At 40.6% G+C, this 72089-nt stretch overlaps 1 long non-coding RNA gene across 2 annotated transcripts; it reads right to left on the bottom strand.

Annotated features, from left to right (window-relative positions):
* Positions 1-29084: 29084 nt before the first annotated feature.
* Positions 29085-64027, bottom strand: LOC134336537 (uncharacterized). 2 transcript variants are annotated; one of them, XR_010015822.1, is made up of 3 exons: positions 63803-64027; positions 36668-36819; positions 29085-29566 (listed from the first exon to the last, which is right to left on the bottom strand). It is a non-coding gene; the product is annotated as an uncharacterized LOC134336537 (long non-coding RNA). The 2 variants fall into 2 exon arrangements; XR_010015823.1 differs by lacking the exon at positions 63803-64027 and adding an exon at positions 53024-53169.
* Between the last annotated feature and the right edge of the window lie 8062 nt (positions 64028-72089).

Here is a 72089-nt window from a genome sequence, read left to right as displayed (position 1 = left end):
TGAGGCCAAGCAGAAAAAACGGGACTAACAGTTGTCTGGTTAGACCTCACAAACGCCTACGGGTCTATTCCACATGACCTCATCCTAGAAGGACTCGACCACTACTACATCCCAGTGGCTGTTCAAGACATGATCACCAGCTGCCTAGGAGGATTCAAACTCAGATTTACATCAGCCCATTTCACAACTAGTTGGCAGGACTTCCAGAAGGGGATTCCAACAGGGTGCACCATCTCCCTCACCCCATTTATTACGGGAATGAATCTCCTATTATCAGCAGCAGAACATGTAACCTGATGCTGGAGTCAGGCATTGTTCAGCCAGCTCTACAAGGGTTCATGGACGACATCACTATAACAACTGTGTCAAATGTCCAAGCAAGATGGGTATTGGAAACCCTGGACAATGTAGCCACTTGGGCGAGGATGTCCTTCAAGGCCAAGAAGTCCAGGTGTATGGTGATCAGAAAGGGCAAAGTTACTAGAAAGTTTAGCCTCCAAGTTCAGGGTGAGGTCATCCCTTCCATCAAAGATAACCCGATAAAATGCTTGGGGAAGTGGTTTAATGTGTCACTAATATATGGGGCCAATGTCGCCAATGCTCTGAAGCAGATAGACGAATGGCTGAAGAAGATTGATAAATCCGGACTTCCCGGTAAATTCAAGACCTGGCTGTACCAATACAGCCTTCTGCCCAGGTTCTCTGGCCCTTCACACTTTATGAGTTCCCCATGACTGCCGCAGAGGGCAGCAAGAGGAAAACCAACAAGCACCTGCGGAGATGTTTGGGAGTTCCCCCAAGCTTCTCTTCAGTGGGCCTCTATATTCGATCTGGGCAACTGCAGCTTCCTCTGTCATCTGTTGTGGAGGAATTCAAGGTGGAAAAATGTAGAGCCTTATTAAGCTTGAGAGATTCCAATGACGTCTTGGTAAAGCAAGCAGGCATTACAACCAGATCTGGGCACAAGTGGGCAGCCAACACAGCTGTGGAGCAGGCAGTGTGTTCTCTGAAGCTGTGAGATATCATCGGCAACCCCTGCGTCGGGCAGCAAGGCCTCGGCTCAGTTCACTTCCAGCAGTGGGGAAACGCAAGCATAAGGAACAGGCGAGACATGATACAGGCAGAAGTACGAATCCGTGGGAAAGAGAAGCGGATGTCAAAGGCAGTGGAACAAGGGTCCCAGGGTGCCTGGACAAAATGGGATCTGCCCAAGCACAAGATCTCATGGGCAGAGTTATGGAGACTGGAGCCCTTCCGTATTTCCTTCCTCTTGCAATCCGTGTATGACATCCTTCCTTCACCATTACATCTGTACACATGGGGGGAAGAGAGGACCCGAATTGTAAGCTCTGTGGTCAAAAGCGGACACTGGCTGATATACTGTCCAGGTGTAAAACAGCTCTAACTCAAGGACGGTATAGGTGGCGCCATGATAAGGTGCTTCTGGCTCTTGCTGACACACTAGAGCGGGAGAGATGCAAGAAGTGGACGGCTGGCACAGATTTGAGGAAGGCCATCACCTTCATCAAAGAGGGAGCCAGGCCTTTCGTAACCAAACAACCAAAGCCCCATCTGCTGTTAATGGCCAGGTCCTGGGAGATGAGGATCGATGTGGGAAGGAGGCTGCAGTTTCCGGATGTGCTGCACACAACCCTACACCCGTTCATTGTACTGTGGTCAACCGAAGACAAGAAAATAATTCTGGTTGAGCTGACTGTGCCGTGGGAGGAGGGATGGGAAGAGGCCCATGAGAGAAAAACCTTGAAGTACCAGCTCTTAGTGCAGGAGTGTAAAGACAAGGGATGGCAGGCATGGTTTTTCCCTGAGGAGATCGGCTGCAGAGGTTTCCCAGCCAAATCAGCATGGCGGTTGTTGTCAGCTCTGGACCTGGACGAAAGGTCAAAAAACAAGTAGCTTGTAGGATGGGGGAAGAGGCAGAACGAGCCTCTTGTTGAATTTGGAGTAGGCGAGAGGAGGGGAGCTGGAAGCCAGGAGCAGATGGGCAGTGATTTGGCCACCACTGCCGGAACACCAACTGGTGAGTGTCGTGATTAAGGGTCGAAACACTCGGTGAAGGTTGGGAACCACCTGATGACATCTGCTCCTGACTGAATGCTACGGTTACCTTATAAGCTATCTGGAGAACGCACCCTAACAGGTGTATGTAACAAGTAGAGGAGAAGAAAAAGCATAATAATAATAATAATATAAATAAATCAATCAATCAATCGATCGATTAATCAATCAATCAATTACAATATACATACATTGAATAGGTTCAGAGAAATGTTACTCAGTGAATATTTTTATCATGTTATGCACCATTCTCTGTGAACTCTGGAGACTGCCTGAGTGAAGACGACAGGACATCAGCAGTTTACGAGATACTTAAGCCACCCTGCCTGGCTCTAACAATCATTCCACTGTCACAGTCACTTAGATCACATTCCTTCGCCGTTCTGATGTTTGGTTTGAACAACATCTGAACCTCTTGACCATGTCTGCATGCTTTTATGCATTGAGTTGCTGCCATATGATTGGCTGATTATATATTTACATTAACAGGCAGCTGTATGGGTGTATACATACTTTGATACTAAATCTACTTTGACTTTAAAACAAACACTGGTAGTGATTTCTTAGTTCAGAGGTTATCCACATTTAAACTATGAAAAGCATCATTGGTAGATGTTTCAACATCAGAGGGGGAACCGACAGCAAAATTCAATGAGCCTCTCCAGTGTAGAGTGAAAAGGAGTCAATTATTGGGCGTGGCTGTGACACTTGCCAGCTACTTCAGTACGCTGTATGTTAGTCATGGGACGCACCTTGACACAATAACAGGTTAACTCATAGGTTCTGTTTATGTAGTTGCAGCAACCTAAATCACTTTGTCAGAATTGAGACTTTTGGAAAATTGATGTTATTTCTAAAAGGGCATGGTGTCTTGCCAAGCTAACTTCACCCAGCAGTACATTCTATTTAAGGTGCTGACAGTGCATAGTAAATCCAAGCAGTGGCATATGTTGTACAGAATGGCCATAACAACCCATTTTCGATTCCATGGTTACGAGACAAATACCAAAAACAAGACACTACCAAGCGCTTCTTACAACTCAACTTCCTCTGTTGTAATGAGAACAAAAATACAGGATTCGAAGTTTGTGGGATCTAAATTTGCCGCTGCTGTGGTAGTCGTCTTAACTAATTTGACCTTAAAAGCTGGAAAATGTATTTCAATGAACTTTGCTTTCAAATGGCACCAATATTACTTACCATTCCCAAAATACATTTCTTATTTTAGACTGAAGTAATATTTTTGCAAATTAAACTAATTGATGAATCATGTACAACTCCTGCATATGTTGCCTGAGGTGATATTATTGCAGCACCACAGGAGTCAGATGCCTTAAAACATTTCTGGACAGTGTTCTTGTAGCCTTCATTTCCAGCAGCGTAAGTTTTTTTCAGGGTCTGTTTTAGATTTTTGTTATGTATATAATCCTTTAATAATCACAATCGGTTAAAATCACCATTTTAAACTACACATAAATATAAATTCACAAACTGGCAGATTTAAATTGGAATATGTGAATTACCTTTGAATATAGCATTTGCTTTCTTATACGCAAGGTCTCGGGAAGTCACATTATGTCTTCTTGTTAGACACACAAGGCTGCTTGTGTTCTGACATTATTGATTATTTTTTATGTTTAATCTTTGCTAGTTGGGTATTTATCAAGCTCGGTTATTTAAAAGACCATCTTACATATAGTACAATAAGAACAAGCCGGCCGGTGCTGTAGTGGTATCTGCACTGGGCTTTGAGGCAGGTGGTCCAGTGTTCAAATCCAACCAGCTCCTTGCATGCTTTCCGTCCATACTGGGTTGAGTGCCGAGCTAGCAACTCAACCTTGTGAAAACAGACAAAATGCTAACGAAACAGCAAGGTTGCCACCCGATGTGCCACAAGGCACGGAGAGGAACAACAACAATAAGAAAAACATGTTCAGCATGTTTCTCTGCAGATAATCCTTATTGATGTCACCTTATTCAATGAGCAGTACTGAGAACAGAACCAATAAAGATTCAATTTAATTCCATAGTCTTGGCCTGAAACATTAACTATCCCACTCTGTAGATTGCTGCCTGATCTGCTGAGTTCCTCCAGCATTTTGTGTATTGCTGTAGATTGCCAGCACCTGCAGAATCTCTTGTGTTTATGGATTCCTTGTTAACAATAATTAGTGATTTCCCTCGTGTTGTCCGGTCTGTGGTTCTAGTATCATTTTATGTTTACTGTCTGTTCTAACAGTGAATGTTCATTAAAATGAAATGAGTACAGCCCCACAGCAGCTGGCAATCAACACCATCAGCCGCTCAAATACTCATTTATATATACAAGTTGTGGATAAATCTGCTGTCTATAACCTCGAAAGCAAATATTATAGGCACCTCAAGTCTTGCATTCTGACGATAATGTTTCAAATAGAGGTTTATTTTTTGCTTAAAATCTTGCATAGTGCTTCTAAGTCTGCTTGATTATATACGTAATATAAAGAGATGGATTTCTGGTGAAGGGTCCCCAGCCAGAAACATTAGTTCTGTTTCCCTCAGAAGTGGTCTGACCTGCTGGTATTTTCTACTTCTATTTTAGATTTCCAGCATCTTATCAGAGAGAGACACACAAGAGACTGTAAGTGCTGGAATCTGGAAAAACAAATAACGTGCTGAGCCAGGCAGGATCTCTGGAGGGAAACGGACAGTTGAAGTTTTCGGTTGAGACCTTCATTGGTTCACCTGCCCAGAGAGGTTCTAAAGAGGTAGCGTAGTGGTTAGCACGACACTGGTACACCTCAGGGTGTCGCAGTTCACAGTTCAACTCTAGGACCATCTGTGAGGAGTTTGTACATTCTCTCCGTGATCCCATGGGCTTCCTTTAGGTGCTCTGATATTCTCCCACAGTCCAAAGATCTACCAGTCAATAGGTTAATTGGTCATTGTAACTTATCCACTGATTAGGCTGGTGTTAAGCAGGTGGGTTGTTGGGCAGAACATCTTATTGGGTCTGTTCTGTGCTGTATCACCTAAATAAATAAATAGATGAAATAATAAATACATTTAAAAATGAAATAAAATAAAATAAAACCTGGATCACAGAATTATACTATGAATGATGAAGAGTCTAGCTGGGAGCCTCCCTACTGTCCTGGAGTTCACCCGCATTCCAAAGAAGAAAACAGATATAGTGATGCTGTGCTGACCTGGATTAACAATTCACATTCAAATTCAAATCTCATCAAGGCAGCTATGGAATTTACATTCTGTTAGTAAGACCCAGTGATTGGGCAGTTGAGATTTTCACCCCGACTGATGCTGACAGGTCAAACTATCTGCCACTCTCAGGTAGTAATGAGGGGACTTTAACTGGAGCATCATTCAAATCTCTTCATGGCCACTATGGAATTTAAATTTAGTTAATAATCTGGAATTTTAAAAAAAGTAATGATGACCACAACTGGAATATCATAAACACAAGAGATTCTGCTGGAAATCTAAAGCAACACACGCACAAAATACTAGAGGAATTTAGTAAGTCAGGCAGCATCTATGGAGAGGAATAAACAGTTGCTGTTTTGGCCTGAGAGGTCTCATCAAGACTGGTAAAATAGGGGGAAGAAGCTAGAGTAATGTAGGGGGAGCAGAAGGAGAAGAAGCTGGCACGTGATAGGTGACCTGGTGAGGAGGAAGGCGAGAGTGTGGGTGATACTCGAGAATATGCTTGCTTTAAACTTGTTCCTCTCATATCTACTTTTTCAGCTTTGTTCAAGAAACATCCACGGAATTGATTTTTCACTTTGGACAAATACTCCCATAAGCACAAATATGGGCTACCTCAGGATTCCACCCCTCCCCCACTGAACTTTCCCCATCCCAACCTGAAGAGTTGTGGTCTGTGACAGGAGGTATTGACGTTGCCTGGAAAATTAAAAGCATAGCAGGTCAAGGCCCAGTAGCCTGCTTTGCATTGCCAGTTGGCCAAACTGAAGACAAGATCAAAGCCCATCCTACTTCCAACACCACTGAGAGTGTTACTTATTTTATTTTATTTAGAGATAGCATGGAACAGGCTCTTCTGGCCTAACAAGCTGCACCATCCAGCAACCTAGGTACTCCATACTAGCCTAATCACAGGACAATTTACAATGACCAATTAACCTTCTAACCAGTATGCCTTTGGAACATGGGAGGAAACCGGAGCACCCAGAAGAAACCCACATGTTTTCAGGGAGATGGCACAGATGGCACAGTGCAGGTTCCAATATAGGATGCATGAAACGCAGAGATGTCTTTACTTTCATGTTTCTCCTTGAGGAATTAGTCCAGAACCAAGGGTGGTAAATATAAAGCATTCACTAATAAAAACAGTAAAATAAAAACTCAGGGAGAAGTTCTTTGGTTGGTTTGTGGAGCTCTCTGCCACCAGGAGTACTTGAGTTATTTATAGTGCATGCATCTAACAGAACTCTAGCTAACCACATGAAGGATAAATAAAAAGAAAAACAGAAGGACATATTCTTGGGTTAGATGAAAGATGGAGTGGAGGAGAAGGCTGCTATGAAGTTTTAAGTTCTGGCAGAGAGAAGTTTGGCTTAACAGCTTGAAAATGTGCAATTCTTTAACTTATTCAATTAGGGCACAGTGAATCTCTATGTTATTTTCCTTACATGTGCTTTTTTTTGATGAATGCAATTTATCCAATACATTTACATCTCTACAATGATATATAGTGGCACTAATCAGACCTTATGAGATTTCGGCATAATTTAGCTAAAGGAATCCTGGAAAGTACAGAGATACAATTACAGTTTGGATAATTTGGACGTTCATGTAAAGAGAAAAAGATTAGCTTTATTTGTCACATGTGCATCAAAACGATGAAACATGTGGTGAAATGAGTTATTTAGCGTCAATGACCAACAGTCCGGGGATTGTACTGGGGGCAGCCTGCAAGTTTTGCCATTCGTCCGCTGCCAACATAGCATGCCCACAACTCACAAACCCTAACCTGTACGTCTTTGGAATATGGGAGGAAATCGTATCACCCGGAGGAAACCCACAGGGTCACAGGGAGAACATACAAACTCCTTGCAGGACACCAGCATGAATCGAACCCGGATCATTGTTCGCTGACACTGTAGAGCAATTATGTTAGCCGCTATGTTACCGTGCCACCCTTTTAAACAAAGAATGTGGATTAAAACTGGTTTTGGCAAACTCTACCTCCAGGTGCAAATTATTGTTTCTGTTAAAAGGATGATCACGAGAATAAGATGGTAATAATAAAGCATCAACACTTCACCAATTGGTAGATAAACTTCAAATAGGAAAGATTTTGCATTCTATGAATTACTTCTCCAGCGACTCAACTTTCTTTAAAACCTAATGAAAGAAGTAATTTAATGAGAAAATTATTTAAAAAACACAAATACTCTCACATGTTGCAATTCGTTACAATTGTTTATGGAAGATCACTGTACTTAAGACTACTTTTCGAATTTATTTTAGAATTATATCCCACAAAGTTATAATTATTTTCCATGGCACTGATTCTGAGGTTTAAATTGTCTGCAGTAAATCCTGTTGTTTTATAAGTAAACCCAATTGTTATTTTTACTTGTTCATACTGGTCTTATGACATGCTAACTTTTACTTTACTACAAACGTAAAAATAAGGTGAATATTATGGATATCTCACACAATGCAATGACACAAATATGGTCCATCAAGTCCTGGCCATGTCATACTCTTCCTTAATAGATATTACTTCTGTTTTAGAAAAGTTTCTTTCCTATCATGAGCACAACAATCCTGGCAGAACTACTAAATTAAAAAAAAAGCCTTCTCTATTGATACGATATCTTTTCCATAGCAGAGAACGAATCCGGAATAAGGGCAACACGCAATCTGTCAGTGGAACTCAGCAGGCCGAGCAGCATCAGTAGGAAGAAAGAAGTGAATTACAATCCACGACATAAACCCCGCAGATTCTGCAGATCAACACCCACAAAATGCTGGAGAAACTCACAGGTCAGGCAGCATCTGAGTTCCTCCAGCATTTTGTGTGAATTACCTTTCACATATAGCTGAGTTTGCCATTGTAATGTGTTGCAACATAATTTTTTTTTCTGTGTGCAATCTATAATTATATTTAAAGCTTAGTGATACCTAGTAATGGGCACATTTTTCAAAACTATTGTAAACTCCTGATGATATTTTGAAGGCTATATTATAGAAACAAATACACGGCAACGTTTAGAAAGTGCATTAGACAATATGCTCCAGGCAAGTAAATACGAAGTGAAGAGTGATCTTTATTGATCTTGTGCAAAATAATTTATGTATTTCAAGCATCCTTGGTCTTGTTACCCTTAATGTGTGATGTTTCGGGTCAAGACCTTTCATTGAGACTGGAAAGAAAGGAGGCAGAAGCCAGGATAAGAAGGTGGGAGGAGGAAAAGGAGCAAACACTGGCAGAATAAAAATGATGGTAGAAGGAAGAGAAGTTACCAGAATTTAGATAAATCAATAGTTATGCCTTCTATAGATTTATATAAACTCCATAGATGCTGCTTGACTTGCTGAGTTTTTCCAGCATTGTGTAGGTGTTGATCTAGAGTTCCAGCATCTGCAGAATCTGTTGTGTTTACCCTGAACACGTCTGAATTTTGCTTTGTTCTTATTTGCATCTTAAATGCTTCTACATATATACTGCTGAGCTAACTTTAATCACAACTAAACCATGCTTATTCTTTGTAATTAAAACAAATATAAGATGATTTGTGTGTGTGTGTGTGTGTGTGTGTGTGTAATTATTTTAAGTCACTAGATGTGGGAAAACAGATAATTCCACGGAATGTTCATTATACTATTAATAGAGTCCCACATTATTAGTTAGAACTAGACAACGGGGTGACCCGTTGGGACATCATTTGAGAGAAGGGTAGTGCAGTCTGACGTGACCAGAATGAACATTAAATTTTTCCGAATGCTATTGGTATCTCTTTGCTTTAGAAACTGAAGTAGAACACCTCAGTTTATTAAAGAAGAACGACGCGTAGCAAAGCAGATATAGCTCCCCCTCATTTAAAGAAGGACACTTTTGATGGCATCATTTCTGGTTTATCTCCCACCCTTGTGCCTCTCGTTGTCATTCTGGAGACGTGCAGCCCTTTCATCCCCCGTCTCTTCATCTCTTCTGCTGTTTGTTGTTTGTCTCTGATCCTGGAGACATGCATGCCTCTCCTCCTCTGTCTCTTCTTCTCTCATCTTTTTTTGTCCTAACTCTTTGATCCTGGAGTCGTGCGGCCCTGGCCTCATCCGATTCTTGTTCTCTCCCTCTCCTTGCCACTTCCCGACGATGTTTGGCTCATCTCTTGATCATAATGTCCCCCCTCCCTTTCCACGCAGCATAATTAGGCCGACCATTTTTTTTATCATAATGCTGGACAGAAGATACGAAGCAGTAACACCAAAGGATGCTGATTATTCTTGATGATGTGGCTGGCACTCTCCTAAATGGACATGATATAGTCACCACTGTCCTTCGACTGCAGCAAAGGGTTTTATGGGTGTCTCGAAGTACGTCATTACAATAAGATTTAATTATCTCTTATTGATGGGTGGCAGTTAGATCTGTCCCAATCCTGCACATGCTGATGGTGATTAGCAGAATGTGACCCCTCGAAATAGAGCTGCCCTTTTGCTCCGGTAGGTGTCGCTGCTGAGGCTGGCCGTGCGCATGCGTCGGGCTGTCGCATCCCGATTTCCATGATGGCAGATCGGCTGTCGGGTGAAAGCGCACTTGTTGATTATGGCGAATGAGCAATTTTATACGAATATATAACCCTGAACTTTGCCTGCATTCTGTAAGTTAGCGCATATTAATTCGATTTAGCCAAAAAAAGTGCCGCTGTAATGCACCATTTGCGCTAATTGGAGGTCACAAACAGACAGAGCGTGAAAGTTTTAATAGTATATAGATATCAATGTGCATGTGCAAATTTGAATAACGTAAGAAACAGGAGCAGGGTTAATCCATTTTGCCCATTGAATTGGCTCCACTATTCGATCCTGGCTGATTTATTTTCCCTCACAAGCTGATTTTCTTGCTTTCTCTCTGTAACCTTGATGCCCTTACTAATCAAGAGCTTATCAACCTCTACTTTAAATGCAGTATACCCAAATACTTGGCCTCCACAGCCTTCTATGGCAATCCTCAGCATGCATTGGCTAAAGAAACTCCTTCTCATCTCTGTTATAAAGGGATGTTCTTGCATTCTGACTGTGCCCTCTGGTGCTATACTCTCCAACTTTAGTAAACATCCTCTCCATGTCCACTCTGTCTTGGCCTTTCAACATGTTGGCATGCAACAAGCATATGGCTGAAAGTCAATTTTATCATGAGGGTTCCATTTGATTTGTACACTTCTGAGTGCAGTTCAGGAGTGAAATGAAATTGTCTGAAGGAATTGCTACTTGGGCAAAAAGAAGTATCACCTTTCTTCCCTCTACAACTCCCACAGATCACAGCTCAGTTATCCCAGTGCCGCGAAGGAAGACTGGAGAAGTGAAAATATATGTTCGCTTGTACTAAGCATCAAATGTCAGAGAGCACAGCAATAGACATCAAACTAGCAATAGAATACCCAGTTATTGTTGGTGAGATCAGGATTAGAGCTCAGAGGTCAGAGGTCATAAGGTAAAAAATGAAATATTTAAGGGAAACCTGAGGGAGAACTTCTTCACTCAGAGAGTGGTGAGAGTGTTGAACGAGTTGTCAGTAGAAGTGGTGGATGTGAGATTGATTGCAAAATTGAATAGGATAGGTACATGCCTTTTTGCTGGGTTGCATATTTTTCACCCACATTGGAAGTCTGGCACACTTTGGGCCTAAGAGATAGCATCCCTACAGAGGCTTATATGTGGACATGGGAAGACTCCAGACAGTGATCCTTGGTGTGAGAACTGGCTTAGAATTTCCTCTTTCATTTCTCTAGGATTATTCATACAGTTGGCTACTTGTTTCTTTGTACAGATTTTAACAATGATCATTAGGGGTTTGAAGGTAAGTTATCATGAAGATCTCTTTACAAGGTTTAAGTGATTGGCTGTGGTATTGGTATCACTTTATTACTGTCACATGTACTGAGATACAGTGAAAAGCTTCTCGTGCATGCTGTTCATACAGATCAAATTATTACACAGAGCATTGAGGTGGAACAAGGTAAAGCAATAACAATGCAAAATGAAGTGTAGCAACTACAGCAGAAGTGTAGTGCAGGTCAAGGTTATAACTCAGGCATCTGATTGTGAAGTCAGGTATCCATCTTATCGTACTAAGGAGCAAGTGAATAATCCTATTACAATAGGGTAATTGCCCAAGCCTAACGGTATGTACTTTCAAACTTTTTATCTTCTGCACAATGGGAGAGAGCAAAAGGCAAAATGCTTCTGGTGGGTTGGGTACTCTGGCTGCTTTATTGAGGCAGCAAGAAGTAGAGACAGAAACCTTATTGGGAGGTTAGTTTCTGTGATGTGCTGAGCTGTGCCCACAACTCTGCAGTTTCTTGCAGTCAAGGACAGAGCATTGCCATACCAAGCCGTTAATGCATCCAGATACTTTATACTTTATACTTTATTGTTGCCAAACAATTGGTACTAGAACATACAATCATCACAGCGATATTTGATTCTGCACTTTCCCACTCCCTGGATTACAAATATTAAATACTAAAAATAGTTAAAATTAGTAAATATTAAAAATTTAAATTATAAATCATAAACAGAAAATAGAAAAATGGGAAGTAAGGTAGTGCAAAATAACTGAGAGGCAGGTCCAGATATTTGGAGGGTACGGCCCAGATCCGGGTCAGGATCCGTTCAGCAGTCTTATCACAGTTGGAAAGAAGCTGTTCCCAAATCTATCATTCATAGATAGGATGCTTTCTATGGTACATTGATAAAAATTGATAAAGGTTTATAAAGGTCCACACATTCCTGCACCCTAGAGCACAGAGGACTGTGCCAGTGAGCCTTATTCACACTCCGCATACTTTCAATTCTCTTAGGTCAGTGGTCCCCAACCTCCGGGCCGCAGACCGATACCGTGCCACGAAGCATGTGGGGTGCAGCGGTAGCTGGAATGCACACAAGTCATCTTTAAGAAAAAAGCAGAAACAAACAAGCTAATTAATTACAAAGTACATGCGGCACCTAATTAATTAGTTTGTTTATCTCAGCTTTTTTCTTAAAGATGTGCTGGGTGTACTCCAGTTACCGCTGTTCCCCTGCATGCTTCATGGCCTGGGATTGGTCCACGGCCCAGAGGTTGGGGACCACTGTCTTAGGCCAGATCTGTTTATATTTTCAGGGATTCTTTTTGAGTTTAGTTCTTCTGGTCTATTTAACCTCTTCCTGGAATCGAAGAAGAGACAAAGCAAATTGCCAACAGCCTTTCTTTCACTATCCAAACTATAAAATGTCCACTTTGCCTCATAATGTGAGAGTGAAGTTAAATTATCCATGTTACAACAGCTGGCAAGTTAACACACAATACCATATTTCTTCAAAGCTATTTCCAAGCAATGATGTTAATTCAAGGATTCAACAGTTTTAATTTCCTGGTTTTTTTAAAAGGGGGTAGGGGTGGGGGAAATAAGAAAGTCTTTATTAATTTGATTCTAGTTCCTCACTGTGTGTGGTAAGGACTGGTCTCCTAGGCTCACAATTGTCAACAGTTACCAATTGCTATCACCCTGCCTATTTCTGCAACTTAACAGCAGCCAGTTTCAGAGACAGTACACCACTGCCAATATGTGAGCTAAGGGACAGTTGAATCGCCCCAAAGCTAAACAAAAATAATATAAGCCTAGGCTTAGTGAGGAACTCTGGCTGCAGTCTTCCTGGATTAATGCAGCCACGAGTCTCTCCTTAAAAACCTTCATTGTCTGACCTCTGTAACTGAAGCTTAAAATGACTAATTTACAGAAAAGCCACCGACCCTCCCTCTTGCAATGCCAAGAAATTTTCCCCCTAAAAGTTAAGCAGCTGCAATTTTCAAGTTAAATGCAATGCTATGATAACTATATAGGTTCAAAATTACTGAACATGAAAATTAGCTCTTTAACTAGAGCCAATTGCCAAGCAACAAAACATACCCTAGCATGTATGGAGCAAATATAATCGCTGAAGTTCAGAAGAAATCTTTGTACTCTTGTAAACTATTGGAAGAACTACTTTTTGTCAAGTCCATCAATTTGTTTGCAAGCTCAATAACACAAGCTCCTAAATAACATTCCCTTGAAAAAAGGGCAATAAAATTCAAATCTTTATATCACAATAAAACTGAGAAGCAGGGAGCTGGACTGATGTACTAGGAATTTTATAGTTTGGTCTTGAGTATTAAGAATGTAAGGGGTCTTTCTTCTTTTATGTTACTGTGTAGTCTAATTAAAATGGCTTCTTTGTTATGTTAACTGCTGAGAAAGTCCTCCCGCTAGCAGTTTGTTTGGATTATGTTACCGATAAGACGATGAACAAACCAATTGGGATAGATGTTATTCTTTCTGTGTGTCTGTAAGCTAGTATGATGCGCGGGATTTTGGGGACAAGGCAGGAGAGAGAGACAGAGGATGGACAAGTTGCTGTGAGTCCGCTAACAGGGTCGGACCCCGAGCAGGAGTCCGAGGTCCAGGGTGTTCAGCGAGGAGAGGAGACGGAAACGGACTCGTGTGCAGTGTCTGGTCGACCACCGTTGTTGGTCCCAGGCGGCAGGTCGAGGTGGTTCGAGGGGAGACGCAGGGTGAAGAAGGAGGGTCCTGAGCTCCAACTGTTTGTGCACGAAGAGATTGAACTTTGATAAGTGTGGCACCTTTTATTTTCCTTTTCTATTTTATTCTCTATTAATTATATAGTTCCAGTAATATCTATAAACTGTAAATCATTTAATCGTATCTGGTGTATTGTCTGTTATTTGGGTGGGGTGGGGTACATCACACAGCATCCACACAAACTATTACCCAGATTGGCGGGGCCGAGGGCTGCCTCCCTAGATGACAGCGAGCTGAGCAACCCTGAGGCTGGCCAGGAGGGCTACAAGAATATCGCAAACTTTCATGTTATTCTCACACTGAACTTTCTTTCCACAGAGATTGTCATGGCTGGGTATTGTGTGGGCAGACAAGAGGAGTCAATATCACAGGAGAATGGAGAATGAATGGATTTCTCCCATAGATAAACATCTGTCCTCTTCCTTCAATCGCATGCCAGTCAGACTTAACAAAGAACTGGGGATCCCACTCGTTCCTTGAGAAGAATTGTGGAAAGAAATTTGCTTTGAATTATTGTAGCTTAATGCTTTTGTTGATTCATTACAGTATATGTACTTGTTCATTTAGTATTAAAAATACATCACTTTTAATAGTTTTCATACATTTCTGAATATTGCAAATTTTTTAATAGTTAAAAATTGGCAAAAGGTGAAGCTTTACCCCAAACCTTTCCTCTTCTAAAAGAAGCAGAGCCACAGGTTCTTTGAGCCCAATGAGACCATGCTGCTCAGTTATACCTATGTGACCATTTAACATACAAACCTGTACATCTTTGCAATATAGGAGGAAACCAGAGCACCCAAAGGAAACCTACATATAAACTCCTTACAGACAGTGACGGGAATTGAACCTGTCATTCCTCCAAAGCCAACTTGACTGCAGGCAGCTCTCTGTTTCCAATGTCTTAGTTCACCTCTGTCGGGGATAGCTGCCTGGAAAAGTATGCACACGGGTGCAATTTATTGTCTGAAGATGTCTGTTGAGACAATACAGCACCCACTCTGATGTCCGAGGCTTCTACCTCCATGACAAAGGGAAGGTCCAGGTTAGGCGCAACCAAAATGGGAGCTGACGTGAACCACTGTTTAAGTTCTATGAAACTAAAGGGATTTCTACCAACTTGGGTGCTGCAATTACCTGTGAACCTTCTTCCGAGGATGACACCTGAGGCTCCTTAGGTAGTGGGGGATGAATCAGCAGACCCAGACTCTTCTTCATAGGCTCACAAGAGTTTTTAGTGAAACCAGAGGCCAAATTACAGTCCAAATTCTCCTCCGCATCCTCAGACACAGGCAGCAAGGCACGACAGATGTTCCTTATGTTCCTGGGTCTAGGCTCCAAGGGTCCCCGTTTTGGAGCCTTTCCTTTACACAGGACCTGGAAACCGGAGCCCTTTGGCTTAGCTGCTAGAGTTCCAGACTGCTTGGGCCCCTCCTTGGTTTGCTCCTGAACTAGAGATCTAGTTCCAGCACACCCCTAACTGGACAGGGTAAGACTTGCACGAGCCTGTTGGCTGGAGCTGGCTTGTCTGCCCTTGAAGGCAGGACTGGGTTTCCTGAAGGCTCTGGTTTACCCCAAATAGAAGTCTACCCCTTGTTGGCCACCAGTCTCGGGAGAGTCTGGTTGTCAGAACAACAAACCGAAAAGATATCTTCTTGCAGTGACTGGACTATGCAAGGACTCTCCTTTCCTTCCAGTTCACGGAAGGGTTCTGCTGGAACAGCCAAAGATGCCTGAGGATCAAGGGTATGTGAAAAGTCTCATTTATATATAAACTAATGTACTTCGCATGATCCTCTATCCTCATCTGCAAGACCAATGTTTGCTGCCGATCAGCCCAGAACCAAGCGGACAGCCATCCAGGATAGTTATGGGCATGGGCTGGCTCAACTATTACAGCAGTATGTTGAGCTGATTGGCAGTCCTCAAGTCCAGGAAATTCTCAGCTGTCGCAGAGTCCAAAAAAGCATTCACCTCTCATTGGTTTATACCCCAGGAGATCTCTGCCCTCTGCGCGACATCAAAATCTTTGAGGTTGGGAGTATTGGCTGATATCTCCTGCCACCATATGGTCTTAACAGTACTTCTGACTACTGTAGCTTTGGACATTTGGCCCGCAGGTCACCTGCTTCACCGTAATATTAACAGTGGCCTCAAACCTGATGCTAGAACCTCTCAATCGGTGGAGATTTTTATGCGGTCGATTTGCATGGGCTCGAGAAGATCCTGAGTAGGAGATGGTCTGGTCATGGTCTGAGATCAGGGAGTGGAACTATGATGCATTGAGGCTGGGCTCGGGCTAGCCCTCTTCAACCTCTTTATGTAGTCCCACTTACAGTCAGTACCTCCAGTTGAACTCTGTCTTTTCGTGTGTTTCCCCTTAGCTGTCAGTTTGTGGTTTTGTACTGCCATGTGCTCCTGTCCCCACTCCTGCTCTACTCCGGCCCCTGTATTACTGAGTACTCCGTCTCTCATCTGTTTCTCATTATTACCTGTATCGCTGCCACCTGTGTCTCATTGTGCTCCACCTATCATCTGCCTCTCTGTTCATTGCTCAGTGTATTTCAGTCCTGTGCTTTCACCTGTTTGTTGCCAGATTGTGCCAGAGAATTTTCCTGAGCCTTTCCAGCATGCGGATCTGTACTCTGTCCGTCTGAATATTGACTCTGCCTGTTTCCAGATTCTCATTTTTGGATTTCTCTGGAAGTTTTGATCTCTGCCTGAACTTTAACACTGACTTTGTTTACACCTCGGGAATTTTTTCTCAATTAATATCACTGTGTGCGCAGTACTGGGTCTGCGACTGGATCCCTGCTCCAGTGCCCTGACACTTACGCCCTGCCAGAAGATTACAGTTTGATTGATCAGAACCTTTAAGTCCTCTACTGGCTCGCTCAAGGTGATGGCATCCTTCAGTTTATCTAAGAGTCTGTGGCAGAGGCCTCCCTGTTCCAGCCACTCTCTGAAACTCGATAGCATAGTCAGCTGCTGACCATCCAACCCTGTCAAATCTCCAACAGACAGTTCAAGGCCCAGCTGGCTCCGGAAGGGAGATGGAACACCTTCCTCATGGTGGCCTTGAATTCCTCTGAATCTGAACAAACCTTCATTCCTAATGTGCAGTGGCGCAGGCCAGGGCTCTCTCAGTCAGAAGAGAGATAATGAAGGCCACCTTTCCATCCTCTGAAGGGAAATGGGACGGCTGGAATTTAAACACTAGTGAACATTGAATGAGGAAGCCATGGTGAACGTTCGGGTCACAGTCAAATCTCTCCAGGGTTGGAAGATGTACTGACATCGCAAGAGAGACCAACTGTCTGTCCTGAGTGACTCCTTACAAAAGTTAACGAACAGCTACCAGGAGATTGTGTATTTCCAGGCTCAGTTTGGAAATCTTCTCGATGTTAATAGTCACAGTGGACAAAAGACTCTGATACCCTGGTGGGTCCATACTGGCTCAGTCATACTATGATGAGAGTCCTTGGTGAGGATGGTTTGGACCCAGGTACCAGAGTATCCAAGGCTAGGACTGAGACATGGAATAAAACTGGATTGAGATCTAAGCACAAAGCAAAACACTATACAATATTCCTGATTGAGCACCAAGACTCTGTTTAGGTACTCTTTAAATACTCAGTTCTTGATGCCCAAAACATGACTGCCAATTAGCAACACAGTCCTGAACCTTGAAAGGGGCTGTCAGCTATCTATATTCCAGAGAGTTAGAGCATCTAAACCCCGGAAGCTGGCAAGGTTGGATGCAGTTTGTGATAGTCTTCCACATGTAAAGCTCAAAGGTGCCTAACTGAGCAGTTTCTGATTCATAAGCTCCAGGGTTCTGAGCAAAGAAATGGAAATTGGAATGTACTGCTGAGGAGCACACACAAGGCAGGATTTCAGTGACGGAGCAGAACTGGTCATCAGCAAGTCTGGGGTATACTGCTTTAGTTATTAACATACATAAATGTCCATTTCTGAATAGTAATGGAATCACATGATATGGAAAGGGTGCTTGAAAATGGAACTTAATCTGAATGAATGGCGAAACAACCTCAGTGTATCAGAGACCCAGGTTCATTCCTGACTTTGAGTGCGGTTGATGTGGTATGCTCTCCTTATGACCAATGTTTCCTAAAGTTGTTATCATTTCCTCCCACATCCTCTACTTATCTATTCATCTATCTATCTGTTAACCTACCTGCTTGCCTGTCTATCTATCCATCTACCTATCTAGCTATCAACTTGTCTGTTTGCCTGTCTGACTATCTATCTAGGTGTTTGTTTGTTTATTTTTTGTAACTTATAGTATCCTTTTATATCTTGCATTATACAGTCAGCTGCTACAAAAAAAAGAAGATGGTGGCGTGACGCAGCTCGCAGCGGCCACTCCTGAATGAATATCTGTTATTTGTTAAGTAGGATGCCGTGCACAATCCTGATTTGATGGAGACGGATGTGAGAAGCACGGAAGAACATGTGGTGAAACTTCTGAAATGCCTGTTTCGCTGCCGCTGCTACTGTGCGATCGAGAATCTCCGGAGGGCAAGGCCCCGAATCCTCGGCTTTGCCTGTTGCTTGGCGGCCGGGGTCGGGGTCGAAGCGCTCGGCAGGGATGGTGCTTGGTGCTCGGTGTCGGAGGCTCAAAGTTTTCAGACGAACTCAGAGTCCGCTGTGGTCAGATGCTTCCAAGGTGCTGCATCGGCAAGTTTGCGGCGCTGGAGGTTCATGGTAGGGAGAGTTTTTCTTCCATCTACCGTCTGCGTGAGATGATGGGGCTATTGGGACTTTGAGACTTTTTTTCCCCGTGCCCATGGTCTGTTCTTTATCAAATTACGGTATTGCTTTGCATTGTTGTAACTATATGTTATAATTATGTGGTTTTTGTCAGTTTTAGTCTTGGTCTGTCTTGTGCTTCTATGATATCATACTGGAGGAATATTGTATCATTTGTTAATGCATGCAATACTAAATGACAATAAACAGGGACTGAGTATCCTCAAATCTAAATCTTACAACATACTGAATATCAGTGATAATAAACCTAATTTGAATTTCTATTCACTATCCTGGTACCATGTTCCAATAATATTCTCCATATCTACTGATTCTCTATGAGACAGAGAGCACTCGGTAAACGCACACCTTACACACATGATTTCACACGCACACAACCATTGCCTTGTCATTCTGCTGTTACTGTAGTGAGTGTATACACTTCATGGTCTTCCCCGGTATATTCTGAAATGTGTATATGTTGCGAGCACACTGCATTTAATGTAGATACTTACTTTGTAATATCATTATAATTACATTATGGGGTGCATCCTATTCTGATTCATGTGTAGTCTTAGTGAACTTCGTTACTAATTAAAGATGGTATGTCTCAGTGCCTATAAAATGAGCTCATCGCGCTCAGTGGGAGAGAGAGAGAGAGATTAGGGACTGCTAGGAATTCACACTGGACAAGAATAAATACGATGTTTCTTGTATACATCTTTTCGTAAATACTGTCATCTTTTCCCACTTTTTTTGCTATTTTTTACTAAGTTTGATTTCTGAAGCACCTACTTAACATCCTTGCAATAAAGTGCTAGGCAACTCCAGCCAATTTTTCTTTGGTAGAAGTAAAGGTCATAACCTACATTTTAACACTCTTAATACACAGAAATAGGCATTTATACACATTAATATTTATACCAGTGCATTATACTGTTCCACCGGCACATGCATCGATCAGGAAGTCCTGACCACCCCGATTCATCAAACTGGTTCAGTCCCCTCATATGCTTCCACTGTGTTGATTCCAACTCCAATTTGAATGCACACCAACTACGTACATATGGGGAATTTCATCTCCCAGGCTCCCCATGGTAGTGTACCGGAGATATTACATTATTTCGAGAAACTCCAAGACAAGCAATAGAGCTGACAACTCTCCCCTCCATGGATTTTCTAAGCCACTGGAGTTAGAGGCTGCAGCATTAAAGAATGTATTAAGTAGGAAGCTGAGAGAAAGGGGTAAAAAGAGCTTGTAAAACAGGTTGCAACTGGGATTTTTAATATTTAGCAAGCCTATCAGGCCAGGTTGCAACTTGGGCACTTCTATGTAATCTTCAGACTTCATAAATAGTAAAGTTACTCAGTAACAAGTACACCTCTAACTGACTGTCGTGACCATTCTAATGATAGCCTCACTGTTATTTGCTCAAGGGCAGAGTAATAGTGGACATCAACGTTAAAATAATTAGCTATAAGTCTAGATTGAAAGTGTGTGATACCTATGAACAATGAACTTTAATTGCAAAGAAGGAAAGCATTAAACCCATTGCATGCATGTTGGCCAATATGATGGACTTCCCAAAGTCTCATGTGACCATCCAGATAGTTCAAAGATATAGTGGGTGTTTTTGCTCCTATTACCAATAGTCAATTGATTTCCTTGAAAAAAAATGGTCCTTTTAATTAACATGAAAATATTAAATCTACCATTAGACAAAATATAATAATGGTTCAGAAATAGTGAAAGCTGAATCATATGAATCATCTATTAAAATCAGGCCTGTGGGAAGATTTCTTTTTTATATATATGGGTTCTACTCGGTTAATTTGTTCTGCAGCTGTCTGTAAGGAGACAAATCTTAAGTTTGTTATATTGTACATACTTTGATAATAAATGCACTTTGAACTTTGATGATTGAAGAATGCTTTGAGAAGTAACACTGCAATGAACCTGAGAAAGAGCAGCTCGTAAAGCACTGGGTCAGTATTTCATATTGTCCTGAAAGTGGCTGCATAGGTTGACTGGGAGATAAAAAAGCAATACGGCATGCTTGCTTTATTAGTCAAGGAACTGAGCTCAAGAGTTAAGAAGTTATGGTGAAACTGTATAAAATTACGGTTAGACTGCTCCTGAAGTATTACATACAGTTTTTGTCCAACCCATTTTGGGCAGGATGTGATGGCTTTGGAATGGAGAAGAGATTGACCAAGATACTATCTGATTAGAGGGCATGTGTTATAAACAGAGGCTGGGCGAGCTTAGGATGTCTTCCCCTGAGTAGCAGAGGCACAGGGGAAATCTGATAGAGGTTTATCAGACTGTGTATGAGAGGCACAGATAGAGTAGATAGTCAGTATCTATTTCCCAGGGTTAAAAAGCTTAATGCTAGGGGGTATGCATTTATGATTAATTCAAAGGACGTATGCAGGGCAAATTTTTACATGGAGAGTGACGGGTGCCTGTCAAGGATAATATGACAGAAGTGTTTAAAAGGCTCTTAGACAGACACATGAATATGCAGAATGGAGAGATATGGACATTATGTAGCCAGAAGGGATTGGTTTAGTTTGGAGTTCAATAACCAGGTTAATAACATTGTGTACAGAAGACCCTGTTTCTATGATGTACTGTTCTATGTTCTAAGAGCCAGTTCAAATAATGGTTCACTTAAAGGATTGGCCAAATTAGTTCATTAAATAAACGAGTGAGCCCTCTCCTCCCTTTGAGATTATACATTGTGGAGAAATGATCCCTTCTGTTGCCCTCTGTATTTTTATGATGTAAATTGCTTTATGGGCGTGACAGGTTGCATTGAGATAAGTGGTGATCACCTTGTCCATGCAAAAAAGTTAACTTCTGAGTTCATAATGTTGTTTAATATCAATAACTGGAAAACCTTGTATATGTGTCATTTTTATTGCATAACTTACCCTAGACAAACCTGAGTCATGGAATTATTAAAAGGACAAGATAATTTGTAATTTAATAATAAACCTTGTCATGATTGCACAAAGTGTACTGAACCATTTTGTAACTGTTTTAGCGGTATACAGAAAGCACGACAGTATTTGTTGATTTTTGTTGGATACATAGCATCTTTTTCAACAAGAGCGATAACACAGAAGACACAAATCTCTGAGAAAATTACAATGTGATGAGATATTGGCTAACATTTCTTTAACCAATGTGATTTCCTATGACTTACATGCCACAACTCAACTCCACTTCACAGATGTATCATTATCACAGGACATACCAGAAAGAAGCTAGGCTCCACTGGTTGTATTTATATTTTGGCTTGTTGAGACCAGAATGATGTGTTCAGCTCCGAGAGACAAATGTTAGAGATGCTGGCTGTAAGGCAAGATTTAAAGAGCAGTAGCTATCTCCAACAAGCTTGGAAAACATTGACAATGAAGACTAGTGTCCGTCTCAGCACAAGTGTCTCATATGGAGTATGGAAAGACCAATTAGAAATTCCGAGTTTCAAGATTCAGATTTCTTATTCACATAAACGGTGAAATATATGGTGAAATGCATCATTTGCATTAACAACCAACACACCCGAGGGTGTGCTGGGGGCAGCCTGCAAGTGTCACCAGACTTTCTGGCACCAACATGGCGTACCCACAATGCTTGGCAGAGCAACACAAAATACAACAAGCAACAAAACCACAACAGCAAATCAAGACCTGTTCCTTCCTCTGACCCATACATAGTCCTCTAACACCAGGATAGGCGTCTTCTTTGGCCTTCAGCCTCAAGTGGACTCAGAGCTGGACTTGCAGACAGTCCTGAATATTCCAAACAAAGAAAAAAGAGAATGTTAAAGACCAATACCTATTAGTTCAAAATCTGCTGGTCTCCATTGGACATTTCATAGTAAACCATTCTAAGTCCAAAGTAAATTTATTATCAAAGTATATATATGTCACCATATGCAACCCTGTGTTTCATTTTCTTGTGGACATACACAAAAAATCTATAGAATAGTAACCATAACAAGATCAGTGAAACCAGAATGCAGAAGACAACAAACTCTATTTCTTTGTTCTACTGTGAATGTCTACAAGGCACTGGACCTCACCGTGGGTACATTCTGTACCTAATAAAGTGACACTGAGTGTACGTTTGTGATCTTCTGCTGCTGTAGCCCATCCACTTCAATGTTCAACCTGTTGTGTGTTCAGAGATGCTCTTCTGCTCACCACTGTGTTAATATGTGGTTATTTGAGTTACTATGACCATTCTGTCTGCTTGAACCAGTCTGGCCATTCTCCCCTCCCTCCCCACCGATCTCCCTCCTGTCACTTATCCTTGTAAGCGGAACAAGTGCTACACATGCCCTTACACTTCCTCCCTCACTACCATTCAGGGCCCCAGACAGTCCTTCCAGGTGAGGCGACACTTCACCTGTGAGTCGGCTGGGGTGATATACTGTGTCTGGAGCTCCCGGTGTGGCCTTCTATATATTGGCGAGACCCGGCGCAGACTGGGAGATCATTTCGCTGAACACCTACGCTCTGTCCGCCAGAGAAAGCAGTATCTTCCAGTGGCCACACATTTTAATTCCACGTCCCATTCCCATTCTGATATGTCTATCCACAGCCTCCTTTAATGTAAAGATGAAGCCACGCTCAGGTTGGAGGAACAGCACCTTATATTCTGTCTGGTTACCCTCCAACCTGATGGCATAAACGTTGACTTCTCAAACTTCTGCTAATGCCCCACCTCCCCCTCATACCCCATCTGTTATTTATTTATATACACACATTCTTTCTCGCTCTCTCTCCTTTTTCTCCCTCTGTCCCCCTCACTAAACCGCTTGCCCATCCTCTGGGTTTCCCCCCCTTCCCCGCTTTCTTTCTCCCTAGGCCTCCCATCCCATGATCCTCTCATATCCCTTTTGCCAATCACCTGTCCAGCTCTTGGCTCTATCCCTCCCCCTCCTGTCTTCTCCTATCATTTTGGATCTCCCCCTCCCCCTCCCACTTTTAAATCTCTTACTAACTCTTCCTTCAGTTGGTCCTGACGAAGGGTCTCGGCCCGAAACGTCGACTGTACCTCTTCCTATAGATGCTGCCTGGCCCGATGCATTCACCATCAACTTTTATGTGTGTTGCTTGAAATTCCAGCATCTGCAGAGTTCCTCGTGTTGGCCATTCTCCTCTGACTTCTCTCACTAACAAGGCATTTTCTCCCACAGAACTGTTGTTCACTGGATGGCTTTCTTTTTGTTTCTCTCATCGTTCTCTGTGAACTCCAGAGACTGCTGTGTGTGAAAATCCCAGGAGATCAGCAGTGTCTGAGATACTCACACCACCTTATCTGGTACCAACAATCATTCCATTGTCAAAGTCACTTGAATCACATTTCTTCCACATTCTGATGTTTGTTCTGTACAACAACTGAACCTCGTGACCACGTCTGCAGGAATGTATGCATTGAGTTGTTGCCACATGATTGGCTAATTAGGTATTTGCACTATTGAGTAGGTGTCTAGGTGTACCTAATAAAGTGGCCACTGAGTGTATATATTTGAAAATAATACAGGTGAAACAGGGAAGCTTAAGACTATAATTTATCAAATTCAAAATTTTCTGAAAATTACATAAGCATATTTGCTCCTCGTAATACTTAAGAGATTGTGGTATTGTTTTTTAGAAGCTTTGTGATAGATTAGCTGTTACTCAAGTAAAAAAAACAACATTCAATGAAAAACTCAACTGCTGCTTGAAGTCTCTGCAGTGATATATTACCATCCCGATCATATTTTACTTTAGTGAAAGAGACCCTTTTTCTCAGTTCATTAGATGGTCAGTTTTGGCTTCCTCAGAAGGTGTTTGAGTGCAGGATCAATCCCTCCATGTTGATTCTTCACTGAATCTGATGACAGAATAGGACTTTAGCAAGGCCCTGCATGGCAGGCTGGTCTGGAACGTTAGGTTCCGTGGAACCCAGGAAGAGCCGGTGAGGAGGATTGACAAATGGATTACAGGCAGGAAACAGAGGCTGTTGGTTAAGAGTTATTTCTTGGAATGGAAACTGGTGACAAGTGGTGTGCCACAGGGGCCAGTGTTGGGACCCTTGTCATTTATAATTTATATAAATGATTTGGATTGGAATGCACAAGGCTGAATCAGTAGGTTTAGCAGGTGATATGAAAATAGGAGGTATTGTTGATAGTAAAGAAAGTTATTGTAGATTACAGGGAAACCTTGATCAGTTAGGGAAGTGGGTGGAGGAGAGCCAAATGAGTTTCAGTACAGGTAAGTGTGAGGGAATGATAGGGAGCATAATGGAACAGTGGGACCTAGGGGTACAAATTATATAAATAGGCATCCGTTAATCTCATGAGACCATGGATTTGGGCTTTGGAAGATTACCAGGGCGCAGGCCTGGGCAAGATCGTATGGAAGACCAGCAGTTTTCCATGCTGCAAGTCTCCCCTCTCCATGCCACCGAAGTTGTCCAAGGGAAGGGCATTAGGACCCATTCAGCTTGGCACCGGTGTCGTCGCAGAGCAATGTGTGGTTAAGTGCCTTGCTCAAGGACACACACGCTGCTTCAGCCAAGGCTCGAACTAGTGACCTTCAAATCACTAGCGAATGCCTTAACCACTTGGCCACGCGCCAACACAGGGGTACAAATACGTAGTTTATTTTAAATGTCTCACAGGTAGATAGGGTTAAAAGTTTGGCCTTCATCAGTTAGTGCTCCTTCCCCTCCCCTTACCTTTTTATTCTGGCATCTTCCCCCTTCTTTCTCAGTCCCAAAGAAGGGTCTTGATCTGAAAAGTCGATTATCTATTTATTTCTGTAGATGCTGCCTGACCTGCTGAGTTCTTTCAGCATTTTGAGCGTGTTACTAAGTACAGGAGTTGGAACGTTATGTTGCAGTTGTATAAGTCAATGGTGAGGCCACTCTTGGGGTACAGTGTGCAGTTTTGTCCACCTGTTAGAGGAAAGACTTGGTTAAGCTGGAAAAGTTCAGAAATAATTTACAAGGATATAGCCTGGAGTGGAGGGACAGAGTTATTATGTGAGGTAAACCAGCTGAATCGTTATTCCTTGGAAGGTAGGAGAATGAGGATGAGCCTTACAGAAGTGATCAAAATTGTGAGAGACATAGATAAGATGGGCAGCAACAGGCATTTCCTCAGGCTAGGGAAGTCCAAAGCTAGGGGGCTTTGACTTGGGGTGAGAGGGGAAAGATTTAAAAGGAACCTGAGGGGCAACTTCTTCACACATAGGGTGGTGAGTATATGGAATGAGATGCCAGAGGAAGTGGTTGAGAAAGATAAATGAGTATCATTTAAGAAGCATTTGGGTAGGTGCATGTATAGGAGAATCTGGGGAAATGTGGGCACTGAGGTCGTCATGGTCTTGTTAGGCCAAAGGGCCTGACTTTATGCTGTATTGCTCTATGACTTTAATAAAAGGTTATAAGACTATAATTGTCAAAGCATTGCTAGATGCTGATAGATGCAAAAATTTTGAAATAAACTTTATCATGACTCTTCAATTAATTTTCATAATATTTTATTCAAATTAAACAACTACTTTTAGAACAGGAAATTATTCTAACAAATTCTTTAAAACTCTGTTTTGGAAAATCAAAAGTTAAAATATGCTAAAGGAACATAGAACGTTTCCTACAGTTTAAAAGTGCAACAAAGAAATGAAACCTCATATATGACTGTATTTCAGTCCTGGACTGCAAGTCTGTAGGGTTTCTGAATGCTGTCCAAAACCCCTACTGTGGTCAACAACTAGTTTTCAGCCTTGCCACCAGATGGCAGACTTACTGACTAAAAGAGATGTCTAATTCAGGTTGTTGAAGGTGGGACAGAATCAATGGGTTGCCTCATGTCTCATTATTGAATGGCGGTGAGATTGGTATATATGACTGAAGCAATAGACCAGACATCCTTTACAGAAGAAATGTGAAGTAAGCATGACAAAATAATGCACTGGGGATCTTGAGAGAGAATACCTTTTTTTTGTAAAATTAGGTTTAATTTATCCAGAAAACAACAAGTAGAAGTTGATATTTTTGGCTGGCTTAAGTTAAAGCTATAATTGAATCACTTTCTTCTCTCAGTATAACACAATGAGCAAATTAAAAATTGGACCGATGCACTATTCACACAAGACAAATAGAAATTCTTTAAAACCAGAACACGAGAACATATTTGGTTCAGAAAGCTATAGTTGTTGCTTGCACCTATTGTTTGGATGATTTTTTTTCTCTTTCTCTGTGTGCTTTGGGGGTTGGTTTTTATTTATTTTATTTGGGTTCATTAGCATTCCTTGCTTTGCGAATGCCTGTAAGCAAACAAATCTCAAGGTTGTATCATTTCTGTATTCTTTGATAATAAATGTACGTTGAAACTTTGATATAAATTGCAAAGCATCACACTCGGAATGCTGAGGGAACTCTGCAGGCCAGACAGCATCTGTGGGGTAAAAAACAAACAGTCGACGTTTCAGACCAAGTCACTTTATCAGGACTGAAAAGGAAGAGGAGAATCAGACTAAGAAGATGGGGGGCGGGGAGGAAGACGTATAAAGTGGTAGGTGATAGGTGAAACCGGGAGAAGGAGAATGGGTGAATTAAAGAGCTGAGAAGTTGATTGGTGAAAGAGATAAAGGGCTGGGGAAGGTGGAAACTGATAGGAGAGGGCAAAAATAAATTGGGCTGAATTTGAAGATAACATTTCAAGCCAATATTTTCCATAGAATACTTTCCAGATGCTGGAAGTCTGGGAGAATCTCCGGGATAATCACACAGGACCCTGCCAGTTACCCCACTTTATCTCTTTATTTTCATAACTTACTCAGAGAAGTAACGTCAAGTCATAGAGAAACATAGTAAGAATGCAAACAAGTGGGTTAAGATGGCAAGTTAACAGAGTCGCAGGAAGCTGGCAAGGTGCCAGAAACAATGTGCAGAGCAGAATAGATGAAGAGATGGAGAGAAACAAACACAGAAAGTAATATTGAAAGGCCTAGGCAAAGAAACAGGGCAATGGTGGGAGATTAATGCTGCTTTCATCAATAAACTCAATGGACATAACCTTTATTGCATAATTTAAATAAAAGAAAAATCTGGAAAGCAGCATTAAACATTCTACATAGCTTCCTTTGAGGGATTATGGAAGATAATCGTCAACAGACCTACATTAAACTATCTTACACATGTAATTTATCGTCCTGAAGTTCTTTCAGGATTACAGGTGTTGGTTAAAGGCACTGTAGAAAGCCAAAATCTTCTTTCATAACATTACACACTAAAGCAGAAGAAGCTTTAAAAATTAACAATTATTTATATATGTTAAGATTCAGTCTTTCTTAAAATTCACATTGGTATTTGGAGTTAATTAGTTCATTGCTATTGGGTAATAAGTAGCAAAAGAGGAGGTAATTTATCATCACTTGTAACTTGCAAAGAAAGTTTGCTTCACAATATGGAAAAAGAGCTCATGGTAAGTTAACACCAAGATAAACAGCCACTGTTGAGATCATTATTACCATTAGATTGTTTTGCTTTCTTACTTTTCTCTATTTGACTTCAGTGAGACAAGTGCTCATTGTGGGATTTTACCAATTTTTTTGGCAAATGAAAAGTTACATTATTTCTCCAAGTGAGCAATGAGAGTGGTTGAGAATTGTTATCTGCCTGAAAATCCTTTCTTCTATCATGCAGGAAGGAAACTTGACCCAGCTCCAGACTTCTCCTCAGACAGAGGTGATCAGAGACTCAGAAGTAACATGCAACTGCCATAGAACGTGGATCAGACAAAAAGTTTGTCATTGTTGACATGTATGATATGTATGATCCACTCAGACAGCTTCCCACCCTTCTACATCTCACTCCATCAACAGAATGGTCATTTCCTTCAAGCCTTTGGCTTCCTGTTAGCAATTCTCTTTAAAATCAATCCAGTGATTCATTGTGATTCAGGCTCATGTGTGTTGTCTAAATATAGTTTATTATTCAGACACCAGTGGTATAGGACCTATTTGCAGCTGCATAATAAACTCAGTGGGAGTCGATCATCTTCAATGAGCAAAGGCCATCACTCACATGCCCACTACAGTACTCCAGCATCAGGCACCCTGCTCTGAACTGCTTTTAAGTCTAAGAAGTTAAATAGAAGTTTAAAGAGATTTAGCTTGTCATCAAAGACTCCGACAAACTTCTACACTGACCGTTTGACTGTTTGCATCACAGCCTGCTCTAGGAACACCAATGCAGAGGAATGCAAGAGGTTGTAGAGAGTGGTGGGCTTAGAATCAGAATCAGGATCGCGTTTATTATCACTGACCTATGTTATAAAATTTGTTGTTATATGTACAATGCAATGCATAAAATATATATTATGGATTACAATAAGATACACCTGGAGAGTAAAAATAGACTGGTTGATTAAAATGTAGATGTGTAGAAATTTCTTCTTATAGAGGGTAGTGAATTTCTGGAATTCTCTGATCCAGAGAGAATCAGAATTCCAGCCAGTATCGGGTTTATTATCACTGAAAAATGTAATGAAATTTATTGTTTTGTGACAGCAGTACAGTGAATTACATAAAAATTATTATTAGTTACAATAAGAAATATGAAAAAAAAACTAAGTCGTGCAAAAAGGGAGATGGTGTCGTGCTTGTGCTCATGGGTTCATGGACCGTTCAGAAATCTGATGGCAGAGGGGAAGAAGCTGTTCGAAAGATGCTGAGTGTGTGCCTTCAGGTTCCTGTACCTCGTCCCCGATGACAGTAATAAGAAGAGAGCACACCCTGGGTGACTGAAGCAGTCCTTGATGCTGGGGAGGCACGGAGCTCAGCCTGTTCCATCATGGATACAGCTCTCCCCGTTCACAAGAGGCAATATCCTAGAAAAGAAACATCCATCATGAAGGAATCCAGCACTTAGGTCCTGCCCTCTTCTCATTGCTATCATCTGGCAGGAGGAGCTGGAGACTGAGGATCCACAACTCAACAATAGCTGCTTCCCCACTACCATCAGATTCTTGAACTGACCTGGAAAACCCTAATTCTGCCTCAGCCTATAGTCCCCTCCAATTGCACAACTGCTATTAAACTTACTTTTGTTTATTCTGTTGTGTAAGTTGTGTCTGCACAACTACATATATATTAAAAGCATGCACGCAGGAGGTAGCTTTAACTGGTTATTCACATTCCAGTGAAAGAGAGAGAGAGAGAGAGAGAAAGGGAGAGAGAACAATGTGCATGTATAGACAACAGTGCATGCACAGACAGCAGATCAATACATAATGCTCAGGGGTGGGGGCTTGCTCTAAAGGAAATAGATCTATACATTACACTTCCTTCCCCTCTAGCTTAATGCAACATAAACTATATATGTACAAAACATTCAACTTCCCTTTCATAAAACCATATTCCAAATAAACATGCTTTCGCAATAACAGTCCATAATTAACTTCACAGATTTAAAGGTTCGGCCTTTTGGGTGGTAGTCTGTTTCTTTCAGGATAGCACCTCTGGACCCGTGGAGTGGCATTAGGTTTGGTAGGTGTCTTGTCTAAGACAACGTTCTCAGTTTCTGGTGTCATGTTGCTGTCAGTGACATGGTAATAACCGAGAGGTACGTCCAGTGGTGGTAATGTATCTGTCTTGCTGGATGTAGTCATTTCAGATGTGTTCTTTTAGTTGAGCATCCAATATCTGGTCCACATGACATCTCCATGTCTGATCTCCAAACCAACATCCACAGTATACATCAGTGGTCCAGTTCTTGTTGCTATCCTACCAGGTGTCCACTAGTCCTCTTGGTAATCACCCGCTAGGTCTTTCTGTCCAATTTCAAAGCTCCTTGCTGCTTCACTTGACAAATGGCTGAACTGTTTATTCTGTACTTCCCTCCATAAGTCTGTTTCAGGATGTCAATGCGAAATCTCAGATCCTTGTTCATGAACAGCAGTGCAAGTGTTTAATTTATCGTCTGCCGCATGCTGTAGAGAAATGTCCTCTTTGTCGATCACTTTAATGGGCCTTGAAGGTTTGGCTAGGTCATTCATTGCTGGGTGTGAGAAGCTGACTTGAAATATCTGATGCCATTTTTCTTCATGAGCAGTCAGAAATTTTCTGATGTGTATTGTGGTCCGTTGTCACTCAAAAAATTGTTTTGGTCAGCCATTTCTGGTGAAAATAGTCCTCAGAACAGGGGCAGTCTTTACTGAGATGGCTGACTTCATTGGTATAATGTCCAGCCACTTTGAATGAGCATCCAAAGCAATCAGAAACAAGGAGTCCATGAGTGACCCATCAAATTCAATATGTTCTTTTGGCTAGGGAGACGACGGCCACTCCCAAGGATGTAATAGTCCCTGTGGGGATGCTTTTTGAACTTTTTGGCATCCCGAACACCTTTTGGCCAAGTCTCAATCTGCTTATCTATTACTGGACCACAAATAGCTCCCTGTGAGACTCTTCATCTTGACTGTATTCAGGTATCCTTCATGAAGATTTTCCTACAGTTTGGTGCACAGTTTAGAGGTAAATCACAACACAAGATCCACACAGAAGCATTCTTTGACATACTGACAGTTCGTCTCATCTCACTGAGAACTCTGGAAACATAGAGTTGCCATGAACTGGCCATCCTGACATGGTGACTCATAGACTTTTGACAATGCTGGGTCATTCCTTGTTTTCTTTTGTATTTTGGAATTTGTTACTGGCTACTGGTCCACTAATGCTCTGTGAAACACTTCTACTGGGTCACAGTATGAAGACTTTTCTTCCTCAGTTGCCAATAGTGGAAGACGTGACAAGCCATCAGTTTGGTAACCTTGATCTCTATGTCATCAGAGTGGGTTCCTCAGAACAGTGCCCAAAGTTGTAACTGGATAGCCATTCTCATTGGAGTTCTCTTCCTGGGATTGAAAATGGACACGAGAGGCTGGTGATCTGTCACTAGCATAAACCTTTGTACACAGAGTAGTGGTGGAACTTCTTTATTCCCCATACTAGACTAAGGTCCTTGCAGTCGACCTGTCCATCTTTTATAATGTATGACAAAACCGCTCCAATGCCATAAGAGGATGCATCACACTCTGGTCTGATGGGGAGGGATGGATCATAATAGGAGAGCAGTTCATCAGATGTTAATAGTCTCTGTTTCCTTGAATGCTTTTCACATCTTTCTGTTCATTCCCGCTTTGCTCCTGTCTATAACAGTAAATTCAATAGATGCAGCACTCTAGCAATGTTTGGGAGAAACCAGTGGCAATAGTTTACAAGACCCAAGTATGACGTGAGTTGTACACACATTCCATTTTGGGTCCCTATGGCACTACTTTGATCTTCTCTTGTGACTTATGTAAGCCTTGCTTGTCAATGACATGTTCATAATATGAGATTTTTGCCTGTGTAGGTCTTTAGCATTACTGAGGTCTTCTCTAATGGTATCTTGGAAAACAGTCTGTTATAGTCAGCCCCTGGAATTATGGTCAAAGCTGACCCTGTATCCATCTCCATTTTCAATTTTACACCAGACACATCTATTGTGATCAAATTGATTTTGTGATCTGCTTCAGTTACAGTTCTAGGCATGACAGTTCACCTTTGTCAGACTCTATGTTGTCTGACTCTGTTTTACATTCTGTGACTTTATGCATTTGCTTAGTTTTGTGTGTGCTACTTTTCACACTGTTGTGCTTTTTGTCTGCCTTGCACATTCTCTCTACATGACTTTGCTTGTGACACTTTCTGCAGACTTTTTCTTTGAACCAACAGACATTTGCATCATGGGAGTATTTGCCACGTCAAAAACATCTTTGACTTTTTACACCATTCAGGGATATTTTCTGCATTTTACATTCTAACCTCATGTTCTATAGTTCTGCTGCATCTTTTGCTGCAGTGTCTAATGATACTACAATGGTCAATGCCTGTTCTAAGGTTAGGTCTCTTTCAGACAATAGCCTCTTTTAAGTGCTTTGACTATACATGCCACATGCAAGCCTATCCCTTAATTCATCAGAAAGTCTATCTCTAATGTCACAGTACTGGAAAAGTTTGTGTAGTTATGCAATGGATTCAGAAATGCTTTCATCTTTTGACTGGTTCATTTTGTAAAATCTAAATCTCTCAGCTATTACCAGTGGTTCAGGGCTCAAGTGATTTTGTAAAACTGTAACAATTTCATCGAACATCTTGCTTGCCTGCTTTCCAGGGCTATTAGGCTTTGTAAGAGACTGTATGGTCTATTAAACTAAGAAGTCAAGGGGCTTTCTTTTGCTCCTCCACATTGTTCACATTACAATACAGTTAAGACTCCTAGCCTTCATTACCGCTATCACATTCGTCAACTTTCCAGACTGAAGCCATTATCAGTTATTTTCACTTTAAATTCAACGCGTCTTTCACTGTTACTACACATTGTTCTCACACATTTATTAGTGTCTGTGGTGGTCTTGTGCTGTTTAGCTCTCACGGTTTCATCCCATAACTGTCGGTGCAGTTGGTGATCTTCTCCGACTTTCAGGTTTGTAATCGTTGCCAATATGTTTTGTCTGTGCACAACTTCATATCAATTAAATAAAAGCTGCATGCAGGAGATGGTCTTAACTGGTGTATTCAAATTTCAGAGAGAGAGAGAGAGAGAGAGAGAGAGAACTTGTGTAGACAACAGCACAAGTGCAGACAACAGATCAATAGATCCATACATTACACATGTTATATGTTATTTATGTTACTTTTTATTTAGGTAATTTAGTTTGTAGTGTGGTGTGCTGCTTGTAAACCTGTTCCTAAATACCTTGTGGTCTCCAAACTGGGAACTCTGGGCCACTGCCAATTTTGGGTGTCAGTGCCAAGAGACCCCTCAATGTAGTAATAGCAGCATTATCTAATAAGTCAATCACAAGGATAGCAAATCAGGAAATAGAAGACTTCAAGGTCAGAATTCACTCCCTGGTGGATGTTCTGAAGCTACAAAGCATTACCACTGCTTCTGAAATTCTGCTTCATAAAAGTCAACCAGGACCTGATTGCTAACATGGTCATCTTACTCGTGGACAAGATAAAATCAATGATTGAATAGATTGTCACTTTTAAGGAGCTCAAAATTCCGATGACCCCAACAGATAGCAGAATTCAGTGGTTTGCAATTTGACAGAGAAAGAGTGGGAATTCTTACTAACACACGCAAAGTGCTGGAGGAACTAGGCAGGTCAAGCAGCATCCATGGAGAGAAATGAATAGTCGATGTTTTAGGCCAAGATCCTTCATCAGAACTTGAGAGAAAAGGCAAAGAAGCCAGGATATGAAAGGAGGGGAAGGAGTACAAGCTGGAAAGTGGTAGGTGAAGGCACGTGAGGGGGAAATATGAGGCTGGGGAAGAGAGGCATGGATGAAGTTAGTAGTTGGGAGGTGATAGGTGTAGCCAGGTGAGGGGGAAAGTAAGTAAGGGCATTGGGAGTGGATGAAATGAAAAGCTGAGAGGTGATAGGTGGAAAAGGTAAAGGGCTAAAGAAGAAGGAATCTGATAGGAGAAGTAAGTTGTCTTAAAATATCAGTCAGACAGAAAATACTTAATTATTATGAAAATGTATATCAGACAGAAGTACAGGAGGGACTATTAACACTGGATGAATGACTCATTTCTAAGCTGCAAAATCTGAAGTAATTTTATATAAATGTCTGTATATAAATGATTAAACAACACAGATGGAGGTAATGTGAATTATGTGCAGAACCCTCACACCAGCAGCTCCTTATGGTTACAGAACTGGGAAAGAAAGGAACTCTGATAAGGATGAAAATAACATGATTTTTATGCTATATACCATCCTTTTTTATCTATATTATCAGGGGGCTCTTCTTTAATAATGTAATATCAAAATCAAAGCCAAGGCAAACATAAGTAAATTTATTATTAAAGTGTGGATCTGTACTACCTTGAGATTCATTTTCTTAGCGTTTACAGGAAAATAAAAAAATACAATACAAGTAATATAAAATACATATATAAAGACTGACGCACATCCAGTGAGCAAAAGAAGACAAACTGTGCAAATGAAAAATAAGTAATACTGAGAAACGCAAACACGAGGAATTCTGCAGATGCTGGAAATTCAAGCAATGCACATCAAAGTTGCTGGTGAACGCAGCAGGCCAGGCAGCATCTCTAGGAAGAGGTACAGTCGACATTTCGGGCCGAGACCCTTCGTCAGGACTAACTGAAGGAAGAGCTAGTAAGAAATTTGGAAGTGGGAGGGGGAGGGGGAGATCCAAAATGATAGGAGAAGACAGGAGGGGGAGGGATGGAGCTAAGAGCTGGACAGGTGATTGGCAAAAGGGATATGAGAGGATCATGGGACAGGAGGCCCGGGGAGAAGGAAAAGGGGGAGGGAGGGAAAACCCAGAGGATGGGCAAGGGGTATAGTCAGAGGTGTATAGTTGCAGAGAGAATAAGAAGAAAGATATTGCTCAATGTTCACAACAACCTTACAACATTTCAGCCCCCTTTATTCTATTTTTGCTCTGTTGTCAAATTTCTCTACAGAACTCAGAACTTGTAGGCTAGGCTATACACTCAACAGACATCCCTGTAACAACGCTCCACGAGGGGCATAAAAGAATGAGATAATTATTTAAAAAATAAAATAAATGTGCTGTACTGAGAAAATATACAGCTGAATTAAGGTGATTTATTTGTTCTTTTAAAAGCAGCTGTGACTAAAAGAATAATAAAACCAGCAAAGTATGTTTTCAATTATACATACATCAGGAAAGTAACACACCAACCAATCCTTATATTGGGTCAGATTGTCTTGGTTGGTCCCTTAGAATATAACCCTCTTCCTTTAGTCATTTAAAGTGGGGAAAGACTAGACAAGACTCACCATGAGCGCAGGAATCCCCACCATTGAGGACATCTTCAAATGTTGGTGCCTCAGAAAAGCAGCATCCATCATTAAGGGCCCTCACTGCTCAGGACTTGCTCTCCTCTCACTGCTACCGTTGGGCAGCAAGTACGGGAGCCTTAGGTCCCACACCACCAGGTTAAGGAACAACCATCATGGTTCCTGAACCGGTGTAGATAACTTTACTTAACTCAACACTGAAATGACTCCACAACCAAAAGAGCTACTCTCAAGGACTGTACAACTCGTGTTTTCAATATTGTTTATTTACTTTTTTAATTATTTGCACGATTTTCCTTCTTTTGCTTTCAAAATGCGGTACCTTATGAAGGCAGCATACATCATTACAGACCCGCTTCTCATTACTACCTTCAGGACGGAGGTACAGGAGCCTGAAGACATTTGCTCAGTGTTTTAGGAACAGCCGGAATCATTGGCTGTGTCAGTGTCAGACTCAGTACACACCAGGAGACAGGGTACAGAGCCCAGTGCCACTCTATGTCTTGTGCAGCTGTGCCTATGAGATACTTACAGCACACAGCCCATAGTGGATTCTGATGGGACATTAGCAATAGTTGCTGAGAAACAGCCTCATGCTCTTGCCATCTTTCCAAATGATCAGGGTCATTTTCACTTACGCAAATTAACGATTAGGAGTTTCAATTTATTAGCATTGATGAAACATTTACAGTAGTTTGAATCTCTATCCAGATGCTGACTGACCTGTGGAGCATTTCCAAAATCTTGGACTTTTATTTACTATTTATCTTTTTTTTACATCATCCACATTACACAGTCAATTTGTTTATTTGTTGTTTAATGAAAGAATGGTATAGCACAAACTGAATTAAATTTCTTTTGTAATTCAGAGCTGGGTTTGCATTCCAGTACCTTTACCATTCCTTGTAACTCTTGGAAGTGACATGGGACCTTCTTGCTACTTTGCTACATCGTAGAAATGAACCCAAAATCATGGCTGTTGAACTGCAAAACCTTTACGATATTGGCCTAAATAATTTCAATGGATTGTTTTTCATTTCATTTTCACATATAGAGTATCATCAAAAAAAACTTTCTTACATCATAGAAAAATACTTTATAGATGAGCTTGTAGTTGGTTTGAACAGTGTTTGTGCCATTTCAACTTATGGCATCCAAGCAGATCTTGTCTGTTTTATCATCCTTTTCCAAATATAGGAAAGATCTTCCACAGAAACTTCATCTTGGAACCACTGAATAAAAAAGAAAACACTAACATGAGATGCTGCAGATGCTGGAAATCCAAAGCAACACACACAAAATGCTGGAGGAGCTCAGCAGGCCAGGCAGCATCTATGGAAAAGAGTAAACCATCAATTTTTCAGGCTAAGGTTCTTGCAGCAATTTGTGTATGTTGCTTCAAAAAAAAAAATCAGTGTTTTCTGCCTTTTATTAAGGAGCAAGCACAAATGCTCCCATTAGCAAATCATATTAACAAATCATATCACTCTATGCTATCAGGGAAAATTATGGATCATTTTGGAGCTAATTTCTCACATTAATGCTGAAGGAACTCAGGATCTGTGGAGGAAAGTAAACATTTGATGTTTCCGGCTGAAAATCTTCACCAGAGTAGGTTTCAACCCAAAACATCGAATTTTCATTTCCCTTTATAGATGTTTCTTGACTTTCTGAGTTCCTCCAAAATTTTGTGTATGTTGCTCAAGATTGCCAGGTTCTTTGGTATCCATTGTGTCATGTTTTAATTTGGTGCTCAAATGGTGTAAGTTTGAAAACTGGAGTGTAACTGGAGAGGTTTCTATGAAAGAGAAGATTAAAGTGTATGATTTGTTTCATAACTAAATGTGTTCTTTCCAACCCAAAGTAATTCCAAGAAAGGTTCTCCAAAAGTGTTGACTGGGTTTGATAATTAATTGAGCTTATCCTGAAACGTGTGGGTTCATTAAGTGTCTGAGAAACTGGAAACTCTGTGAATAATTTGTTTGTTCAAACTGGACATTCCGGGAGATGTGGTCTAAATGCAAAATGAACTGTGTATATGATATGTGCTAACATATTTTACAAGAGACTCGGCAAACCCAAGCAAAAGGCTCCACTATTCATGACAAGTGATGAATATCTTTCACATGTTCATAGCCCTTTGCTGCTAACTTCATTCAAGATTTACAAGTACTACTGAATCCTTCTACCATTGGGGAGGCTTTTGTTTGTGTTAACGCTTCTTCTGTGTATTGCTAGCCTTCAGGTTGCCTGAGCCTTGTGAAGACTGAAAAAGCCCATACTGCCATCAGGAAGAAGGGTCAGGAGCCTGAGATCCCATCCTACCGGTTCAGGAACAGCTATTTGGTCTCACCCATCAGGTTCTTGAACCAGAATGGGTAATTTGACTCAGCCCTGCACTGAACTGATTCAACAACCTTGGACTCACTTTCGAGGACTCTGCAACTCATGTTCTCGATATTATTTATTTGTTTAGCTATCTATCTATATTTATATACTTATTTTTGCCTTTTTTTGTCTTTTGCGCATAGGTTGTTTGTCTTTACAGTATGCAGTCCTTCGTTGGTTCTATTGTGTTTCTTCATATTTACTGTGAATGCCTGCAAGAAAATGAATCTCAGGATTGTATGTGGTGACATATGAACTTCGAACATGTCATTCACTTGAAGTAAAATGTTGCATATGCTGGAAATCAGAATCAACAACTGCAAATGCAGGAAGTAGTCAATAGTCCAGGCAGCATCTGTACGGAGAGAAGCAAGCTTACACAAGAGATTTTGCAGATGCTAGAAGTCCTGAGTAATATGTACAAAATGCTGGAGGAACTCAGCAGATCAGGCAACATCTGAGGAAAGGAAGAAAACAGTCTATGCTTCAAGCTGAGACCCTTCATTAAGACTGAATATAAGCAAGCTTATACAGTATTTAGGTTAGCGAACCTGAGGCATAAGCTCAAGATAAGGGTCAGCCACTTATGACTGTGATGAACAGGAACTTCTTTTCACAGATCATTTGAATTTTCTTATCATTGGAAACTTTGGATGGTGAGTCATTTAATATAATCAAGGTTTTAAGATTTTATTGATTAAAGAACAACCAAGAGCTTTTGCTAATGACGGAGTTGATGCTATGATCAGATACAATCTCACTAAAAACTAAAGTAATCTTAAGGGGCTGTTCCTGATGTTCTTACCTAAGATGGTAGAATGATATTGGGGATTTGGATCAATTGATTTCAAAGGAATTCCTGGAAGGGCAGACTAATTTATTCAGAGAAAAACAAGGATGTTACCAATTGCCACATAAAGAGTCATAGATACATACAACATGGAAAGAGTCCATTCGGCCCAACTTGCCTATACTTGACCACTCATCACTCTTCCATCTTAGTCCTATCTCCCAGCACTTGGTCCATAGTCATCTAGACTTAACTGATTCAACACCCCATCTAGACATTTCTTAAATACTGTCTGCAACACAGCATTGACCACTTACTCAGGGAGTGAAGTCCAAATACTTACTACTCTCTGGGTCAAGTAAGTCCCCTCATTTCTCATCAAAAATTCTTCCCCCTTACCTTAAATCAATGTCACAGTGTACTTCAGCACAGAAATAGTCCCTTCAGCTCATCTAGTCCATGCCAAACTATTAAACATAGAAACATAGAAAATAGGTGCAGGAGTAGGCCATTCGGCCCTTTGAGCCTGCACCGCCATTTATTATGATCATGGCTGATCATCCAACTCAGGTTTTCTGCCTAATCCTATTAACCTGCACCAGGATCATAGCCCTCAATACCCATGATCTTATCCAAATTTCTCTTAAATGTTGAAATCGAACCCAAATCCATCACTTCCTCTGGCAGCTCCACAATCTCACCACCCTTTGGATGAAGATGTTCCCTCTCATGTTTCCCTTAAACATTTCACCTTTCACCCTTAACCCATCACCTCTTGTTCCAGTCTCAATATCCTCTCGTTTTATCTACTTCTGATAAAGGGAAATGTTTCCTGCCATCAGGAATAAGATGTCATGTAGGTTTCAACTTGAAATATTGACAATTCTTTTCTCCGCACTGATGCTGCTCGATCTGTTGAATTTTCCTGAAGATTGTTTGTTATCTTCTGTCTTTGTGCAAGTCATCAAATGAGACGACATGAAAATTTTTGCAGGAAAATTAGAGCAAGATGGACTTCACTACAAATGAAAGCAAAGCTATTGAATGCCTTCATGCCCATGTTAATTGAGCATTCCAGGCTGCAGGGCATTTACTTTATTCGAGTTTTGAAATTTTGTTTTAAAATATCTGTTCAGTAGCACTCATTAGTCCAACGGTAGCTTTGCTTAAGTAATTAATCAGAAATTGTGTTGTAATTTATTAAACTCAGAAGAAATCCTCATTTCAAAAAATTCACCACTGAAGTAAAAATATTTTAAAAATAAATAAAAGCTTTCACCGTGCCCACTTACGACATAATTAAACTAAATTTGATTTCCTTCAATTCTGTCGTACAATCAGAGCCTTTCAAGCATAATGGGCATTTCATTTATAGGAAATTTGCCAGATTCCCTTAAGTCTAGGATGTATTTTTGAAGGACAGCTTAGTGGTAACTTTATAACGCAAATAGCAGCAAGTTGCCCTGTGTAACTATGTGGATAACCATGGCAATACAAGCATTCAGTTTATTTTGCTAAAATAAGGAAATTACTGGTTATAAAGAAGATTGTCACTCCACAATGAAAAGTAAATGGTCCAGGAGACTTGCAGTCCAGCAACTCAATAAATTATAAGGTTACTTAAGATAAAACAAACATAATTTCAATTAAGTTGGTATACGTACATTGGCAGTTTGGGAACCGTGGGGATGGGGACCAGGAAAGGATACACCTAGATTAATGGAAAATTGGCTTTCAAACACATACTAATTCAGACAGCCTTCAGGCACAAGTGCACTAACAGAGAACCCTCCCACCTAACCATCACATCTGTAATCTCCCAGAATAAAAAGAAAATTATATTGATATTTGGCCCAATTTGTTACAAGAGCCCCTCTAATAGCTTTTGGTCTGGCAGCCTTCGAGTTTTAACTAATTTTAACACATGCATCCTGTGCCAAATTTCACTCATTGGCAACAGCCTTCAAGCGAAAGGAGAGAAGACTGGATTTTCCTACATCCCCAGGTAAGGTGGAATAATCACAGGGAATCTTTTGTGCTGTATGGTCGCAGTTAGGGATTTATCTTATCAAATGTGTGAAGGGATCAACAAAGACCTTTCAACAGAAATAGAAAATGACTTGGATGCATTACAAAGTCTGCCAGGGCTAACTGAAAGATGGGTGATCAAAGGAACTTAACATATTCAGCATGGACACTAAGAGCAGTAGAAAATCTATGCTCACAGGATTCAATATCCTGCAGCCTCTGGCAAAAGCTTTGCTGCTTAAATGACAGATTTAAACAAACTCAGAATACAGAAGCAAAGGTGAGGGTCTATATGAATATTACACTTGTAGGAAGGTGGGGATCATTCAGTCAGAACAAGTAAAAATCGTCCACTCCCAGTTTGATGGACTCTTCCTCCGCATGGATTCAGTAATGAGCTGCCAAGATGTCATCGTTCCAGCACTTCAAATTCAAACACTACACAGCCAACCCAATTCATATTCACAGCTCAATTTAAGGCAGAAATAACACTGGTGTAAATCCTTCTGTGTTTATTTGAAGGGAACCCATTATGTTAAAGACAGTTTGCTTCTGTAAGGTGTACAGCTACTTTGACAGCGTTGTTACATTTTTGTTCCCCTTGATATGATGACCTGGACACTTCCATCTCAGGCTAGAATCGCTGCAGTTCAGGGGGTGAGAACTACGATGTCATCATGTCTTTCCGTGCAGTAACCACGGTGTTGGAAAACTTTCTGTCTTTGCATTTTACAAGGCACTGAACTGCAAACTTCAAAAGCAAGGGTAATTGAAAGCTCTATTCTGGTTTTTCGCAACTTTTTTTTGGCATTCCTTGCTTGATTCTGATATCTCCTGCTGAGATTTCCTTCATGGAATTCTAGACACGTTCAAAATTGATTCGGTTCTAGCATCAGGTGAATTGTTGAATTTAAGGAAAATTGGCTGGCTACTGATCATTCGTCATTGCTTGGTTGCGTGTTGCCATAGAGCTGAGTATACTGAATTCTTCACTCAAGTCCGAAAATCAGTATGGTACTTGACCTTAGGTAATGAAGTAAAATAGATCATATCATAGCAGAACACTTATCCTACACTTATCTCTGAAGCATATTGATACTGGCTGGGGTCATTCGTCTTGTAAAGACACTACCCAGAAGAAGGCAATGGCAAACCACTTCTGTAGAAAAAATTGCCAAGAACAATTATTGTCAAAGACTGTAATCATTCACGTCATATGACACTGCAAATAATGATGTTCCTGCATAAGACCATAAGACCATAAGACAAAGGAGCAGAAGTCGGCCATTCGGCCCATCGAGTCTGCTCCGCCATTTTATCATGAGCTGATCCATTCTCCCATTTAGTCCCACTCCCCCCCCTTCTCACCATAACCTTTGATGCCCTGGCTACTCAGATACCTATTAATCTCTGCTTTAAATACACTCAATGATTTGGCCTCCACTGCTGCCCGTGGCAACAAATTCCATAGATTCACCACCCTCTAGCTAAAACAATTTCTTCGCATTTCTGTTCTGAATGGGAGCCCTTCAATCCTTAAATCATGCCCTCTCGTAGCAGACTCCCCCATCATGGGAAACAACTTTGCCACATCCACTCTGTCCAGGCCTTTCAACATTCGAACTGTTTCTCTGAGGTCTCCCCTCATTCTTCTAAACTCCAAGGAATACAGTCCAAGAGCAGACAAACGTTCCTCATATGTTAACCCTCTCATTCCCAGAATCATTCTAGTGAATCTTCTCTGAACCCTCTCGAACGTCAGCACATCCTTTCTTAAATAAGGAGACCAAACCTGCCCACAGTACTCCAAGTGAGGTCTCACCAGCGTCTTATAGAGCCTCAACATCACATCCCTGCTCCTATACTCTATTCCTCTAGAAATGAATGCCAAAATTGCATTTGCCTTCTTCACCACCGACTCAACCTGGAGGTTAACCTTAAGGGTATCCTGTACGAGGACTCCCAAGTCCCATTGCATCTCAGAACTTTGAATTCTTTCCCCAATTAAATAATAGTCTGCCCGTTTATTTCGTCTGCCAAAGTGCATAACCATACACTTTCCAACATTGCATTTCATTTGCCACTTCTTTGTCCATTCTTCCAATCTATCCAAGTCTCTCTGCAGACTCTCCGTTTCCTCAGCACTACCGGCCCCTCCACCTATCTTCGTATCATCAGCAAACTTAGCCACAAAGCCATCTATTCCATAATCCAAATCGTTGATGTACAATGTAAAAAGAAACGCCCCAATACTGACCCCAGTGGAACACCACTGGTAACTGGCAGCCAACCAGAATAGGATCCCTTTATTCCCACTCTCTGTTTTCTGCCAATCAGCCAACACTCTATCCACGTATGCAACTTTCCCGTAATTCCATGGGCTCTTATCTTGTTAAGTAGCCTCATGTGTGGCATCTTGTCAAAGGCCTTCTGAAAATCCAAATATACATGTATCTCACCCGATATTTGCTCCCAAAGTAACTGGTTTTCATGAAGGAATCTGTGGTCAATAAAATCAAAGATCAGGGGCTCAAATATTCTGCACCCTTGGGGAATATTTCCACTTCCTCTGCTTTGAAATGATAGATAGAAACAAATGAGAGTAAGTCAAGCAGAGATTTGAAACACTGCAATAAGTGTGAGCAAATGAAAGAGTATTAGAAAGTAGGTTGTTGGATGATAATTAGGTTGAATAAGACCATGAAAAGTAAGCAAAAATGATAGAATTCTAGATGAGTGAAATTCTGTTTCCCAAATTTAGTACTGATGTTCACTTTGTTTCCAGTTGGATTCACAGATAACTATCAAGATCAGATGCTGTGTCAATATTCTTGTCTTGTCCCATAGGTACCGGAACTGTATATAATGGACATTTGCAATTCTGGCTGAACTCACGTAATTCAGCAGAAACTAGAAGCTGCACAAATAGTAGTGTCATTACCTAACTAGTTTCTAGATGAACATAATGTTATTATGCAAAGGATCTCCAGTATATGATTTCCTAACGGAAAGCATATCAAAAGATTGTTTTAAAAGGAATCTGTAAACCTTTAATGTTTACAGTAATGTTCACCAGTCCTGATGAAGAACCTCGGCCTAAAATGTTGACGGTGTATTCCTCTCCATAGATGTTGCCTGACCTGCTAAGTTTTATGTGTGTTACTGTAAACTTCCAGCATCTGCAGAATCTCTTGTGTTTATAATGATTACAATGTTCAATACTATCAATAGCCTGAACTACAATGAAAAGAAAACATTATCACGAGGAAGACAGTCTATAAACCTATTGTTCTACACCACCATGCAAAATCAAAATCTCATTATGGAACTTAACATGACAGTAGATATACTACATAACATAATTAAATATTGTATGGTATTCTAATTTCCATGTCAATCTGCACTCTAAAAAAAATCATTTAGCTTGATGCTGGTAAGCTTCTTGCCACAAAAGGTACATTTTTAAAAACTTTTGGTGTTATTGCAAGAATTATATAGATCACATATATTAGAGCAGCTCAGTGTTTCTGAAGACTGCAAGTCCTTGACGTGTTAATAATACCCGGATGAGTATGACTCCTCTGCATATTTGATAGCAGCATTTAGTTTGAAACTATTTCCATATTATTCAATGATTAAATAGGAGCAATACAATTGACATGCATTTCAGTGCCCTATACATCAGAAGGTCAGAGTTATGGCTTGGCAGCCAGAGTAAATGAACTCACACAGTGTTGTAAGAATAACAATAATTTCCTCCCCAATTTGGTAGATTGAAATGAAATAAAGTCATGTTGCTAGGACCATTAGCAATGGAAAACCAGCTCCCCTCTGAGGTCTGAATAATATTTTCCACTCAAACCTTTTGATATGTCTCAATCAAAAGTACAGACCTAGCTAAATTTCTGATACAATCTGGAATTTGAGTTGGTGATTCTTTTCAGGGATCTTTGTCTGTCTTCCAGTGTGGTGATAATGGCTTTTTAAGTTCCTTGTTTCAAGCTTGAATCAAGTTAGATTGAAGGTTTCATCCAAACCAATCAAACATGTCAAGTTTTAGCTATTCTGATGCTGGACATCATGGCCTCATTTCATACTTTCTCTGCCTATAAATGCTGTCTGTCATGCTATTTACATTGTTTTATTTTTTAATAGCATACCTAAATATTACCACAACCTCTTGCTCCTAACATGCTTGGAAAGCTTTATGCCGATATATACAAGGTAAGGGTGCACTGATGTATAAACTTTTATTCATCACCAGTGACTCAGGTAAAGATCATTTAAATTCAAAGCATTGTTAGAATAGGGAACATGGAGGTAAAAAATCTCCTCTGATATGAGCTTTCTGCAAAATTAAACATGGAAGAGAATCTAATAAGACCAGGAGACCAAAAGATATAGGAGCAGATTCAGGCCTTTCGGCCCATCAAGACTGCTCCACCATTTCATCATGGCTGATCAATTTCTCTCTCAGCTCCAATCTCCTGCCTTCTCCCCATATCACTCCATTTAGAAAATAGACTATGCTTTTATTTCTTCTAACAAAATGCATGATCATACACTTCCAAACGCTGTATTCCATCTTCCACCTCTTTGCCCATCCTCCTAATCTGTCTAAGTCCTTCTGTAGCCTCTCTGCTTCCTCAATGCAACCTGTCCCTCCATCATCTTTGCGTTGTCTGCGAACATGGCCACAAAGCCATCAATTTTGTCATCCACATCATTGACATATAATATAAAAATAAGAGGTCCTACTCCTTGCCTCCTGCTAATTAACCAAAGCTCTATTCATGCTAGTATATATCCCATTATACCATGGACACTTAACTTGTTAAGCAGCCTCATGTGTGGCACCTTGTCAAATGCCTTCTGAAAATCCAAGTATATAACATCAATCTATTCTCTTTTGTCTATCATGCTAGTTATTTCTTCAATGAATTCCAATAGATTTGTCAAGCAAGATTTTCCCTTAAGGAAACCATGCTGACTCTAACTTATTTTATCATGTGCCTCTAAGTACCCCAAAACCCCTTAACAATTGACTCTAACATCATTCTAGCCACTGAGGTCAGACTAACTGGCCTATAATTTCCTTTCTTCAGGCTCTTTCCCTTCTTGAAGACAGAGTGACATTTGCAATTTTACATTCCTTTGTATTCGATCTTCTCCATTTTTATGATCTTTATTAGTTGCCTTCTGTTGGAATTCAAAAGATTTCCAATCCTTTAACTTCCCATTGCTTTTTGTTCTATTATATGCCCTCTCTTAGACTTTTATGTTGGTTTTGACTTCTCTTGACAGTCGTGGTTGCAGAATCCTGCCTTTAGAATATTTCTTCTTCTTTGGGATGTATCTATCATGTGTCTTCCAAATTGCTCCCAGAAATTCCAACTATTGCTGCTCTGTTGTCATCCCTGCTAGTGTTTCCTTCCAATCAAATTTGGTCAAGACCTCTCTCATGCCTCATAATTCTCCTTATTGTAATACTGATACCTCTGAATTTAGCTTTCCCTTTCAAAATACTGGGTGAGTTATATCATATTATGGTCACTGGTCCCTAAGGATTCCTTTACCTTAATCTTGTTAATCAATTCTGGTTCTTTACACTACGCTCAATCCAGAATCGTTGAATCCTAGTCAGCTCACCCACAAGCTGCTCTAAGAAAGCCATCTTGGAGGCATTCTGCAAACTCCCCCTCTTGGGATCCAGCACCAACCTAATTGTCCCAATCTATCTGCACATTGAAATCCACTATTATAAAATTACCTTTTTGACATGCATTTTCCATTTCCCATTGTAATTTGTAGACCATATCTTTATGATTGTTTGGTGGTCCATATATAACTCCCACCAGGGTCTTTTTATCCTTGTAGTTTATTAGCCTTATCCTCAACAATTCTACACCTTCTGATCCTATGTCAGCTCTTTCCAATGATTTAATTTCACTTTGTATTAACAGAGACACCCCATCCCCTTGTCTACCTGCCTGTCTTTTTGAAACAACGTGTATCCTAGGACATTAGGCTCCCAGCTATAATGTTCTTTCAGCCATGATTCGGTGATGCCCACATCATACCTGCCAATCTCTATGCTACAAGTTCATCTACCTTATTCCATACACAACGTGCGTTCAAACATAACACCTTCAGTCCTTCAATACCAAAAGGGTATTCTTCACCCTTTTTGATCTTGTTCCCCTTTTATATTGCAACTCATCCTATTCGCTGCAATTTTGCCCTATCATCAGCCTCTCCTTGTTTGCAGTATCACTGCACATTGCCTCTGTTCCTTAGCCCTATCACTCCAGTTCCCATCCACCTGCCAAATTCATTTAATTCCCCCTGACCTGCTCTAGCAAACCTTCCCACAAGGATATTAGTCTCCCTTGGATTTAGGTGCAACCCATCCCTTTTGTAAAGGTTGTACCTTTCCCAGAAGAGATCCTAATGATCCAGAGATGGATTTCCATGCACAGATTGACATGAGCTCAAGTTTCTGTTAGATCTGAGCTTACTTTACTCCCAGCACATTGAAATTTCCGGAAGGAAAAAAAAGATAAAGCAGAAGAACTCAGCAAGGCATCTTCCATTCCTGGGCCTAGTCCATTTCCTCACTAATTTAAGTTCAATCACAATTGCTTTTTGATACTCCTCAGTTGGTTGGGTTACATTGCTCAGCACTTGACGTCTGAATGAGCTGACATGTCAGCTTTTCTGAGGACATTGAACACAGGGTCCTTCATAGACAGAAATGATGACCATGATCACAATACCCCTAAAGACAAAGTTTGGTCAACAGTGAAACAATTAAACCAGCTTTCATCTACTGTAGCTTCCAACTGTATGTTTTTGGTTATGTTACAGAACTAGTGTCTAAGCATCTGGCTTGACTTCGAGGCCGGAGTTTGAATCCCCTATTATGGAGATTGCAAAACTTGAATTGAAATAATTTAATTAATTGGAAATTAGATTAGATTATATTATGAGTACAAACATTCCTCTTTTATTGTCATTTAGTAATGCATGCATTAAGAAATGATACAATGTTCCTCCAGTGTGATATCACAGAAACACAAGACAGACCAAGACTGAAAAACTGACAAAAAGCACATAATTATAACATATAGTTACAACAGTGCAAGCAATACCATAATTTGATGAAGAACAGACCATGGGCACAGTAAAAAAAAAGTCTCAAAGTCTCTTGAATGTCCCATCATCTCACACAGACGGTAGAAGGAAGAAAAACTCTCCATGCCATGAGCTTCTAGCACCGCAAACTTGCCGATGCAGCATCCTGGAAGCACCCGACCACAGTCTGATCCTGTGTCCGTCCGAAAACTTCGAGCCTCCGACCAACCCTCCGACACTGAGCACCGAGCACCATCTCTGCCGAGCCCTTCGACCCCAGCCCCGGCCACCAGCAACAGGCAAAGCCGAGGATTTGGGGCCTTCCCCTTCGGAGATTCTTGATCGCACAGTAGCAGTGGCAGCGAAGCAAGCATTTCAGAAGCTTCTCCAGATGTTCCTCCGTGCTTCTCACGTCTGTCTCCATCAAATCAGAATTGTGCACGGCTTACAAATATGATACCATTTCACCGGAGAGGCCGCGCACTCTGCTCATCTCCGAGGAGGGACATTCTTATCAATAATACTCCCACATCACTGTTGGTTGGTATTGATAACACAGTTGCGTTTTTGAAAAATTAATTTTGGGATGACATAGTAGCATACCAGTTAGCGTAATGTTATTGTAATGCCAGTGACCCGGGATCTTTTCCACCACTACCTTTAAGAAGTTTGTACATTCTCCCCATGACCATATGGATTTCCTCCAGGTGCTCTGGAATTCTCCCACATTCTAAAATGTATGGGTAAGTTGTGAATGGGTGACACAGACTCATTTGTCTGGAAGGGCCTGTTTACTGTGCTGTATCTCTGAACACAATATTGCTATTGAAAGAAGCAATATAGCATTCTTATTTGGTGTGAATGGATTATTGTTCAACCCATTCCAGAACAGTGTGCCAGCCTAATAACCAGAACTACTTTGGGATCTAACTTTCTATCAAGGTTTTGCATACTGGCATCGTTAATTATCCCACTGTTTTAGCTCAGTAAATAATTTACCTCAAGGCCAGCTGGGGGATAGAAAACGTGCTAAATTAGGCAAAAAGAAGACAAATTTATTTCCAGTAGTATCCTTCTGGTCACTAACTCGTGGTCAGTTGCTGGACAGGTAACTAGGTTCATGCTGACTGGAAGATGTTGAGTTGCACCAATCGCACCACTGCAGCTGGAGAATTTAAATTCACTCATTTAAATATGTCTAAAATAAAAGCTGCTGCCACTAATATTGATTATGACATATTAATCCTTTGGGAAAGTCAAAGTCAATGTCTGCAGACTCGAGTTCAATTCTGAATCTGCTGGAGGCCAGTCCTATGGTTAAAGGACAGTGTATGTGGGAGGGAGGAAAGGAGCTTATTTTGCTATGTTGTTTCGTTGCCTGTTGTGTTCTGTGTTGTTCTGCAGAGCATTGTGGGTATGCTATGTTGGCATGGGAATGTGTGGTGACACTTGCAGTCAGCTCCCTATATGCACGTGATTATTAAGCTTGAATCTTTAAATGATCTTTAATTTTAACCTGTCATTAGAGAGGAGGGGAAGTCAATTGTCCTTATCCCAGAAGGTGAGTACAGCCAGACTTTTTACCCACCCCTATGTGCCCTTGAGATGGTTGTAGTCAGCTGGCTTCCTAAATGACTAACTCCTTCTGGTGAAGGTGCTTCCACTGAGCTGCTGGGAAGATGGTTCTAAAATTTACACCCAAGTCAGTGAAAGTACACAGGTCTATTTACAAGTCATGGTCCAAAGTTTCATGGTCCACTGTTCTGTCCTATTAGATTCTTTCCTCAGCCCTTTACCTCTTTCACCTATTACCTCCCGGCTTCTTACTTTATCACTCCCTCCATCACCCACCCACCTTCCCCTTCACCTTGTCTCACCTGTCACCTGCCAGTTTGTACTCCTTCCTCTCTGCCCACCTTCTTATTCCGGCTTCTGCCCCCTTCCTTTCCAGTGCTGAAACATTGACTAGTTACTCCCATTCACAGATGCTGCTTGACCTAAGCTAAGTTTAGCTTTATTAGTCACAGTTAGATCGAAACATAGAAACATACAGTGAAGCGAGTCTTTTGTGTCAATGGTCAACATTGTCCGAGGATGTGCCAAGGGCAGCCCCCAGGTGTCACCAGGCTTCCGGTGCCAACATAGCATGACCTACCATCCCTATTGATAAGCTCTACATCTTTGTAACGTGGGAGGAAACCAGAGCACCTAGAGGAAACCCACGCAGTCACAGGAAGAACATGCAAACTTCTTACAGACGGTGTTGGGGGTTAAAGCTTGAGCGGTGATCGTTGGCACCGTAAAGCACGAGAGACCACCATCCTACCGTGCTGTCAGACCAACTTGATGTGTTCCTCCAGCATTTTGTGTGTGTTGCTCAAGTCTGACAGCCTCTGAAATTTCTTTTGTATTTCCAAGTCAGGACACTTTGTGACTTGGAAACAAATTTGTACATCATGGCATTCCAATGGGCCTCCTTCATGGTAGATATTGTGAATTTTGTGAAGAGGTAAAGGGGTCTTCTTGTGCACTTCTAGCACCATAATCAATATGCATACTCCTCTGTATCCTCCAAAAATGTCTAGCAGGCTATCCAGTTATATCAAAATCACAAAACTTTGGTACAATAACATGGTGGTTAGTGCAATCACCTTACAGAGTAAATGATCAATGATTTGATTTCCATTTCTGTCCGTCAGGGGTGCTGAAATGTAAATGTTTCAGTCAATGTCCCCCCAGCTGCCTACCCATCTCCCACACAGACTGCAGAACTACCAAGGATTCAGTATTCCAAATTCTAGTGAAGAATATGCCATTTCTTTGTCATAAGAACATAAGAAATAGGAGCAGGAGTAGGCCATCCGCCCATCGAGCCTGCCCCACCATGCAATAAGATCATGGCTGATCTGCCTGTAAACTCAGCTCCATCTACCTGCCTTTTCCCCATAACCCTTAATTCCCTTACTAAACCTATCTAACTGGTTCTTAAATATATTTAGAGAAGAAGCCTCAACTGCTTTCCTGGGCAGAGAATTCCACAGCTTCACCACTCTCTGGGAAAAGCAGTTTCTCCTCATCATCCTAAATCTTCTCCCCTGAATCTTGAGGCAATGTCCCCTAGTTCTAGTCTCACCTACCAATGTAAACAACTTTCCCACTTCTATCTTATCTATCCCTTTTAAGATTTTGTAAGTTTCTATAAGATTACCCTCTCATTCTTCTGAACTCTGGACAGTATAGTCCCAGGCAACTCAATCTCTCCTCATAGGTTAATCCCTTCATCCCTGGAATCAACCTGGTGAACCTCCTCTGCACTGCCTCCAAAGCCGGTATATCCTTCCTCAAGTACGGAGACCAGAACTGCACACAGTACTCCAGGTGCAGCCTCACCAGTACCCTGTATAATTGCAGCATGAACCCACTGCTCTTGAATTCAATCCCTCTGGCAATGAAGGCCAACATTCCATTTGCCTTCTTAATAACCTGTTGTATCTGCAAGTCAACTTTTTACAATTCATGCACATGCACTCCCAAGTCCCTCTGCACAACAGCATGCTGTAATCTTTCACAATTTAAATAATAATCTGCTCTTCTATTATTCCTTCCAAAGTGCATGATCTCACATTTACCAGCATTGTATTCCATCTGCCAGACCTTGGCCCACTCACTTAACCTATCTATATTCCTCTGCAGACTCTCCACATCCTCTGTACAATTTGCTTTTTCACTCAGTTTAGTGTCATCAGCAAATTTTGCTATGCTACACTCTGTCCCCTCTTCCAAATCATCAATATATATGGTAAACAGCTGCGGGCCCAGCACTGACCCCTGCAGCACCCCACTCACCACTGACTGCCAAACAGAGAAACACCCATTGTGTCAAACCACCCGGCTGTCCAACTACCTCTTCACTTTCTCAACCCTGGAGATGCATCAATGGAATTAAAATTTGTTGAGACGGTGACCTAGCCAACAGAGCTGCTGTCTTCAGTTTCTTGGATTTGATCCTAACTTCTGGTGCTGTCTCACACAAAATGCTTCAGCATTGTGTGTGTGTTGCTTGGATTTCCAGCATCTGCAGATTTTCTTTTGTTTTTTCTGGTGCTGACTGTGTGTTTTCCTGTTCTCTCTCTGTGACATTGTGCATCTTCTCCTCCATTTCCTCCAAAGTGCCAAAGACATGCAAGTTGATCAATTAATCATTTGCTGTTAATTATTCCTAGTGATAGAAATTGGAGGGGAGTATAAAATGGAATTAATGTAGGATTTAGTGTAAAGGGTGCTCCTTATCTTTCTTACTTAGTTTATGCCCCATATCTAAGAAAGGATGCATTGGCATTGGAGAGGGTCCAGAGGAGATTTACGAGAATGACCACAGGAATGAAAGTGTTAATGTATGAAAAATTTTTGATGGCTCTGGGTCTGTACTTGCTGGAATTTCGAAGAATAAGGGAGAGTGGATCTCACTGAAACCTACCGAATATTGAAATGCCTAGAAAGAGTCAACGTGGAGAGGATGTTTCCATTAGTTAGGAAGTCTAGGACTACAGGACGCAGCCTCAGAATACAGGGTTATCCCTTTATAACGGAGATGAGGAGGAACTTGTAGAGCCAGAGGGTGGTGGAATTCATTACTACAGATAGCTGTGAAGGCCAAGTGATTGAATATATTTAAAGTGATGATTGATAGGTTCTTCACTAGGATCAAACTCAATGGGATGAATAGCTTAATTCTGCTCCTATGTCTTATGGTGTTCTGGTCTTTCTGTGTAGGTCATCATGGATTCAATGGGCCAATAGGCCTGTTACCATGCCGCATGGTATGACATGAAGATGTCTATCAATGGATTTTCTACTGAAGTGTTCTCAAGTTCCTATGGATTAATTCCAGATAGTTACTTGTATTTCCTTACAATACAGAAGGAGGCCATTTGCCCCATTAATTATATGTTATTTTTCAACACAATCTAAACCTCATTTCCCTGTGACCTTTTCTCTCTCACATGACCATCAGCTTCCAACACTGCTCAACATCCATACCAACCAGTATGTCTTTGCAATCAGGAAGGAAACCAAAGAACCATAAGTAAACTCACAGAATCCCAGGGAAGGTGCAAACTCCACACGGACAGTACCAGAGGCCGGGATCACACCTCGTTCCCTGTGAGGTTCCACCCACATTAAGGTCCTATATTCTTCTGCTCTCCCTTCTTGCCCTTGTATGTGATCAGACCAAAGGACTGCCAAGTTACATCGCAGTCAGCAGCGAATAAGCTGACATTTCACTGTGTGCCAGTAAGTATAGTTAGGGTTTGGGTTAGGAACGTCAGCCAGTGTTCCTGTTCCAGATCCCACCTCAGTGACTAATTCTGGAAGCGGTACATGTGTTGAAATTTAGTCATTTGTGAATCTAGGGATCCCACTCACAGTCAAATGGTCTGCTGATTCACTCCCAGGTTACGAAACACTGATGATGCGTGCCGCTGTTATTATTATTCTAGTGCCTAGCATGAATCACTGGCTTTCCTCGTCTTCAGCACTGGGACTCCATAGTAAAACTTAACTCCATAGAACTTAACTACGAAAGCACTCCTGGCTCCTAATAAAATCTCCGCACTGTATTTGAATTGCCTGAAATTTATTCTGCTCTTTAAATACCGTGTGCTAAATGATCCCTCACACTCCTTCTCTAATACATTTGCAGATTAGAGACCTGAGGAGGTTTTATAAAATAAAAATTCTTTCAACTTTCAATCTCTTAAGTCTCTGTGCACCCACTCATTAAAATATTCTCCAATTTTTTTTGTATAATCCCTTATTTAAATTCCTTTATTCATTCATGGTAAATCCTACTTCTTGGTTTGAAAGGGACAAGCAAGCAACAAAGGATATAAGAGGGAGAATGTATTCCTGGTGATCTCAACAAGGAGAGTTTCTCAATCATTTTAAATCTGGAATAGCTAATAACCATCGTGTAAACTCCTTCACAAGTGTCCCCTCAAATTCATGTTTTGGATTAACTGCATTCTTTGACCTTTCACATTTAAAGTAAGTGTATTATCAAAGTATGCATACAGTACATGGTAGACAGAGTTTAATTTTCCTGTATGTATTTATAGTAATCTTAGGATCGAGCTCTCCCTTTTTTCTCCACTGATGAGCTTTCTGAGCATTGGAGATATCTCACCAGTACAGAAAGAACCATGGTCTAAATTTTCCTTGGGTGATAATTTTAAGCAATGATATTGCATTCATCTTTTGCACACATACTCTTGAAATTCAATCCCTCTGACATGAATAGAAGCAGGCACCTATTCATTAGCGGGCTGCAAAAATAGTCTGACCCCTGTTAAATATTTAAAAATATAACTGAGAAGGAACTGCACATGAAGGATCATAATTGAGTAAATGGGAGGTATGGGGCCAGATTCAGCAGATGGCTAGGCAGTGGTCCTTAGAGACCTGTGGGCTAGCTATAGAGTTCTGGGCTTGAGCACCTATGTACTGCAGCAAAAACGTGTGCAATGCATTTTATGTTTGAAACACACAGATCCAACCTCCTACTTGCATTATTTAATAACAATTACCACTTTGTTTCTTGAGCCAGATGGTGGTGAATCTGTGGAATTCGTTACCACAGACAACTGCGGAGGCCAAGTCATTGGTTATATTTAAAGCTGAGGTTGACGGGTTCTTGATTAGTAAGGGCGTCAAGGGTTACGCAGAGATGCCAGGGGATTGGGATTGAGAGGGGTTAACAAATCAGCAGAGCCGACACGAAAGGCCTAATTTAATTTTATTTTCTTTTGAGATACAGCACGGAGCAGGCCCTTCTGCCGCAACAACCCCGCGCCACCCAGCAACCCACGAATTCAACCCTAATCTGATCACAGGACAATTTACAATGACCAATTCAGCTAATAAAGGTATGCCTTTGGACTGTGGGAGGGAATCGGGGCACTGGAGGAAATCCATGTGCACAAGGGAAGAACGTACAAACTTCCTTATAGAGGATGTCAGAATTAAAGTCTGGACTCTGACACCCCGTGCTGTAATAGCATTGCCCTAACTGCTACACTACCAAAGCACCGCATTGTGCTACCTCGTATGCTCGAATACCTTGTGCTCTAGATTGCTTGTTGTTCCAAACACCAGCATCTGCAGACTCTTGACACCCCAAATGGATCATTTTCTTAGTTACTTAATTTTAATTAACCCCTTACATTAGTTACTAGTGTTTTAAAGTTAATTTACTATTTCTTACTGAAAGTTTTTATTTAATTTGTTTATTTGCTTTGTTTTCAACTATTTCTAAATGTAACCATCAGAGATATTTGGAAGTAGTATAAACTCTCAGGAGACCATTAGAATCAGAATCTGTGTTATTATCACGGACACATATCATCAGATTTGTTGTTTTGTGGAAGCAGTACAGTGCAAGACATAAAAATTAAAATAGGGTTGCAAAAAAATTAAATAAATAGTGCTAAAGAGGACTACAGAGCAAGTGCTCATGGATTCATGGACCATTCAGAAAACTGGTCGTAGAGGGGAGACACTGTTCCTAAAGCACTGACTGTGGGTCTTCAGGCTCCTGAACCTCCTCACTGATGGTAGAAATGAGAGAGGGCATGTCCTGGATAGTGGAGGTCTGTAATAATGAATGCTGCAACTCTTGAAGATGTCAATGATGGTGGGGAGGGTTGTGTCTCTGTTGGAGCTGGCTTAATTTACAACTTTTTATAGCCCTGCACAAGGGAGCCGCTATACCAGGCAGTAATGCAACCAGTAAGAATGCTCTTCACTGTATATCTGTGGAAATTTGCAAGGTTCTTTGATAGCATACTGAATCTCCTCAAACTCAAATAAAGTAGAGGCACCAGCAGTGTAGGTGGACCTATGACCTGGTGGTCAGTCACAGACTACTGCATTCTATGGATGGGTCTTGATGCTGTGGTATCAGGGTTGGGAATGACCAAAGGTTTGTTCAGTCACCAGGCTGGTACCGGACTTGATCATGGTGCATGGGCCGGGTCTGTCATATTCCAGTGTCAGAGAACTCAGCGACTTTAGCACATGGGCTGAAGGAAGTTGGGAAATCAAAAAAAAAAATCTGAGGCAGGTTGAGTATAAATGTTCTTTATATTCAGATGGTCAATCGATATGATTTGCACTGCGTGCCAGCTAAATCATAAAATATTCAGAAATTACTTCTGAAAAAGAGCAAGGTTAAAGATTGAGCATTGAAAGAAATTGTAGGACATGGGGAAAATTCTGAGACGGGAGATAGCCAGCTAGCATTTTGAAAGGACCAGTAATTGCATGATGAGGTGGACACCCTCAGTTCTTGTGATTCTATATCCATGAAGCTTGGAGCTGTCTTTGTTTAAGTATCTGCCTTCTGAAAGCTCTCCGAGCTCCTTTACAGAAAGGTGTTCATGTTCTTGCGTGGAAATGGGAGGAAGTTAAACCAATAGTACATTTCATAATTACAACTATAGATTGCAGATCCTTATACAGCAGACCCTTTTAACTTGAGTACTCATTTCCATTGGCATCTAGTTCCCTGCTGTTATGAATTGGGTCAGCTGTTAGACAGACAGACTCTCTGTTTGAAGGATGACCAAAACTATTCAGTAAAGTCTCAGATTATCAAGTGCACACAGTGCTTCCTTACAGACAATTCTTAACAACCTTTGTTCCAAAATATACAACAGCATTTCTGGCTGCTTAAGAAATTGATTCAGAGGATGTTCTTGGTCTAGCTGGAAAGGAAATCTCAATAAAATAACCATTAAATTCCTCTGTGCCATTACATTTAGTTCTGGACGTGGAGGGGTTAAAGAATAAAATATGAATTGACGTACAAAGATGGTAGCCAACAATCACAGGTTTTTTTTTACAACAAGCACAGACAGAATAAGCACATTACATAACTGGTGCTATAAAGTTCTGACAAGGTATATATGTTCGCCAACTTTTTAAAGAGATGATTTACAAATATAAGTTCTTAAGAAGCTGTGGGGAAGATTTTCATGTTGCCAAATGGGTATTAGTGCAAATCAATTGAAGTAAACCAGAAGCGGAATACTGCATATGAATACCACAAATATGAAATAAAATAGAAAATGCTGAACATTCTCAACAGGTTGACCAGCATGTGTGGAGAGAGAAATTAAGTTAACCTATCAGGACATTGACCTTCTATTAGAAATTATGCCCTGATTAATTAGTTCTAACTTAAAATCATCAGCCTGAATGTTTCTCCCTCTCTAAATGTGCTGCCTGACATAGTGAGTATTTCTGGCTTTCACAGTTATATTTCAGTTGGACAAAAGGCTAGATGGTTTCTATAACATTTGCCAATTAAGTACTTCAATTGTGCAGCCGTTATATCTATTGATAATCAACCTCAACTTCTTCTCTAAATAGGTTTTAAAAAAAGGTTAGGCAATAAAGGATGTAAGTCTTACCATAAATTAATTTTGATAAAGCTAACACATGAACCTGGGCTTGTTCAAGATTTTATTAAATGAAATGTTATCATTTCTCTTAATTAATTAAAATGGAGAAATGCCTTGAATTAACGAAATTGCAAATTCTTGTGATGGTACCAAGGCTTTCCTATCCAACTTAGAAGTGAATATTATAGCTGCGCTTAAAGGGAGTATGGACAGGCATAAGAGGGATAATAAAAGAGAGGATTTAGCTGGAGTGCGCTGGGAGTTGGCTTGAGTGCAGCATGAACTAGTTGAACCAAATAGCTAGTTTGTGTAAACTTTTATACCGCTGCATCGCATGACTTAGAAAAGCATCTTTTTTCTTTGCCAGGATGTTTATGACATTATTTAAAGTGATACTTCTGTCATGCAAGGCGAGCATAAAAGGCATTCAGTTATTAGCTTCAACCATCAGGCTGTCGAACCACCATGTGTAACTTTACTGAACTGATTCCAGAAACTTTGGAGCCTCTTTTAAGGATGATTTCAACAAGTTATGCTCTCAATAATATTTATTTATTTATTTGTTGGCTTGTATTTGTACAGTTTTTCTCCTGTTGCACATTGGTTGTTTGGCAGACTTTGTTTGTGTGTAGTTTTTCATTGATTCTATTGCATTTCTTTGTCCTACTCTGAATGCCCGCAAGAAAATGAATTTCAAGGTAATATCTGGTGACATATACTGTACATACTTTGAGAATACATTTATTTTGATAGCACACTCTTCTAATTTTGTTGCTGTGGTGTACAACTTGGAAGAATGATGATGGAACTCAATCATATTGCTCCCTACACTGAAATAGTTCTTCTATTATGCTCCATGATTTTCAATATCGACAGCTAACAGGAAAACAATGTTCCAAGCATTTCTGGTTTAAGATTGCTCCCATACATTATGCTAAACTGCAAAAAGAAACCGGTACTCAAGGTTTAAAGATACTGTTGATATGCCTGAGTACATATGAACATCTTATAAAAGAATTTACTGTCCAAATGCAAGGATAGCCAGTCACATGGAGTCAAGAGAAGGTGCAGCATTAATAGGGCTTGCATACCATATCATTACACTTGATCAGTGCAAATTTCAAATTGATAAAAAAAACTCCTGAAACCAATTTAAGAAGGGTCTCCATGACAAGGTACAAGCTAAACACTATAAATCACAAAATAAAACGACAAATTTGCAATGGTAAAATACCTTACTCTCACCCACAGACTAAATAAATAAACCCACCAAAATTTTTCTGTAATGTTAAGGAACTCCTCCCCTCCCTGGCTATTAGCAATCCAAAAATCAGGGCTTTTACCATTCAATTTGTTTTCATTATAGCAAAGAAATCATTCCTAATATGCAAGTAATTAGTGTTGCCACCACCATCTTTATAAATGTTTGTACAGATTAAAGCAATTAAAAAAGTCAGCCACTGCACACAGAGGGGAAAAAAATGGGAAAATACAGCAGAGAACCAATTGGAGGGGCTTTGTGCTTCTGCGAGAGTTGTGAGCTGTCACCTGAGACCACTTGCAGCTGGCAGGCGGTGAGCAGAGTGTGCCTTGGGCTGACGCCTGCTACCCTCTTTTTTCTAAATCAGAAAATGGGATTTCAAACCATTGCCAAAAATATCAACAAATTCATAGCTGTTATAAAGCCAGAGGAAGCTCAGTCTGACTATGGTGCCGATATTTTCCAATAATTCTGACCACCCTCCCTTTGAAACCATTTTAATAAACCTCCCCACCCAAAAATAAATTGCCAAGAAAACTTATTTTAATCTAAAAACAAACATCAAAACACTTGAAATCACTACACTGTATACGTAGTTCACCAGAACCCACATGCTTTCCAGTTGTCAATAAAACAATAACCAGTTCAATAGAATAGAACTAAATCTCATCACTCAAAATAATATGATGTAAAGTTCAAGGTGGACTCGTATTTCAGCTTGGCTCATAAAATACTGTCTGACCTCAGATTAAATGATGACTGATTTAATTTATAACTCACTACATCCTCTTTGTTCGACAGGCCAGGAGACTCATAATGTGACTATTAATATTTTACACCCACAATGTAAGTCAAACCAGAGAGAAAGTAATAGTTGATGGATCAGCTTCTCAACTTAATTTTATTCCCTACACTCAGTGAAGGATTTTTCCTCCTTGGTTGACAATGTTTTTACCAAAGTGTAGACATCACTATAGCTTATGCCAGTATATTAGAGCATAGAAATAATCAAAAGCAGTTTAGCCTTATTACAAGCCCAGTGTTACAAGCTCAAACCTCACACAAAGGCTGGGGAATAGGGCTTCAAAATATGCTCTTGTTCTAATTCTAAATTGTGCTTGTTCCATTGGTCGGTTTGTGCATACCTACTTAATTATTCTGTACACTTACTGACATTACTTTCTATTCTTCACTTACAACTCTGGTGTCTGTAAGCTGTTCTAATAGTTGAGTTTATTTAGCAGTAGTATTATCATTAATGTAGCACAACTCTTTAGATGCTTGTTTGGAATATTAATACAGGAAATAGAATTTTTGAAAAAACACACGTGCTGGAAGTCTGAAACAAGATTCAAGATTGTTTAACGTCATTTCCTGTACACGAGTGTACAGGAGAATGAAATAATTGTTACTCCGAACATGATGCAGCGTCAAAAAACACAATAAGATAAAGAACATAATAATAATAATAATAATAATAAATGCAAAATAGATATAAATACATAAGATAGCTTATATTATGATTATACATATGTCCATAAAGAGGCACTAGACACATGATACACTATCAATTACTCCAAAAGACTGGAAGTAGAGTAAATACTGAAATGCTTTTATTAACAGTAAATGGACCAACATCCTTGCTGAGTATCTGTCCTGGACTGAGGGAGGAGCAGTGGCACAATCGCCTTTATATAGGGCTCTGTGGGAGCAGCCACAGGAGCAGTCAGCAGAGGGGCGTGTCCAGGCAGGTCCAGACAGGTAACCCAGTTACAACCTATATATATATGGTTTACCACAGCACAAGAGTGTCTGTATATATGGTGACTGACAGAAAATGATAAAGTAGTGATGGTCGGGGGTGTGGAGGGGTGCAAACAGAAACTAATAGAAATATTTAACAAATCAGACAGCATCTGTGGAGAGAGAAACAGAGTCCTTGTTTCAAGTTGATCACCTTTCATCAGTAAGCCCAGATTCTCAACCTGGCGAATAGCTCCAGCAACCTGTATGTTTTTTTTTTCAGATATAGGAATAGGTGTTAAGGTAATGTTGCTCCTGGATAGATTGGCGGATATGTTCAATGTGACACAACAGGATGAGCATCCATCATTAAGGACCCCCAACAGCCAGGATGTGCTCTCACCTTATTACTACCATCAGAGAGGACGTACAGGAATCTGAAGATATACACTCAACATTTTAGGAACAGTTTCTTCCCCTCCACCACCAGATTTCTGAAAGGACAATGAACCCATGAGCATTACCTCACTACTTCACTTTGTTTTTGCACTACTTATTTAATTTTTGAACATATATTTCTTATTGTAATTTATAGTGTTCTTACATTTTGCACCGCATTTCTACAGTAAAACAACAAATTTTATGAAATATGTCAGTGATATGAAATCTAATTATGATTCTGATTTTGATTCCTTCTGTAAAAATTGACATTTGAGGTAATTTGCCAAAATTTTGCATTCAGGGGTAAAAGAACAAAACCAGCTCTTCACCTTAATAATTTTTGCCCACCAAGTCTTTGAAATCTTTAGAGTGACACTGTTCTAATCTGGCATGCCACACTCTATAGGGCAGGTGTGATATCTATGAGCCGGTTAAGCTATAATGTGGTGCCTTAACCGTTAAGATCCAAGAAGCTCTTACTTTGAGATTAAGAATCTCAGGTACAAAACAGGAATTGAAATGATGTGGAGAAAGATAACCAGCATTGACAAAACTAAATCGTCTGAGGAGAGATTTTCTAAAAGAAGATCTCAGCACTAAATATTCAGTAGTAGAAAGATTATTCAGAGTAATTTTCATTTATGTTTGGACAGAAACATGCCACTCTTAATGTTTTTGTCCATTTACTGTGGCAACTTAGTATCTCAGTTAACATTTCCTCCATTTTTTTTTTACAGCTGCACGGACCAATCATTGTTCTGAGCAGGGAACTTTTCACACGGCCTGAAAACTGTGCAGTACTTTAAATTAAATTTATAAAAAAATGAAGTTCCAGCTGCACAACAACAAAGACTATATGCACAGGAATAGTTTAGTTACTGTGCAGCCCTGCATCCATGCAGCTTAGAGGGGATAGTGGTCTTAGTGTACAGAAACTCAAACTGGGGCTTTTAATATTAAGCAACTGAATAAATCTAGACCCTACAAAAGTAAGCTAGGAGTAGCTATGGTGACTGAAATGGCTGAATAGTCATATAAACCTTTTTGGTTCATGGAGGAAATTTGCTATCCATAAAGCGAGACACACAAACGTGTTTCATTTTTAATTGCTCTCTGAAATGGCCTAGCAATCTACACTGTTGAGGAGAAATTAGGGAAGTACAATAAATAAATAAAAATAAATAAAATAAAATAAACTAGTGAGTAAATTGGCTTATTACTGTCACATGCACAAAGGTACAGAGAAACACTTTAAACAGAAGAAAGTCTACAGATGCTTGAAATTCAAAACAATACACATAAAATGCTGGAGGAACTCAGCAGATCAGGCAGCATCTATAGAAAAGAGTAAACAGTTGATGTTTTGGGCTGAGACACTTCATCAGGACTGAAATCTTTGTTTTGATAATGATGTCAACTTAAAACAAGAAAGATTAGATGATAATAGATTAGGATGGATTAGATCTATTAGCCACATGTACATTGAGTAAATTCATCATTTGTGTTAATAAAGATGAGCTGGGGGCAGCCGGCAAATGTTGCCATGCTTCTGATGCCAATATAGCATGTCCAAATAGGCAACACAAGAGGAAATCAAACCCTTCCTATCACCCCGCCACCCTTTGCAGATCACTGACCCTGGTCTTTGAGGCTCATCGATCACAGTCCTTGACCTCAAGAATTGCAGGCCTTCATCCGCAGAGCCTGTCAACCCGACCTCTGACCTCAGGGATTACTGGAGTCTGAAATACACACCGGCTGACCAACCTCGGACATCCAGACTTGCCCCGCACTGATCTCCAATTCCGGGACTGGCCAACCTCTGGAGTCACCATCTCCCGTCCTCAGCGCCTGCCGCCCTCAATCTTTAACCTCAACAATCACTGGTCTTCATCCTCAGTGCCTGCCGCCTGACCTCTATCCTCAGGGACTGCTGTATTCTGATATCTGCTGAGAAATATCTCGAAAGGTCAACTGCGACAACTAGTACTGATATCACAATTGTTAACTGATTTTGTTGAATTCAGTATTAAGCTGGAGCTTTTCTCATTGTAGCAACAGAGTTTGAGAGACAAGTTCATAGAAGTGTCCAGGATTACCAGAGGACAGACAGCTCCCTTTTCCTAGTGTAGCGATCGCCAATACCAGCAATTTCTGTTTGACTTGACTGGAGCAATGTTTAGGTGAGAATCCAAGTTATTTTACACAGAGAGTGGTACATGCTTGGAACACACTGCCAGTGGCGGTGGTGGAGGTTCACACTACAGGGACATTTGAAAGATCCTCATATAGTCACATGGATGTATGATAAGTGGAGAGTTATGGGCTATGTAGAAGGGAAGGGTTAGTGCGATTGTGGAGTAGGTTTATGTATGTTGGCACAATATCGTGGGCTGGAAGACCTATTCTGTGCCTTACAGATGCTTTAAAGATTAGCTTTATTTATCTACATTGAAACATACAGTTTGCATCAAATGAAATCAGTGAGGATCGTGCTTGGCAGCTCGCAAGTGTCACCACGCTGCTGGTGCCAAGATAGCATGCTGACAACTCATTAACCCTAACTATGTGTCTTTGGAATGTAGGAGGAAACCAGAGCACCCAGGAGAAACCCACGCGGTCATGAGAAGAATGTACAAACTCCTTAAAGACAGTGGGTATTGTCACGTGACCAGAAACAATGACTATAGAATTGAGTCAGGTTTTAAAAAATGAGCATAAACATTTAGTAAACTCTGCTCAACAATAGCAAGAACAATTCAAACTACTAACTTAACCGGAAGTTAACTGCTATACGGCAACTCTGGAACAGTTCTTAAAGTGGTAAATTCGAAAGGCCAAGTGATTTACACAGTCAATAAGGAGAGACTTCTCTGGAAATGGATTTCTTCGAAGACGTGACGTTACTGCTGATTCTGTCCAAAGGATTCACAATGAAGGAAATAAAACAGCTTAAGGGAACTGACCTTTTCCTGGCGAATGAACACTGCAAAAAACCTTCCTGATCTTACAGGGGTTATCTCAGATGCAGGTCACTATTTCTCAACGAAGATTCAATAAGGTCGATCCTTAATGAAACTGCCGAACGACACCAACTTTACTCACTCCTTCTTGGTTCCTGTACTTTAGCAAGGTCTTCACTCTCCAATACTAGACTTGCAATCGAAAGTAAAACTCCACTTTAAAACGAAACTGCGTCATGAGACGAATACGCAGCATAACGAACTAAACAACAGGGGTTTCCTGTTATATACCTGTTGAGATCATGTCATCACGTGACCTCACACTGGCAGGAAAATTACATCGCCCCACCCTCACAAGACCATTACATCATGCTCACAAGATACTCAATTACATCATGGTCATAAGACAGTCACAAGATACCCACAAGGTATGTAACAGAATCGAATTCCAATCTTACAGCTAGCACTATAAAGCATTGTGTTAACTGCTATGAAACCATGCTGCCCTGGACCTGTCTGTTCTATTAAGTCCAGAAGGCTTCATCATGTTCAGATGGAAGATAAAGCACTCTTCCTCAAGTTAGGCTGCATTGTATTTTCTGTTTTTATTTTAGATTTCCAGTATCTGCATTAAAAAAATACTTGTGATCTGATGGAAAAGTTGTCTTGAGTTACAAAGAGAGCACTGGACAGGATAGGGTTGTTTCCTGTGGAGCAAAGGAGCAGTGTGGTGACCTTATTGAAGTTTATAAAGTTATGAGGAGAATGGATAAGTAGATGGTGACAGTATTTTTTTTCTAAAGTAGGCCAGTCGAAATATAGAGGACCTAGACTTAAAGAGAGAAGGGAAAGATTTAATGGGGATGAGATGGAAATGTACATGGATGGGAAAGATTTATAGGCCAAATGCAGGCAAATGGAAGAAGTTCAGGAAGGCAGTTTGATCAGCATTGATGAATTGCACTGAAAGTAGCAATTAGATTCTGATTATACAGTCTACAAGCAAAACTTTTAGCTCCTTGTGGAACAAGGAACACACTACAGAGAGAGTAGGCAAGCCAACACCATTAAAGAGTCTCATCTGGGATGATGCTGTTTAGACCAGTGCAAGTGTCTGTCTCGATTTGGGACCATTCCTTACATTGAAAAATATCATTGCTGGGTCTCATTGTGGTCAGTACTGTACTAACATGCTGTGTGTGGTCCTTGCAGATTTACAAGTCCTGTGACTGACTATGGTAAGGGGGCACTCGAGGCAGATGATAGGATGAATGACGATGATTGTCTGTGGGGTGGGTAGGGGTAGCACCGGAGGGAGTTGTGGCTACACACTCTGAATAGACATGTCCCATCTCAGGCCTCACATTTGCTCATCTCTAAGGCAGCCTTTTCAACATCGACGATTGATGCAATGGAAATGATTCCTTACGATGTAGGCCCACATCTTATTGGTCTTAGTGGTATTGTAGTGGCTATTGAAGCTGTGTGAGCTGCACTAAAATGGAAAACATTCCCTCATGATTTTGAAATGAAAGGTTCACCAAGTTGCTAATTTTTAATAGTCCGTGTGAATTTGAGAGCAGGGTGAAAGTTAGTAGCGGGGGTGAAAGTTAGTAGCGGAGGTGATAGATTGATAAGTTGTGCAGAGGTACCAGTTTTCAATAGGTCACCTAGCTCAATATTGGGCCAAAATATAAACACATTTAATGAGCCACAAATGAGTAAAAACCATTACCCAGGCTAATGCAGGGAAATATAGTGACCAGTTTGTGCTCAGAAAGGTCTCCCAAACTGCAAAAAAGGAAATAACTGAATAAACTGCTAACTGAAGGAGTCAGACAACAACTAAGAGCCAACAGAGCCATGGTCAGGGAGTGTTACCTAAAGCTGCCATATACGATGACACAGAATTTTACTCTAAATTTTGTCAGGCAGAAGATGATTGTCCATTCTGTCAGGCCCATGTCAGTTCTGAGTAGAGCAATTCTCACCCTGAAACATCAAAGGTCCATTCCTTCTGCAGATGCTGCCTGATCCACTGACTTCTTCCAGAATCTTGTTTGTTGCTCCACCACTGTCATTCCATCTCCTTATATCCTTGTAATTCATAGCCCCATCAACCCTCACTGAAACATCTGGCACTTGCTTCTGCTAAGGGTTAATTTACATGATTCAATCAATGCCTGGCATTAAATTGAGCTTACTTCAAGTTTCAGTGGGTAGAATGAGAGGGAGTTATACAGTATAATCAACCTTAAGCATAAAAAAATGCTTCAGCTTCAGGTGAGTTGAAGCTGGGTGACGTTACAGGAGTAAAGTAGTTGTCTTGTGGACGCAGTTCTATGGTCAACTTGAGTCAAATATCACTCTAAAGTTACAAATAACCTGGTACAATCCTTAGATAATTATTCAGGAGATGGGTAAAGGACAACTACAGAACTGGATCTGTAGTAATAGTTCAATCATAAACAAGAGAACATCTGCAGATGCTGGAAATCCGAGCAACACACACAAAATGCCAGAGGAACTCAGCAGGCCAGGAAGCATCTATGGAAAAGAGTACAGTCAGCATTTCAGGCTGAGACCCTTCATCAGGACCTGGCCTGGCTTGTCTAGAATTAGTCTCTTGGCCTCCAAAATATAAGTCAGGTTCTTAAACCCGTCCATATGATGAAAGAGTTCTTGGCCTCTTCCAGACCCAACCTGACTGCGAGCAGCTTTCTATTTCCAATGTTGTAGTTCACCTCTACCGGGGATAGCCACTTGGAAAAGAACTCAAAGAGGCGTCGTTTATTGCCTGAAGGTGTCTGTTGAGACAACACAGCATTCACTCTGATGTCCGAGGCAGCCACTTCCATGATAAAGAGAAGGTCCATGTTAGGTGCAAACCAAATGGCAGTTGTCATGAACTGCTGTTTGAGCTCTGTGAAAGCAGCCTGTACTTCAATAGTCCAAACGAAAGGGCAGGTGCATCTTTAAGTTAGTGCTATCAGTGGAACCACCACTGAGCTGAAGTTTCTGATAAACTTTATTAAAAGTTGGCAAATCCCAGGAATTGTTGGACCTGTTTCACAGGTTGTGGCCAATCTCTGACTGCTTGTGTTTTACTAGGGTCCATCTTGAGATTGCCATTAGAGATGATGAAACCCAAAAATGAAATGGTGGGTACGTGAAATTCGAAATTCTCCAGCTTGATGTAAAGTCCATGATCAAGAAGCCTCTTCAGGATATCTTTGACGTGAGTGATATGCTCCTCCATGGACTTCGAGAAAATTAGGATGCTGTCCAAATAGACAAAGATCTTCTTATGGAGAGTATCTTGGAGCATGTCGTTTATAAAAACCTGGAAAACTGCTGGCACTTTCGCAAGGCTAAAGGGCATCACCAAGTATTCACAGTGCCCTGTCGGTGTGTTGAATGTCATCTTCCACTCATCATCCTCCCTTATCCGAACAAGATTGTACGCACTCTGGAAGTCTAGCTTTGAGTATACTCTTGCCCTTGGAGAATCTTGAAGGCAGTGTTCATGAGTGGAAGAGGGTAACAATTCTCTATTGTTATGCTTTTCAGCACTCTATAATCAATGCATGACGGCAGGCTCTTGTCCTTTTTCTGTACAAAGAAGAAGCCAGCATCAGCTGGAGAGGAGGACGGCCAAATGAATTCCAGGGCAAGGACTTCCCTTATATAGTCCTCCATAGTGATTCTCTTCAGGCCTGAATGTATGTATAATCAACCCCGTGAAGGACAAGTACCAAGCAGTAGATCAATAGCACAGTTGCAGAGTCTGTGCGATGAAAGAGTTGAGGCCTTTCCCTTGCTGAAGACCTCTTCCAAGTCCTTGCAGATTGAAGAGATTTCTACTGGCTTGGGTGCTACAGTTACCCCCAAGGATGACTCCTGAGGCTCCATAGGTAGCAGGAGTGATTCAGCAGACCCCAGAGTCTCCTCCACAGGTTCACAAGAGTCTTTAGTGAAAACTGAGGCCAAATCAGAGTCCAAATCCTCATCCGTGTCCTTAGACATTGGCAGTGAGGCACAAATGGTCCTTGAGCTCCTGGAACTAGGCTCCAAGGTCTACATTTTGGAGCCTTACCCTAAGATGGGACCTGGAAACTGGAGCCCTTTTGTTTAGCTGCTGGAGTTCCAGACTGCTTAGGCATCTCTTTGACTTGCTCCTGAACGAGAGACCCTCTCCTCTCATGCTGATTGTCCAACTACAGATCCTCTCTTCTCTGTTGGCTGAAGCCTGCTTGTCTGCCCTTGAAGGCAGGAGTGAGTATCTTGAAGGTTCCAGGTTACCCCAAACAAAGGTCTACCCCCTCGTCAGCTTCTGGTCTCAACGGGGTCTGGGGGTTGAAATACCAAGCTGAAAGCAGACCTTCTTGCAGCGACTGGACCATGAAATGTTCCTCCTTTCCTTCCCGTTCACAGAAGGGTTATGCCGGGACAGTCAAGGGTGCCCAAGGATCAGGGGTATGTGAGGAGACTCAATAATATAGAACTAATGTCCTCCGCATGCTGAATGACTGCATCAATATATATATGTGACGAACATCAATGGGCCTACAGTCGAGAGAGTCAGTAGTTTCAGGTTCCTCAGTATACACATCACCAATTATCTCAGCAAGATATTCCAACCAAGCTTAATGAATTAAAAAGCATAATCTCAATGTCTTAACCTATACGTCAACCCTCAATGTCAGCAAGACAAAAGAATTGGTTGTTGACTTCAGAAGGAGTAGCGGACCGCATGACTCAATTTACATCAGTGGTGCGCAAGTGGAACAGGTCAAAAGCTTTAAGCTCCTTGGGGTCAATATCACAAATGACCTGACTTGGTCCAACCAAGCAGAGTTCACTGCCAAGAAGGCCCACCAGTGCCTTTACTTCCTGAGAAAACTAAAGAAATTTGGCCTGTCCCCTAAAACCCTCACTAAATTTTATAGGTGCACCGTAGAAGGCATTCTTCTAGGGTGCATCACAATCTGGTATGGAAGTTGTCCTGTCCAAGACCGAAAGAAGCTGCAGAAGATCGTGAACACAGCGCAGCACATCACACAAACCAATCTTGCATCCGTAGACTCATTTTACACCGCACGCTGTCGGAGCAGTACTGCCAGGATAATCAAGGACACGACCCACCCAGCCAACACACTTTTCGTCCCTCTTCCCTCCGGGAGAAGGCTCAGGAGCTTGAAGACTCATACGGCTAGATTTGGGAACAGCTTCTTTCCAACTGTGATAAGACTGCTGAACGGATCCTGACCCGGATCTGGGCCGTACCCTCCAAATATCCGGACCTACCTCTCGGTTTTTTTGCACTACCTTACTTTCCATTTTTCTATTTTCTATTTATGATTATAATTTAAATTTTTAATATTTACTATCGATTTGTAATCCAGGGAGTGGGAAGCACGGAATCAAATATCGCTGTGATGATTATACGTTCTAGTATCAATTGTCTGGCGACAATAAAGTATAAAGTATAAAGTATAATGCCTTCCACCTATTCTCTTATTTCATAATTATTGCATTATGTTATTTATTGACTAACTAACTATTTCATGTACCACAAGCTCATCAAGGGCTAGAAACCTACAGATGCTGACCGAACCAGACAAGGTAAATGAACTGCATTCACCAAGGATGACTATACAGAATGCTTTTAAAGTATGCAATACCTTTCTTTTTAAATAACTTTGCTCCTATGTTTTTTTTATTTACAAATTTTCAACATCATGTTTGTTTTAGCAGAGGGATGAGAACATTGGCACAGTGTACTTATAAAGGGGGTTAAGAAGAACCTTTAACTTCCATGTGGTTATAAGCAACTTTTAATAACATCTCTATAATGCTGCAAATGTGAAGTAACATTATATTCATTGTAGTGTTTATGTACTACTTAAGTGTCTACCGAATGTGATTCTTTCTCCTTTAATGATACATCATTGCTCTTTCACCACTTCAATTTTAAATCATCTCCTTAGATTTGCCTCAATAATCACTTGTGGTGAGGCATTCCATTTTCTAATAACCCTCTGTGTCAAAACATTTCCCCATTTATGATTTTGTTCGGTCACTCATATTCCTCGATCTGCGATCCCTTGTTTTGGTTTCTTCACAGTCTCACAGGTTTATATGCTCAGAATTCCTTTTAGTTCCCCTTTAACCTCCTCTACTGCAATAAAAATGCATCCTTTCTTCATAATTGTACCTCTTATTTCAAAGAAAAATCTATTTTGAAGACAAACTTTCTTTGTGATAAAATTCTTGAATATCTTTCCCTTGAAGGTTTATTAGAAAGACCTGGGATACTCCACTAATCAATGAGAAAATTCAAATTCAACATGAAAATGTTGGTCTAATAGGTAATATAAAAAAAATCAGAGACTAATTGTCATTTTCTCCCTGTATTTTTAATATCAGAGATTAATTAAGAAAATTTTGTAAACATCATTTTTCTCCTGCCTGAATTTATTTCAAAAATACCTTGTTCCTCTAAGTATTTTCAGTCTAGGTTTCAGGTTTATAAGATGACTATTCTCCTGATAACTCAGGACATTTTAATGTATTTTACTTTGATTCATTATTTTTCATATTTGCTTCTACTTTATCTGTCATAATTTTCAAAGTATTCAATCCCTTCCATCCTGTACATAAATTTAATGTTACGTTCTCCTTGCTAGCCAAGTAGCTGATATGAGATTGGTTCCATAACCTAATTGACAGTAATAAATTTTATTTCACTGGGATCACCAATCTTCATTGAAAAGGTAAATTCAGATTAAAGCTTATTTATTTATTTATTTTAACTACTATTTATATTGTGAAAGCAATTACAATAATTTAACATATATTAACTGAAATTATTTATAAACAACATTTATCTGTTAAACTATTTAGATCCACAAAAGCTTTCTCTTAATGGCTTTGAGCATTTGTGATCATTGCAATAAAACATGCCTGTGACAGCGGCTAAATGAAAAGGGTTATTAAAGTAGCCTGGGAGTAGACTTTCAGGTCCTGTCACTTAAGGAGTTAATGCCATTTGACCCTCTCTGCCTTGCTGTAACATTGCCTTCACATAAAAAGGAGCCTGTAGGTCCATGTAAGGTCAGTGCAACTGAAGTTCGGGAAACATCAAGCATGACCTTGCTCTATTTATCTTTTATTAAAATTAAATGTAAAACTTTAACTCATCTATAACTAACTTTTGTTATGAATTTTCAGTTACTTATCCTCTACGGAGACCTAGAAGTTGCTGTAGAACTTAAGACACACACAAAGAAATAAAATCTCAGAATTTTATTTGGGATTAGTTTGGAGCCCGTACTCACATTTTGAAGAATAGAATAAAAAATAGACTTTATACTGCCTGCTGTACTTTAAGAGAATGCATACTCCTAAATGGGCCAAGAATGCAATTGAAATAGATTAATGTTCTAAAAGGGATTATGTGTAATATTGAAGAATGGCAATCCCAATTTAATAATTGGTGTATTTCCAATTAGAATGCTTCAAATTGATAACAAAATTTGCTAATCTGCTAAATTCAAAGTGTTTTCATCCACCCCTCCCCCCCCACCATATAATCGGGGGAAGGGGATGTGAATACACTCTGAATTTAGCAGAAGATTTTATCTATTATATTGAGTGAAAAGCTAACCAAAGCATCTTACTAATGGGTCTAAATTCATCCTTTAATCCTATAGACCAGGGATTCCCAATCTGAGGTCCACAGACTCCTTGCTTAATAGTATTGGTCCATGGCATAAAAAAAGTTGGGAAACCCTGCAATAAATTTGTGTCTGTTAGGTTTACTCATGGTATTTCTGAAATATACAGCAATCAATAGCAGCATCAAGCCAAGATGAGACCACCGGAGAATTAGGAAATCTTGATGAGCCAAAATGAGCCCCTGATTCATTTATCAAGGGTAGATGGAAGCAGTTTTGAAATTTCAAGGTAACTAGACCTTCACAGTTAAATCCACAAAATCTCTTTCAGCAGTCAACAGGAAACAAACAAAATGAAGATGACTTTCCTTTGTAAGTGTTTTGAGCAGGTCTAATAACTGAACATCTTGCCTGTGGGGAAAGTTATAAGCTGCCTCATCTACCTACACAACAGTTAAAATGACTGATTTCTTTCTATAGCTTAGTGCCACAGTAAAAATATTAATTTTGGCTGTTCTGATGTGGCTTTTTGTGCTACTTTTCTAGGTTGTCACTGAGCTATATTATGAGCATGAAGTAGGACCCAGGTGCTGCTTGTATTGCCGGAAGGG

The sequence above is a fragment of the Mobula hypostoma genome, chromosome 22, assembly GCF_963921235.1.
Source record: "Mobula hypostoma chromosome 22, sMobHyp1.1, whole genome shotgun sequence".
In the NCBI taxonomy this organism is placed as follows: domain Eukaryota; kingdom Metazoa; phylum Chordata; class Chondrichthyes; order Myliobatiformes; family Myliobatidae; genus Mobula; species Mobula hypostoma.
Note: the sequence above shows the minus strand (reverse complement) of the source record. Positions and strands in the feature narration are given on the sequence as shown.